Below are 62088 nucleotides of genomic sequence, written 5' to 3'. Positions count from 1 at the left end.
TTGATTGATTGGTTTCTCTCCCCTGCCTCGCATTCGTCACATTTACGAAGCCAAAGATATTGAACCGACCACCTCTCTTCTCCCTCCCCTCCAAAGCAGCCTGGTGTGTTGGAAATAATAAGAATAATTCTGGTATTTGTTAAGCCCTTCTGCCAGGCCCTAGAAAACGGCCCTGGGAGTCAGAGGACCTGGGTTCTAATCCCAGCTCCACCATGTATATATGTTTGTACATATTTATTACTCTATTTATTTATTTATTTATTTATTTTACTTGTACATATCTATTCTATTTATTTTATTTTGTTAGCACGTTTGGTTTTGTTCTCTGTCTCCCCCTTTTAGACTGGGAGCCCACTGTTGGGTAGGGACTGTCTCTATGTGTTGCCAATTTGTACTTCCCAAGCGCTTAGTACAGTGCTCTGCACATAGTAAGCGCTCAATAAATACGATTGATGATGATGATGATGATGATGATGATGATGTGTCTGCAGTGTGACCTTGAGCAAGTCAGTTCACTGCTCTGCTTCTCACATAGTAAGCGCTTAACAAATGCCATTATTATTATTATTAATTATTATTATTATTATTATTCTCTTCCCCATGCTGGGAAGCAGCATGGTGTAATGGCCCTGGGAGTCAGAAGGTCATGGGTTCTAATCCCAGCTCCGCCACTTGTCTGCTGTGTGACCTTGGGCAAGTCAGTTCACTGCTTTGCTTCGCACATAGTAAGCGCTTAAAAATGCCATCATTATTATTATTATTATTATTATTATTATTATTCTCTTCCCCATGCTGGGAAGCAGTATGGTGTAATGGCCCTGGGAGTCAGAAGGTCATGGGTTCTAATCCCAGCTCCGCCACTTGTCTGCTGTGTGACCTTGGGCAAGTCAGTTCACTGCTTTGCTTCGCACATAGTAAGCGCTTAACAAATGCCATTATTATTATTATTATTATTATTATTATTATCATCATCATTATTATTCTCTTCCCCATGCTGGGAAGCAGCATGGTGTAATGGCCCTGGGAGTCAGAAGGTCATGGGTTCTAATCCCAGCTCCGCCACTTGTCTGCTGTGTGACCTTGGGCAAGTCACTTCAGTTCTCTGGGCCTCAGTTCCCTCATCTGGAAAATGGGGATTAAGACTGTGAGCCCCCCGTGGGATAACCTGATCACCTTGTAACCTCCCCAGCTCTTAGAACAGTGCTTTGCACATAGTAAGCGCTTAATAAATGCTATTATTATTATTATTATTATTAACTTCTCTGTACCTCAGTTACCTCATCTGAAAAATGGGGATTGAGACTGTGAGCCCCACGTGGGGCAGGGGACTGTGTCCAACCCGATTTGCTTGTATCCGCCCCAGCGTGGTTTAGTGGGAAGAGCCCAGGCTTGGGCGTTAAAGGATGTGGGTTCTAATCCCAGCTGTACCTCTTGTCTGCTGTGTGACCTTGGGCAAGCCACTTAGTTTTGTGCCTCAACTACCTCATCTGCAAAATGGGAATTAAAGCTGTAGCCTCACGTGGGACAACCTGATTACCCTGTATATATACCAGTGCTTAGAACAATGCTTGTCATAAAATAATGGTACTTTTTAAGCGCTTACTGTTATTGTTCTCCATGCCTCAGTTTCCTCACCTGTTAAATGGGGTTTTTTACCGTGAGCCCCATGTGGGACATGGACTGTGCCCGACCTGATTAGCTTGTGTCTACCCCAGCGCCTAGTACAGGGCATATAGTAGGCCCTTAAAAAATACCATTAAAAGATCACCAATCTTCTAGACTGTGAGCCCACTGTTGGGTAGGGACGGTCTCTATATGTTGCCAACTTGTACTTCCCGAGCACTTAGTACAGTGCTCTGCACACAGTAAGCGCTCAATAAATACGACTGATTGATTGATTGATTGAACTGTGGGACTCCAGGGAAACCACCAGCAGACTGCAAAGCACCTTTGCAACGACAAAGGGCTTGTGTGCCGCGGCTGAGCTTTATTATTCTTATTATTCTTCTTAATTTATTCTTCTTATAAATTATTCTTTATTAATTTATTTTACTTGTACATATCTATTCTATTTATTTTATTTTGTTAGTACGTTTGGTTTTGTTCTCTGTCTCCCCCTTTTAGACCGTGAGCCCACTGTTGGGTAGGCACCGTCTCTATATGTTGCCAACTTGGACTTCCCAAGCGCTTAGTCCAGTGCTGTGCACACAGTAAGCGCTCAATAAATACGATTGATTGATGATTGATTTTATTTTGTTAGTACGTTTGGTTTTGTTCTCTGTCTCCCCCTTTTAGACTGTGAGCCCACTGTTGGGTAGGGACCGTCTCTACATGTTGCCAACTTGTACTTCCCAAGCGCTTAGTCCAGTGCTCTGCACACAGTAAGCGCTCAATAAATACGATTGATTGATTGATTGTCTCTATATGTTGCCAACTTGTACTTCCCAAGCGCTTAGTCCAGTGCTCTGCACACAGTAAGCGCTCGATAAATACAATTGTACATATTTATTACTCTATTTATTTATTTATTTTACTTGTACATATCTATTCTATTTATTTTATTTTGTTAGTCCGTTTGGTCTTGTCTCCCCCTTTTAGACTGTGAGCCCACTGCTGGGTAGGGACTGTATATGTTGCCAATTTGTACTTCCCAAGCGCTTAGTACAGTGCTCCGCACACAGTAAGCGCTCAATAAAGACGATTGATGATGATGACGATTCTTCAAACCTAGATGCAGGGAGAGGGGCTGTGGTCCCTGGAAACCCACCTGCCCATCCTGGCCACCTCTTGGCCTACAAAACCTTCTCCTTCCTCTGCATTAACAGACAATGCAACAACAATGCAACAACGCCGGCTCTTTGTGTGTCCAACTCCATCTGGGATTGCAAACCTGCAGGAAAGCAAGGAGGAGGAGGCCGGCAGGCTAAATCCAAACTGAACAGCTTCCCGCTTGGACCCTTTCCTAAATCCCGGGGCTGACAAAAAGCCGGCCGCACCACTAGGACTATTTCTCGAATTGCCCGGCCAGTGACTATTTGGTCACTTAGCTCCTTACATTTCGTGGTCATAAACGGTGGCGAGGGAATAAAACTCCAAAATGTGCGGCCTCAGAGTGGGGGGAAAAGGGGACAGTTTCCTCTAGCAACTTGAACCTCGGGCTGGGTTTCTCTGTTTACTCCTGGGGAGGGTGGGAGGGGAGACACTAGCCTAGCACATATTGGGACCAGCTGATGAGAAAAGAACATTTTATCTGGACGGGGAATGAACAAAGAAGGCATCCTCACACCCAGAGCTTTAATGAAAATGTTCTTTCTTGATGAATCCTCGCTGACACTCACATATCTCTTCCTCCCTTCTCCCTTTCTGTCTCCCTCTTCCTCCCTCTCTCTCTCCCTTCCTCCTTTTTCTTCCCCTCTTCTCCCTGTCTCCCTCTTCCTCCCTCCCTCTCTCCCTCCCTTCCTCCTTTTTCTTCCCCCCTTCTCCCTTTCTGTCTCCCTCTTCCTCCCTCTCTCCCTCCCTTCCTCCTTTTTCTTCCCCCCTTCTCCCTGTCTCCCTCTTCCTCCCTCTCTCTCTCCCTCCCTTCCTCCTTTTTCTTCCCCCCTTCTCCCTCTCTCTTCCTCCCTTCTCCCTTGTTGTCTCATTCATTCATTCATTCAATCAATCGTATTTATTGAGCGCTTACTGTGTGCCGAGCACTGTACTAAGCGCTTGGGAAGTACAATTTGGCAACATATAGAGACAGTCCCGACCCAACGGTGGGCTCACAGTCTAGAAGGGGGAGACGGAGAACAACACCAAACGTATTAACAGAATAAAAAAGATAGAATAAATATGTAAAAGTAAAATAAATAGAGTAATAGAGTCTCCCTCTTCCTCATTCATTCATTCATTCAATCGTATTTATTGAGAGCTTACTGTGTGCAGAGCACTGTATTAAGCGCTTGGGAAGTACAATTTGGCAACATATAGAGACGGTCCCTAACCAACAGTGGGCTCACAGTCTAGAAGGGGGAGACAGAGAACAAAACAAAACATATTAACAGAATAAAAACGATAGAATAAATATGTAGAAGTAAAATAAATAGAGTAATAGAGTCTCCCTCTTCCTCCCTCTCTCTCCCTCCCTTCTCCCTCTCTTCCTCCTTTTTCTTCCCCCCTTCTCCCTCTCTCTTCATCCCTTCTCCCTCTCTTCCTCCTTTTTCTTCCCCCCTTCTCCCTCTCTTCCTCCTTTCTCCGTTTTTGTCTCCCTCTTCCTCCCTCTCTCTCTCCCTCCCTTCTCCCTCTCTTCCTCCTTTTTCTTCCCCCCTTCTCCCTCTCTTCCTCCTTTCTCCGTTTTTGTCTCCCTCTTCCTCCCTCTCTTGCCCTCCCTCTCCCTCCTTTTCTCCCTTTCTCTCTCCCCTTCTCTTTTCTCTCTTCCTCCCTTCTCCCTCTCTCTTCCTTCCCCCCTTCTCCCTCTCTCTTCCTCCTTTCTCCGTTTTTGTCTCCCTCTTCCTCCCTCTCTCCCTCCCTTCTCCCGTTTCTTCCCCCCTTCTCCCTCTCTTCCTTTTTCTTCCCCCCTTCTCCCTCTCTTCCTCCTTTCTCCGTTTTTGTCTCCCTCTTCCTCCCTCTCTCTCTCCCTCCCTTCTCCCTCCTTTTCTCCCTTTCTCTCTCCCCTTCTCTTTTCTCTCTTCCTCCCTTCTCCCTCTCTTCCTTCCCCCTCTCTTTTCCCTTCTCCCTTACTCTCTCTTCCTCCCTTCTCCCTCTCTCTTTCTCTCCTTCTCTCTCTCCCTCTCATAGTTTGATCCCTGCCAGAAAAGCTGCAACATAGGAATTCAAAAACACAGCACCACAAAAGTACTCCCAAGACCCATTCCGCCTTTCCAAGCCAAAGTACTAGCAGACCTGGCACGTAAGCATCCACTTTAGGAAGAAATCCACAGAGGGAAAATAAAGTGGGGGGCAACCTCTCGGGGGGATTCTTTGAAGGAACCTTAGTTCATCTCCCCTGAGACTTAGAATGAGGTTTTAGATCACACTGCCAATAAAGGGCTTCTCTGTTCGGTTTAACCCACTCCCCTTAGGGATCTTGAGTTTCTGGTCTTCCAGACTGTGTGTACAAACTCAGAGTTTGTTTGCAAAAGTCCTAGGTTGGCTGGAATTGGGGGGTAGGGGGCGGGAATGGGACCCACCAAAGTGTGGAGAGGAAAGAGATGGAGAATTCCCTGATAACTCACAGGCAGTCCCGGCACAAACACTTCACAGATTCCTGGGGCCGGGAAGTTATTTAAGAGTGCAGTGGCGGCAATTCCGACTCCCTCTGGCAAATAAAATTCTGATTTATCTGGCTTACCTACAGGAATATTTCCCCTGCAACTGGAGGAGAGACAATGGGCCCACCCTTTACAGTTCAGATCATGGGGGGTGGACAGTGGGGGTCTCTAATAATAATGGGGTATTTAAGTGCTCGTTATATGCCAAGCACTGTACTTAGCGCTGGGGTACACAGAGAGGGCAATTCCGACTCCTCTTGCAAATAAAATTCTGATTTATCTGGCTTACCTCTAGCAATATTTCCCCTGCAACTGGAGGAGAGACAATGGGCCCACCCTTAATAGTTCAGATCATGGGGGGTGGACAGTGGGGGTCTCTAATAATAATGGGGTATTTAATTGCTCATTTTTTGCCAATCACTGTAGCTGGGGTACATAGAGGATAATTAGGTCCCACGTGGGGCTCACGGTCTAAGTAGGAGGGAGAACAGGGACTGAACCCCCATTTTGCAGATCATCATCATCAATCGTATTTATTGAGCGCTTACTGTGTGCAGAGCACTGTACTAAGCGCTTGGGAAGTCCAAGTTGGCAACACATAGAGACAGTCCCTACCCAACAGCGGGCTCACAGTCTAAAAGGGGGAGACAGAGAACAAAACCAAACATACTAACAAAATAAAATAAATAGAATAGATATGTACAAGTAAAATAAATACAGTAATAAATATGTACAAACATATATCATCATCATCATCATCAATCGTATTTATTGAGCGCTTACTATGTGCAGAGCACTGTACTAAGCGCTTGGGAAGTACAAATTGGCAACACATAGAGACAGTCCCTACCCAACAGTGGGCTCACAGTCTATCATATGATCAGGGAACTGAGGCACACAGAAGTTAAGTGACTTGTCCAAGATCACACAGCTGGCACGTGGAAGGGCAGGGAGTAGAATCCAGGTCCTCTGACTCTTCCCTAGAGGCTGCCACAGATTTTACCCTAAATAAATTACATCTCAGCTCAAGTACCACCAGGTACCTTCCCCTACAGAAGATGATTGTCGGGAAACGTTGGGTTACTTCACTCTGCTGCCCGGATCCTTTTTCTATAGAAACTTTCCGGAGGCGTTTCCCCGCTCCTCAAGAAACTCCAGGGTTGTCCATCCACCTCCACATCAAATAACAACTTCTCACCATCGGCTTTAAAGCGGTCCATCACCTCGCCCCGTCCTACCTCGCCTGGCCGCCCTCCTATGCCAACCCAGCCAACGAACTTCGCTCCTCTAATGCCAACTTTCTCACCGTGCCGCCGTCTCGTCTGTCGTACAGAGTACAGTGCTCTGCATATAGTAAGCGCTCAATAAATACGATTGATGATGATCTCCTCGCTGTCCCATCGCCCACATCCTCCCTCCGGCCTGGGACATCCCCCTTCCTCGGGTCCCACGGACAATGACCCTCAAGGCCTTAATGAAGGCACACCTCCTCCGTGAGGCCTTCCCTAAGCCCCGCTTTCCTCTTCTCCCTCTCCCTTCTGTGTCGCCTGACTTGCTCCCTTTGTTCATTCCCCCTTCCCGCTCCACAGCACTTATGTACGTGTCTGTAATTTATTTATTTCATCTGTTCTGTGATCTTGGGAAGGTCACTTAACTTCTCCGTGCCTCGGTGATCTCATCTGTAAAATGGGGATTAACCCGCGAGCACCCCGTGGGATACGGACTGCGCCCAACCTGATAAGCTTGGATCTACCCCTGTGCTCAGTACAGCGTCTGGCATATAGTAGGCACTTCACAAATACCATAAAAATACCAGTCTTCTAGACTGTGAGCCCACTGTTGGGTAGGGACTGTCTCTATATTCCCAAGCGCTTAGTACAGTGCTCTGCACACAGTAAGCGCTCAATAAATACGATTGATTGATTGATTATTTCTACTAATATCTGTCTCCCCCTCTGGCCTAGAGTCACGGAAACGTAAGGCTCCAGAAACACTCGGGTGAATCCGGGAGAAACACGAACTTTGAATTTACAGGGTGATACCATCAACCAATTAATGGTATTTATTGAGCGCATACCGTGTGCACAGCACTGTACCAAGCGATTGGGAGAGTATTTTAATAAGAGGAAGCAGCGTGTCTCAGTGGAAAGAGCTGGGACCTGGAAACGAGAGGGCCTGGGTTCTAATAATCCCAGCTCTGCCACGTGGGCAAATCACTTCGCTTCCCCACGGCACCTGTATATATGTATATATGTGTGTACATATTTATTACTCTATTTATTTTACTTGTACATATCTATTCTATTTATTTTATTTTGTTAGTATGTTTGGTTTTGTTCTCCTTCTCCCGCTTTTAGACTGTGAGCCCACTGTTGGGTAGGGACTGTATATGTTGCCAACTTGTACTTCCCACAGTACAAGCTCTGCACACAGTAAGGGCTCAATAAATACGATTGATTGATTGATTCTCTGGGCCTCGGTTACCTCATCTGTGAAATGGGGATTAAAATCTCCCTCTGATTTAGATCCCCCTCTAGACTGTACACTCTGTGTGGGCAGGGAATGTGTCTACCACCTCTGCGATATTGTACTCTCCCAAGCCCTCAGTACAGTGCTCTGCGCAGGGTAAATGCTCAAAAAATACAATTGATTGACTGATTGATCGCCCAATAAATGCCATCGATTGACTGACTGATCTTTTTGGCAGTGCTTTTCTGGATCAAGGCCACAGCACTCTACCAAGTACTGGGGGAGGTGGCAGATAATTAGGTCGGACACAGTCCCTGTCCTATTTAGAAACTGTAGGGTAAGTGTTCCCGACCGCCCGCCTCCCCCATTAATAATAATGGTATTTATTAAGTACCTGCAGTGTGAAGAGCAATCAATCAATCGTATTTATTGAGCGCTTACTGTGTGCAGAGCACCGTACTAAGCGCTTGGGAAGTACAAGTTGGCAACATATAGAGACAGTCCCTACCCAACAGTGGGCTCACAGTCTAGAAGAGCACTGAACTAAACGCTGGGGGAGAATCCAAAAGACTACGTGGCTGGTGTGAGCCCCAGTGTCTAGCACAGTGCTCTGCATGCAGTAGTTACTCAGTACACATCCCTGACTGTGTGGTGGACAGAGCACAGGCCTGAAAGTGAAGAGGTCATGGGTTCTAATCCCGGCTCTGCCACTCGCCTGCTGTGTGACTTTGGGCAAGTCACTTCACTAGTCTGGGCCTCAGTTCCCTCATCTGGAAAATGGGGATTGGGACTGGGAGCCCCATGTGGGATGGGGGCTTATTTGCTTATATCGATCCCAGTGCTTAGTATAGCGCCTGGCACATAGTAAGCACTTAACGAATGCCATAATTCGAGGTGACGCCCCCAACTTTGCCTCTAGATATTGGGGTTCGAGCTGGGGACAAAGTCCACCGCAGGGGACGAGTGAGGATCGTTTTTCCGAATCGGTGAAATGGGGCGAGGGGGAAGGGGTACGCGGACGGTGAGAGTGGCGGGGCGGAGAGGGGAGCCCGGCCGATCCCGGAGGAGGCATCGCCCCCGACAACGGGACGGCGGACAACAGGCAGCCGTGGACAACCGCTCCGTGCTGCTTGCGCTGCCATGGTTACCGGACTCGTCTCCGGGCCAACGGGGTTGCCTGGCAACCTGAACCAGGGGTGACCACCTCGGGCCAAGCCCACATCTTAACCCCCTCCCCTGGGCCCCACCGATGGGCTCTTTGGGAGGAAGATGGGCAGGGAGGGAGGAGGAAAGCAGCACGGCCTAGGGGGTAGAGCCTGGACCTCAGACGGCCACGAGTTCTAATCCCGGCACTGCCACTTGTCTGCTGTGCCCTTGAGCGAGTCACTTCACTTCTCTGGGCCTCAGTTCCCTCATCTGTAAAACGGGGATTAAGCCTGTGAGCCCCATGTGGGACAGGGACCGTGTCCGACCCGATTATCTTGTATCTACCCCAGGGCTTAGAATGGTGCCTGGCACACGGTGAGCGCTTAATAAATACCACCATTATTATTAGGATTATTACAGGTGCAGGCAGGGAGGGAGGGAGGGAAGGGAAGAAAGTTCCAGCAGGGAGGGAGAGACGGGGCGGACGTGAAGGGAGGGAATTGGGTGGACAGGGATGGAGGGAAGGATGAAAGAGGGAAGGGTGGACTCCCAGATTTCGGCGAGGCCTGTGGGCCCTCCGGACTGTAAGCTCGTTTTGGGCAGGGAATGGGTCTGCTAATTCATTCAACCGTACTTATTGAGCGCTTACTGTGTGCAGAGCACTGTACTAACCGCTTGGAAAGTACAATTTGGCAGCAGATAGATAATTCTGTTGGACCAAGCGCTTAGTACAGTGCTCTGCAAGTAGTAAGTGCTCAGTAAGTACCATTCATTGACTGACTGGAGGAAAGAGGCAGGCAGGGAAGGGAGGACTCCCGGATCTCAGCAATAATAATAATAGTAATGATGATGGCATTTATTAAGCGCTTACTCTGTGCAAAGCACTGTTCCAAGCGCTGGGGAGGTTACAGGCTGATCAGGTTGCCCCACGGGGGGCTCACAGTCTTCATCCCCACTTCACAGATGAGGGAACTGAGGCCCAGAGAAGTGAAGCGCTTTGCCCAAAGTCACACAGCTGACAGTTGGTGGGCTCGGGATTTGAACCCATGACCTCCGACTCCAAAGCCCGGGCTCTTTCCACTGAGCCACGCTGCTTCTCTATCTGGCAGACCGACCCAAACACCAGAGGCAGAGAGAGAGAGCGGGCGTGGGTCAACGGAGGGGGTCTAATGGCGGTGGATTCGGTCCCGGGACCAAAGCAAGAATGAAGATGCAGATCCGAGGCATCAACCTCCCCTCTGGCAGTTCCCCTTTTCTGGCCCAAATTGGCCATGAGATACCATCATCATCATCAATCGTATTTATTGAGCGCTTACTATGTGCAGAGCACTGTACTAAGCGCTTGGGAAGTACAAATTGGCAACATAGAGAGACCGTCCCTACCAGCGCGGTGGGGGACTCCGACCTCAGGAAACGCAGGTGGAGCTGGGTCTGCAGACCGTGGTGGGCACTCAGTACGCTCCCATCGCTCAGTAAGCTCCCATCGACAACAGACAGGGCACTCAAAGCTTGGGGCCGTGGGAGGCATGGAGGAAGTGCCAATCTAAATCATTTCAGAAGTACTTCCCGCCCACCTGCAAATCCTGTGGGCAGGGAAACGTGGCTACTGTCTCTATATGTTGCCAATTTGTACTTCCCAAGCGCTTAGTACAGTGCTCTGCACACAGTAAGCGCTCAATAAATACGACTGATGATGTTGGATTGTACTCTCCCAAACGCTTAGTGCGGTGTCTGCCCAGAGTGAAAGACTCAATAAATACCATCGATGGACTGATTATCGGTGCAGGGATCAGAGGGTGGACGACGCCTCACGGTTACGGCAAGGGGGCATAACCTGGTTAACTTGTGTCTACCCCAGCGCTTAGAACAGTGCTCGGCACCTAGTAAGCGCTTAACTAGTACCATCATTATTATTATCATAAACGGGGCCCAACACAGAGGACTTTGCCCCGCTCCCTGATGGTTCAGGGCGTCCGCCAGCCAATAATAATACTAATAATAATGGTATTTGTTAAGCTCCATGTGCCAAGCGCCGCTCTAAACACTGGGGTAGATACAAGTTTATCAATCCATCAATCAATCGTATTTATTGAGCGCTTACTGTGTGCAGAGCACTGTACTAAGCGCTTGGGAAGTTCAAATTGGCAACACATAGAGACAGTCCCTACCCAACAGTGGGCTCAGGTTGGGCACAGTCACCATCCCGCATAGGGCTCACGCTCTTAATCCCCATTTCGCGGATAAGGCAACTGAGGCCCAGGGCAGTTGTGACTTGCCCAAGGTCACACGTCAGACAAGTGGCGGAGCCGGGATTGGAACCCAGGTCCTTCTGAGTCCCAGGACTGTGGTTTATCCAATAAACCGGTCTGTTTCTGCTTATAAGGGGGCACTTCTTTGCAGCGAGGCGAGGTGAACCTCCCAGATCTGCTTTCCCATCTCTTCCCTAGGACACTTGGCATTGAGTCTGGGGGCACGGAGCAAGTGTGGCCTGAGCCAGGGTCCAACCCGGCCCACGGGAGGCCCAAAGAACTCGGCCCCCACACTGGACCCTCCCCTGATTTGCCTGTATTCGCCCCGGTACTTAGAAATAATAATAATAACGATGATGATGGCATTTGTTAGGCGCTCACTATGTGCCGGGCACTGTTCTGAGCGCTGGGGTAGAAACAAGGTAATCAGGTTGTCCCATGTGGGGCTCACAGTCAATCCCCATTTCTGAGATGAGGTCACTGAGGCCCAGGGAAGCCTGACTTGCCCAAAGTCACACAGCTGATCAGCGGCGGAGTCGGGATTAGAATCCATGACCTGTGACTTCCAAGGCCGGGCTCTTTCCACTGAGCCACACTGCTTCTCGGTGCCTGGCACATGGTAAGTGCTTAATGAATACTACAGTTATTATTACATCTACATCTGAAGGCTCTAGGCGCTCAATAAATAACACTGATGGAAAAGGCTTCCCAGCCCCCGGACAACGGGTCCATCATCCCCGGCCCCAGCCGGCATCCGAACCAGCTGGGCCTCCAGAAGGCAGGTGAGGAAGAGCGAGATATGAAGAGGGGAGGATGGGGGGAAAAGGGAGAAGGAAAGGAAGGAGGACATGGGGGTAAGGGGAAAGGGAAAAGAAGGAGGAGATGGGGGGAAAGGAACAAGGAGAGAGGAAAAGGGAAGGGAAGGAGAGGAAGAGGAAATGAGTAAGCTCTTTATGGGCAGGGAACGTGTTGGTAATTCTGTTGCATTGTACTCTCCCAAATGCTTAGTACAGTGCTCTGCACACAGTAAGCACTCAATGAATATAAGTGATTGAAAAGAGTATAAATGAGGAAGGGAAAAGAGAAGAGGAAAAAAGTGGGGGGAGATATGGAGAGAAAAAGAAAGGAAGGGGCAGGAAACAGGGAAAAACAGGGCTCCTCCAGCCAAATTCCTACATCAGCAAACACCTCTAGAGACTAAAACCACCAGCGAGTTGGGGGGGCTGGGGGGGGAGACATCAGGGAGGGTGGGAGGAAGAGAGGAAGAGAGAGAGGGTGGGAGGGGGAGAGAGAAGGAGAGAGGGAGGGAGGGGGAGAGAGAAGGAGAGAGGGAGGGAGGGGGAGAGAGAAGGAGAGAGGGAGGGAGGGGGAGGGGGGAGAGAGGGAGGGGGAGGGGGGAGAGAGGGAGGGGGAGGGGGGAGAGAGGGAGGGGGAATGTGGGGAGAGAGGGAGGGGGGAGGTGGGGAGAGAGGGAGGGAGGGAGGGGGAAGAGAGGCGGGGAGGGAGGGAGGGGGAAGAGAGGGAAGGGGAGAGAGAGGGGAGGGGAGGAAAGAGGGAGGGAGAGAAGGGGAGAGGCACGGGGGAGAGGGAGAGAAGTGAGGGAGCGGGAGAGGGGAGGGAAGAGGGAGGGAAGGAAGAAGGAGGGAGGGAGGGAGAGGAGGAGAGAGGCGGGGGAGAGGGAGAAGAGGGAAGGAGAGGAGGGAGAGAAAGGGAGAGGAGGAAGAGAGGGAGGGAAGGAGAGAAGAGAGAGAAAGGAGAGTGGGAGAGAAGGAAGAGTGGGGGAAGGGAGAGAAGAGGGGGAGAGGGGGAAGGAGAGAAGACGGGAGAAGAAGGGGGGAGAGGGAAGGAGAGAGGCAGGGGAGAGGGAAGGGAAAAGGCAGGGAGGAGGGAGAGAAAGGGAGAGGAGAGAAGAAGAGGAAGAGAGAGGCAGGGGGGACAGAGAGAGGGAGAGGAGAGGCAGGGGGAAAGAAGGGGAGAGATGTGAGGGAAGGAAAGAGGCAGAAGGGAGGGAGGAAGAGAGAGGCACGGGGGGAGAGAGAGGGAGAGGAGAGAGTCGGGGGAAAGAAGGGAGAGATGTGAGGGAAGGAAAGAGACAGAAGGGAGGGAGGAAGAGAGAGGCACGGGGGAGAGAGAGAGAGGGAGAGGAGAGAGTCGGGGGAAAGAAGGGAGAGATGTGAGGGAAGGAAAGAGGCAGAAGGGAGGGAGGGAGGAAGAGGCAGAGGGGAGAGAGAGAGGGAGAGGAGAGAGGCGGGGGAAAGAAGGGAGAGATGTGAGGGAAGGATAGAGGCAGAAGGGAGGGAGGAAGAGAGAGGCACGGGGGGAGAGAGAGGGAGAGGAGAGAGTCGGGGGAAAGAAGGGAGAGATGTGAGGGAAGGAAAGCGGCAGAAGGGAGGGAGGAAGAGAGAGGCACGGGGGGAGAGAGAGGGAGAGGAGAGAGTCGGGGGAAAGAAGGGAGAGATGTGAGGGAAGGAAAGAGGCAGAAGGGAGGGAGGAAGAGAGAGGCACGGGGGAGAGAGAGAGAGGGAGAGGAGAGGCAGGGGCAAGAAGGGAGAGATGTGAGGGAAGGAAACAGACAGAAGGGAGGGAGGAAGAAAGAGGCACGGGGGGAGAGAGAGGGAGAGGAGAGTCAGGGGGAAAGAAGGGAGAGATGTGAGGGAAGGAAAGAGGCAGAAGGGAGGGAGAGGAAGTGAGAGGCGGAGGGGGGGGGAGAGAAGGAGAGAGGCACGGGGAAGGAAGGGAGAGAAGGAGAAAGGAAGAGAAGAGAGAGGGAGGGAAAGATGGGAGGGAGGGACGGAAAGACGGGGGTTGGGAACAGTGCTTCGCACATAGTAAGCGCTTAATAAATGCCGCCATCATCATCATCATCATCATCAAACAAGAAAGCCCTTTTGTGTGCGGATAGAAGGGAGGTCAAAGGTCAGCGGGAGCGGAGGGCCCCGCACAGACCGGCAGGAGGACGGGGGGGGGGCGGTTGGGGGGGGGGGGATGGTGGGGGTGGGGGGGACGGGGGGGTGGGGGGGGTGGGCTCACGTGTCGGTGCCCGGGCCGGGCCGGGCCGGGCCGGACCGGCGGAGGACGAGCAGGCGAGCGGACTACAGCGCGAGGACTACAGCTCCCGGCAGCCCCCGCGGGCGGACTACAGCTCCCGGCAGCCCCCGCGCCGGGCCCCGGCGGACCACAGCGCGCGGACTACAACTCCCGGCAGCCCCCGCGCCGGGCCCGGGCGGACTACAGCGCTCGCGCGCGGACTACAACTCCCGGCAGCCCCCGCGCCGGGCCCGGGCCGACTGCAGCGCGCGCGGACTACAACTCCCGGCAGCCCCCGCGGCGGGCCCGGGGCACCACGGGAACCCCGCCCGGCCCTCTGCCGCCCCCTGCTGGTGCGCGGCCGGCACCGCCGAGGGAAAGGAGAGGGCCGGGCCCTACTCACTCATTCATTCAGTCGTATTTATTGAGCGCTTACTGTGTGCAGAGCACTGGACTAAGCGCTTGGGAAGGACAAGTTGGCAACATCTAGAGACGGTCCCTAACCAACAGCGGGCTCACAGTCTAGAAGGGGGAGACAGACAACAAAGCAAAACATAGTAACAAAATAAAATAAATAGAATAAATATGTAAAAATAGGGTAATAAATACGTACAAACATATTCATTCATTCAATCGTATTTATTGAGCGCTTACTGTGTGCAGAGCACCGGACTAAGCGCTTGGGCAGCACAAGTTGGCAACATCTGGAGATGGTCCCTACTTATTGAGCGCTTGCTGTGTGCAGAGCACTGGACTAAGCGCTTGGGAAGGACAAGTCGGGGACAGATAGAGGCGGTCCCTACCCAACAACGGGCTCACATTCATTCATTCATTCATTCATTCAATCGTATTTATTGAGCGCTTACTGTGTGCAGAGCCTCTCCATCCCCCCATCTTACCTCCTTCCCTTCCCCACAGCACCTGTATATATGTATATGTTTGTACATATTTATTACTCTATTTATTTTACTTGTGCATATCTATATCTATACAAGTAAAATAGAGTAATAAATAGGTACAATTATACAGTCCAAGCGCTTAGTCCAGTGCTCTGCACACAGAAAGCGCTCAATAACTACGACTGAATGAATGATGATGATGATGACATTTGTGAAGCGCTTACTACGTGCCAAGCGCCGTTAGACTGTGAGCCCACTGTTGGGTAGGGACAGTCTCTATATGTTGCCAACTTGTCCTTCCCAAGCGCTTAGTACAGTGCTCTGCACACAGTAAGCGCTCAATAAATACGATTGATTGATTGATTGATTGGGGTAGACGCCAGGTCATCAGGTTGTCCCACGCGGGGCTCACAGTCTTAATCCCCGTTTTACAGAGGAGGGAACTGAGGCCCAGAGAAGTGAAGTGACTTGCCCAAAGTCACCCAGCTGACAAGTGGCGGAGCCGGGATTAGAACCCACAACCTCTGCTCTTTCCAGGGAGTTAAGTGACTCTCCCAAGCGCTTAGGACAGTGTTTTGCACAGAGTTAGGTTCTCACTTCCCCCTCATGTCTGGCCTAGTCTAGAGTGTGAGCTCGCTGCGGGCAGGGAATGTGTCGCTCTATTGTTGTTGTGGTACTCATTCATTCAGGCCTTAATAATATAGCCTCTCATTCATTCGTATTTATCGAGCGCTTACTGTGTGCAGAGCACTGTACTAAGCGCTTGGGAAGTACAAATCGGCAGGTGAGGGAACTGAGGCACACGGTCACATAGCACTTGGGCGGTGGATCTGGAATTAGAACCCGGGTCCTCCCACTCCCAGGCCTGGGCTCTTTCCTGTCTCTATATGTTGCCAACTTGTACTTCCCAAGCGCTTAGTACAGTGCTCTGCACACAGTAAGCGCTCAATAAATACGATTGATTGATTGATTGATTTCCACTAGGCCGTCTTTCTTGACAGAGAAAGCAGCGTGGCTCAGTGGAAAGAGCCCAGGCTTTGGAGTCAGAGGTCAAGTTCCGCCACTTAAGAATAATAATAATGGTATTTGTTAAGCGCTTACTAGGTGCAAAGCACTGTTCTAAGCACTGGGGGGATACAAGGTGATCAGGTTGTCCCACGGGGGGCTCACAGTCTTAGTCCCCATTTTGCAGATGAGGGAACTGAGGCACAGAGAAGCGACTTGTCCAAAGTCACCCAGCTGACAGTTGGCGGAGCCGGGATTTGAACCCATGACCTCCGACTCCAAAGCCCGGGCTCTTTCCACTGAGCCCCGCTGCTTCACACTTGTCGGCTGTGTGACTTTGGGCGAGTCACTTCACTTCTCTGGGCCTCAGTTCCCTCATCTGTAAAATGGGGGTTAAGACTGTGAGCCCCACCGTGGGACAACCTGATCACCTTGTAACCTCCCCAGCGCTTAGAACAGTGCTTTGCACATAGTAAGCGCTTAATAAATGCCATTATTATTTTTGACGGAAACGGAAAGAGTAGAATTGGAATCATCGAACCTGTTTCGTTGTCCATCTCCCTCTTCCAGACTGTGAACCCGTTGTTGGGTAGGGACCGTCTCTGTATGTTACCGACTTGGACTTCCCAAGCGCTTAGTACAGTGCTCTGCGCACAGTAAGTGCTCGATAAAGACGATTGAATGAACGATTGGATGAAGAAGTCAGGGGCGGGTGACTTTTAAACACTTGTGGAGGTCACGGGGGACGGGGAGACCCCAGCGAGAAGAAGAGGGATGATAGGAACCGTTGATGATGATGATGATGGCATTTACTAAGCGCTTACTATGTGCAAAGCACTGTTCTAAGCGCTGGGGAGGCTACAAGGCGATCAGGTTGTCCCACAGGGGGCTCACAGTCTTCATCCCCATTTTCCAGATGAGGTAACTGAGGCCCGGAGAAGTTAACTTGCCCAAAGTCACACAGCTGACAACTGGCAGAGCGGGATTTGAACCCACGACTTCGGACTCCAAAGCCCGGGCTCTTTCCACTGAGCCGCGCTGCTAGACGTAATTTACTTATATATCCCTACTTTATTTAACGTCCGTCTGCCCCTCTAGACCGTCAGCTGGCAGTAGGCAGGGAATGTGCTCTGCACGTAGTAAGCGCTCAATAAATACGATTGATCAATGTTGTCTGTTTATTGTTAGATGGTATTCGGCCGAGCGCTTAGTACAGTGCTGTGCCCGCGGTCAGCACTGAACGAACATGACAATGAAGGAACGAACGAATGGACTGGAGGAGGAATAGCCACACGGACCCTCCGGAAGGGGTCTGGAGGCGATTCGCGCATTCGGTCGTACTTATTGAGCGCTTACTGTGTGCCGAGCACTGTACTAAGCGCTTGGGGAGTCCAAGTTGGCCACATATAGAGACGGTCCCTACCCAACAGCGGGCTCACGGTTGAGAAGGGGGATTGTCTCCACCCCGGGGACCGCCACGACCACTCTAAGTGGGCTGGTGGGAGGATGCGGCAAGCACGGTGGGCTGCAGGGAGGAGGCCGGACGAGGGGAAGCGTTATTTTGTCCGGTTTTGTTCTCCGTCTCCCCCTTTTAGACTGTGAGCCCACAGCTGGGTAGCGACCGTCTCTATATGTTGCCAACTTGTCCTTCCCGAGCGCTTAGTACAGTGCTCTGCACACGGTAAGCGCTCAATAAATACGATCGATCGATTGATTGAAGCAGAGAACGCGCCCGTGCCGGGCACCGACGAGGAGAGGGGCGGCAGAGCCTCACGCGGCTGGCGCTTTTCAGGGAGGTTTATTTTAGCGCGGGCCGGCTCTGGGGAGGGCAGGATATAAATACGTCCATGGCGATGGAGTAGATGCCCCGGGGCGGGGAACGGGCTGATGCCGCTACTGCCACGGCGGGAAACGAGAAGCGCCACGCTGTCGGGGAGGGAGGATTGGCGAACGCTGGCGGGTGGGAGACGCTGCCCTTCACGCGCTGCTCAGGGCGGCGACTCCCGGGAGGACTTTCCCTGTTGGGTTGAGAGACGGAGAGACATGGAAGTTGTTTGAGCGCCTCGGGAATGGTGGGCACCCTGAGCCCCCCCCGTCTTCAACCCCAGGAAAAGTGGCGGGGATGAGGACATCCCGGCGCCCATAAAAAGCCCAAGCCCCAAGTCCGGCCCCCCGCGCCCACACGCACACCGACCCCTATTTCCAAAATAATAATAATAACAGTATTTATTTTCTTATTACTCTATTTATTTTACTTGTCCATATCTATTCTATTTTATTTTGTTAGTACGTTTGGTTTTGTTCTCTGTCTCCCCCTTTTAGACTGGGAGCCCACTGTTGGGTAGGGACTGTCTCCAATTTGTACTTCCCAAGCGCTTAGTCCAGTGCTCTGCACACAGTAAGCGCTCAGTAAATACGATTGATGAGGATGATGTTTAATAATAATAATGATAATGGCATTTATTAAGCGCTTACTATGTGCCAAGCACTGTTCTAAGCGCCGGGGAGGATACAAGGTGATTAGATTGTCCCAAGTGGGGCTCACAGTCTTCACCCCCCGTTTTAGCGCTTACTTTGTGCCAAGCGCCCTCCTAAGCGCTGGGGGAGATAACCAGGTCCCACGGGGGGCTCGCGGTCTTCATCCCCATTTTCCAGATGAGGGAATCGAGGCCCAGAGACGTGAAGGGACTCGCCCAAAGCCACACAGCCGACAAGCGGCAGAGCCGGGCTCAGAACCGACCTCTGACTCCCAAGCGCCCGGGCTCTTTCCGCTAAGAATAATTACGGTATTTGATAATAATAACGGCATTTATTAAGCGCTCACTACGTGCAAAGCACTGTTCTAAGCGCTGGGGAGGTTACGAGGTGATCAGGTTGGCCCACGGGGGGTTCACGGTCTTCATCCCCATTTTCCAGATGAGGGAACCGAGGCCCAGAGACGTGAAGGGACTCGCCCAAAGCCACACAGCCGACAAGCGGCAGAGCCGGGCTCAGAACCGACCTTTGACTCCCAAGCGCCCGGGCTCTTTCCGCTAAGAATAATTACGGTATTTAATAATAATAACGGCATTTATTAAGCGCTTACTACGTGCAAAGCACTGTTCTAAGCGCTGGGGAGGTTACACGGTGATCAGGTTGGCCCACAGGGGCCTCACGGTCTTCATCCCCATTTTCCAGATGAGGTAGCCGAGGCCCAGAGACGTGAAGGGACTCGCCCAAAGCCACACAGCCGACAAGCGGCAGAGCCGGGCTTAGAATCGACCTTTGACTCCCAAGCGCCTGGGCTCTTTCCGCTAAGAATAATTACGGTATTTAATAATAATAACGGCATTTATTAAGCGCTTACTACGTACAAAGCACTGTTCTGAGCGCTGGGGAGGTTATGAGGTGATCAGGTTGGCCCACGGGGGGGCTCACGGTCTTCATCCCCATTTTCCAGATGAGGGAACCGAGGCCCAGAGATGTGAAGGGACTCGCCCAAAGCCACACAGCCGACAAGCAGCAGAGCCGGGCTCAGAACCGACCTCTGACTCCCAAGCGCCCAGGCTCTTTCCGCTAAGAATAATTACGGTATTTAATAATAATGACGACATTTATTAAGCGCTTACTACGTGCCAGGCACTGTTCTGAGCACTGGGGAGGTTACAAGGTGATCAGGTTGGCCCACGGGGGGTTCACGGTCTTCATCCCCATTTTCCAGATGAGGGAACCGAGGCCCAGAGACGTGAAGGGACTCGCCCAAAGCCACACAGCCAACAAGCGGCAGAGCCGGGCTCAGAACCCACCTTTGACTCCCAAGTGCCCGGGCTCTTTCCACTAAGAATAATTACGGTTTTTTAGACTGTGAGCCCACTGTTGGGCAGGGACGGTCTCTATATGTTGCCAACTTGTACTTCCCAAGTGCTTAGTACAGTGCTCTGCACACAGTAAGCGCTCAATAAATACGATTGATTGATTGACAGTATTTGTGAGGCACTTACTGTGTGCTGAGCACTGTTCTGAGCGCTGGGGTGAATACATGGCATTCGGGTTGGACACAGCCCCCGTCCCCCCGTGAGGCTCACTCTCTTCATCCTCAGGGGAGGGAACCGAGGCCCAGAGAAGTGAAGCGACTCGCCCAAGGTCACACACAGCTGCCAAGTGTGAAGCAGCGTGGCTCAGTGGAAAGAGCCCGGGCTTTGGAGTCAGAGGTCACGGATTCGAATCCCTACCCCACCACCTGTCTGCTGTGTGACCTTGGGCCAGTTGCTTAACTTCTCTGAGCCTCCGTTCCCTCATCTGGAAAATGGGGATGAAGACTGTGAGCCCCCCGTGGGACCTGGTTATCTCCCCCAGCGCTTAGCACAAAGTAAGCGCTAAAATGGGGATGAAGACTGTGAGCCCCACTTGGGACAACCTGATCACCTTGTATCCCCCCAGCGCTTAGAACAGTGCTCTGCACATAGTAAGCACTTAATAAATACCATCATCATCATTATTATTAAGCGTTATTATATGTTGCCAATTTGTACTTCCCAAGCGCTTAGTCCACTGCTCTGCACACAGTAAGCACTCAATCAATACGATTGATGATGATGAAGAACTAGTTACGCGACCCCCCGAGCAGGCCCTACTGAGAGCTCACCTCCTCCAGGAGGCCTTCCCAGACTGAGCCCCTTCCTTCCCCTCCCCCTCGTCCCCTTCTCCATCCCCCCCATCTTACCTCCTTCCCTTCCCCACAGCACCTGCATATATGGATATATGTTTGTACATATTTATTACTCTATTTATTTAACTTGTACATATCTATCCTATTTATTTTATTTTGTTAGTATGTTTGGTTCCCCTTTTAGACTGTGAGCCCACTGTTGGGTAGGGACTGTCTATCTATATGTTGCCAATTTGTACTTCCCAAGCGCTTAGTCCAGTGCTCTGCACCCAGTAAGCGCTCAATCAATACGATTGATGATGATGAAGTGGCGGAGCCGGGGGACCGCTCTACTCACCCTCAAGGAGCTCCAGGCTGGCACCGCCTCCGGTGCTGACGTGGCTGACTTTGTCCTCCGTCTTCCACTTGGCACAGCACGTGGCGGTGTCCCCACCCCCTGAGGGCAGGCAGGCAGGGTGAGACGGCAGATGGGACAGTCCGCCCCGCCCGCCTCCTCCGGGAAGCCCTCCCCCCCCCAGAGCCTGCCGCTTCCCCCGCTGCGATACCTATGATGGTGATGCAGCCCTTGGCGGTGGCCTCCACCACGTCGTCCATGAGGGCCTTGGTGCCGCGGGCGAAGGGCTCCCACTCGAAGACCCCCACGGGCCCGTTCCACACGATCTGCTTGGCCCGGCCCACGGCCTCCGCGTACCGCTTGCTGCTCTCCGGCCCGCAGTCCAAGCCCTGGGCGGGAGGGGAGAGACGGGCGGGCGCAGGGAAAGGCCGGCTGATGGCCAATTCCCACCTCCCGACACTCAACACGGTGCTCTGCGCCCACGCCGGCACTTTACAAATAATAACGGTGGTGGTTGTTAATCGATCAATCGATCAATCGCATTTATTGAGCCCTTACTGTGTGCAGAGCGCTGGACTAAGCGCTTGGGAAGTCCCAGTTGGCAACACAGAGTCATCATCATCATCATCGATCATATTTATTGAGCGCTTACTGTGTGCAGAGCACGGTACTGAGCGCTTGGGAAGTACAAGTTGGCAACATATAGAGACAGTCGTCATCATCATCAATCGTATTGATTGAGCGCTTACTGTGTGCAGAGCGCTGGACTAAGCGCTTGGGAAGTCCAAGTTGGCAACATCTAGAGGCGGTCCCTACCCAACAGGGGGCTCACAGTCTAAAAGGGGGAGACGGAGAACAAAACCAAACATACTAACAAAATAAAATAAATAGAATAGATATGTACAGGTAAAATAGAGTAATAAATCTGTACCAACATATATACATATATACAGGTGCTGTGGCGAAGGGAAAGAGGTGAGATGGGGGGATGGAGAGGGGGGCGAGGGGGAGAGGAAGGCAGGGGCTCAGTCCGGGAAGACCTCCTGGAGGAGGCGAGCTCTCAGTAGGGCCTTGAAGGGAGGAAGAGAGCTAGTTTGGCGGATGGGCAGAGGGAGGGCATTCCAGGCCCGGGGGATGTTAAGCGCTTACTATGTGCGAAGCACCGTTCTAAGCGCTGTTGGTGGGGGGGGACGCAAGGAGATCAGGTTGGCCCACATGGGGCTCACCAGCTTAACCCCCCATTTTACAGATGGGGGAACTGAGGCACAGAGAAGCGAAGTGACTTGCTCGAAGTCATACAGCTGATAAGTGGCGGGGCCGGGATTAGAACCCGTGACCCAGTGCCTGGCACACAGTAAGCATTTAACAAATACCACAGTTAGTAGTAGTATTTGTAGGAGAAGCAGTGTGGCTCAGTAGAAAGAGCCCGGGCTCTGGAGTCAGAGGTCGTGGGTTCAAATCCCGGCTCCACCACTTGTCAGCTGTGTGACTTTGGGCAAGTCACTTGACTTCTCTGGGCCTCAGTTCCTTCATCTGTAAAATGGGGATTAAGACTGTGAGGGCCCTGTGGGACAACCTGATCACCTTGTAACCTCCCCAGTGCTTAGAACAGTGCTTTGCACATAGTAAGCGCTCAATAAATGCCATCATCATTATTATTATTATATTATATAATAATAATTGCATTTATATTATATAATAATAATAATTATTATTATTATGACCTCTGACTCCCAAGCCCGTGCTATTTCCCGTGAGCCACGCTACTTCTCATACAAATACTACTACTAACGGTGGTATTTGTTAAATGCTTACTGTGTGCCAGGCACTGTACTAAGCGCTGGTGTGGATAAAAGCAAATCAGACTGGACAAAGCCCCTGTCCCACGTCGGGCTCGCAGTCTTAAATCCCCATTTTACAGATGAGGTCACTGAGGCCCAGAGAGGTGAAGTGACTTGCCCAAGGTCACACGGCAGACGCGTGGTGGAGCCAGGATTAGAACCCATGACCTACGGCCTCCTAGGCCATGCTCTATCCACTATGCCACCGTGCTTCTTCTTGACTGTGAGCCCACTGTTGGGTAGGGACTGTCTCTATGTGTTGCCAACTTGGACTTCCCAAGCGCTTAGTACAGTGCTCCGCACACAGTAAGCGCTCAATAAATACGACTGATTGATTGCTTCTCCTGGACGGCTAGACAGTCCAGCGGAGCCTCTGTCCCCGCCCTAACATTGCCAAGGGGAAAGAACTCAGGCCTGGGAGTTGAAGACCTGGGTTTTCATCTTGGCTCTGCCGCCTGCACGCTGTGTGACCTTGAACCGGTCACCGGACTTCTCTGGATCTGTTTTCTGTAAAATGGGGATTTAACACACCTTCCTCCTCCTCCTCCAATGGAGCAACCCAGGGGTGTCTGACTTAATTAATCTCTACCAACCCCCAGGGCTTAGAACAGTGTTTGACATGGCGTAAGCGCTTAATACATATCATTTTAGAGAGAGAGAGAGAGGGCAGCATGGCACATCGTCCCCCTCTCCATCCCCCCCATCTTACCTCCTTCTCTTCCCCACAGCACCTGTATATATGTTTGTACATATTTATTACTCTATTTATTTTGCTTGTACATATCTATTCTATTTATTTTATTTTGTTAGTATGTTTGGTTTTGTTCTCCGTCTCCCCCTTTTAGACTGTGAGCCCACTGTTGGGTAGGGATTGTCTCTATATGTCGCCAACTTGGACTTCCCAAGCGCTTAGTACGGTGCTCTGCGCACAGTGAGCGCTCAATAAATACAATTGATTGATTGATTGATGGATAGAGCATGGGGCTGGGAATCAGAAGGACCTGGGTTCTAATCCCAGCTCTGCCACTTGTCTGCTGGGTGACCCTGGACATCTGTCCAAGATGAGATCGGTCAGTCCAACCAAAGTATGCGTCCTCTCGACAGATCACTAGCGTACAGTACTTACATCCATATCTATAAATTATATATTGTACAGCACTTATGTGCGTATCTATGTTGCCAACTTGTACTTCCCAAGCACTTAGTCCAGTGCTCTGCACACAGTAAGCGCTCAATAAATACAATCAAATGAATGAATGAATGACAAGTCACTGCACTTCTCTGTGTCTCAATGACCTCATCTGAAAATGGGGATTAAGACCGTGAGCCCCATGCGGGACAGGGACTGGGTCCGACCTAATTAATCTGTATATACCGCAGTACTTAGTGCAGTGCCTGGCTCTTAATAAGCGCTTAACGAATACCATGAAAAGAAAAAAAGGGAAGCAGGAGGAAAATGCTGAGGGAGTGATGGAGAGAGTTAGGGTTCCCAAAGGGTGTCCAGAAGTTCCGGAGCCAGTCCTGAGGATTCAATCATTCAATCGTATTTATTGAGCGCTTACTGTGTGTGGAGCACTGTACTAAGCGCTTGGGATCCCCCCAGCCCTACCTCCTTCCCCTCCCCACAGCACCTGTATATATGTTTGTACAGATTTATTACTCTATATATTTTACTTGTACGCATTTACTATTCTATTTATTTTATTTTGTTAATATGTTTTGTTTTGTTGTCTGTCTCCCCCTTCTAGACTGTGAGCCCGCCGTTGGGTAGGGACCGTCTCTAGATGTTGCCAGCTTGTACTTCCCAAGCGCTTAGTACGGTGCTCTGCACACAGTAAGCGCTCAATAAATACGATTGATTGATAGATTGTTGGGTAGGGACCGTCTCTATATGTTGCCAGCTTGTACGTCCCAAGCGCTTAGTACGGTGCTCTGCACACAGTAAGCACTCAATAAATACGATTGATTGATAGATTGTTGGGTAGGGACCGTCTCTAACGTTGCCAGCTTGTACTTCCCAAGCGCTTAGTACGGTGCTGTGCACACAGTAAGCGCTCAATAAATACGACAATGAATGAATGAATGATTGCCCCCGGCTTCTCCCTCCTTCCACCCCGGCCGACCCCCGGGCCTCACCATCCACGGGGCGGGAATGCCGGAGGCCAGCGTGGCCTGGCCGGTCTGCGCGTGCTCGTCAAACTTGTCCGCCGTGACGAAGTCGACGGGCAGCGTGATCTTCACGCCGTTCTTCTCCGCCTTGGCCATGAGGTCTTTGACGATCTTGGCGCCTTCCTCGTCGAAGAGGGAGGTGCCGATCTGTCGGAGGGGAACGGTGAAAGTGGGGAGGGGTCCCAAGCTGCCGCCCCTCCCTCGGGGTCAGACCCCAAGGGCAGAAGAGCGAGGGAGGCACCAGGCACGTTTCTTAACGTCTTGGGCTATGTTGCCCCGCAGTAGGGAAGAGCCGACGTCGGTAGTCTGGATGTCCAAACGGCCACAGGACAGAGGGATGATCCCGAGGGGGATCCCAGCCCTTCCTCCCCGCCCACCGCCGACGATTTGGGGAGCGAAACCGGCACAGCTAGACGGGAGCGTGCTGAGGAGCGGGGGGATTGGGGCCGGAGAGGGGCCGGGGGAAGTCGAGGTGGGGGCGCGGCTGGGAGCCCCAAGGGTCTCCTACCTCCATGTTGTTGAGCACTTTGAGGAAGGTGAAGGCCATGCCGCCCCCAATGATCATCTCGTTGACTTGGTCTAGCATGTTGTTGATCAGCTGGATCTTATCCGCCACCTTGGCCCTAGACGGGAGGGAGGGAGGGTGGGTGAGGCCCGAGGCGGCTGAGCCGGGCGTGCGGGTAAAGGGGAGCGAGCCCACGACACTGTGCCCATCTTGGACAGCGGCAGCCCCTCCTCCGTTTCCCCACCCCTGAAATGGGGGACAGGGAAGAGAATGGCAGAGGAGGGCCAGCCCATCGCTATGGGGGAAGGGGACGGGGAGCCCCCAGGGATCTTCTAGACTGTGAGCCCACTGTTGGGTAGGGACCGCCTCTATATGTTGCCAACTTGTACTTCCCAAGCGCTTAGTACAGTGCTCAATAAGTACGATTGAATGAATGACTGGTGGCCAAGCCCCTCCCGCCCCATGCCACGCACCTTCCTTCCCTCCACCCCCTCCCAAGCAGGCTTTCAGCCCCCAAAGCTAGGACCAGGGAAGGCATCTGAAGAGGCCCGCCTCCCGCATCTTCTTGTGGGGGGCAGAATCGGTACACGGGGACCCCCGTGCTCTCCCTAAAAGTCCGGGCTGAATCCTTCAGACCCCCCACCCCCCGAGAGCTGGGAGAACCCGGAAGTTGGGTGCTACCCACCCCGACAGCTATGAGGGACAGAAGGTCTCCCCCTTCTAGACTGCGAGCCCACTGCTGGGTAGGGACCGTCTCTATATGTTGCCAACTTGGGCTTCCCAAGCGCTTAGTACAGTGCTCTGCACACAGTAAGTGCTCAATAAAGACGACTGATTGACTTCTCTGGGCCGCAGGAGACAGCAGTTGGGTGGGGGGGCACACACACCTTCCTCCCAAACCACCGCCGACACCCACCCCCCCCAACTAGCCGCCCTAGCGGGGTCACTCCGGGACCCCCGGTTCCAGCCGGGAAGGGATGCCAACTAGGAAGGGCCATCAGGTAGAGCAACAGCCCCACACTCCGCCGTCCCGCAACCTCCCAGGGCACTGGATGAGCCGGGACCTCTGACCCCACACCCAGGGCCAAGGTGGCCACGACGGGGCTCCTCTCACCCGCCGAGGATGGCCAGGAATGGCCTCACGGGACTCTCCAGGGCCTTGGCGAAGTAATCCAGCTCCTTCTTCATCAGGAAGCCGGCTGCCTTCTGCGGGAGGTTCACCCCGACCATGGAGCTGGGAGACAGAGAAAGGGTCGCTCTCTTCCCTCCCTCCCTCCCGGTCCCGAAGCGTGCCAACGGCAACGCCCGCCCCGTCTAAATAACTAAGGACGCTCGGGTCCTTAGGAGAGGTGGGTGACGTGACCGAGGCCTCACCTCAGACCCGAGACGGCAGTGCTCTTTCATCAGGCCTCCGTTATTTTGTTACATTGTGCTCTCCCAAGCGCCTAGTACAGTGCAGACAGAAAGCGCTCAATAGATACGACTGACTGTTTGACTGGGGGCGGAAGGGAGACCGTGTCCAGGTCCAGGGAAGGTGTATTTGGGATTTCACCGGGGCCGAGCGGTGCCGGACTCCATCCAGAAATGAGGTTCAGGCAGGATGGGCCGACGTCAGCGGGACCCGATACTCGCCCCAACCCCACGGCACTTATGGACACATCTTTAAATTATCTGTAACACCAGATTTATTTATTCAAATTAATTTCCATCTCCACGTTGCTGGGTAGGGACCGTCTCTACATGTTGCCGACTTGTACTTCCCAGGCGCTTAGTACAGTGCTCTGCACACAGTAGGTGCTGAATAAAGACGATTGAACGAATGAACTGTAAGCTCGTTATAGGCAGGTGATGTGCCTGCTAATTTTTTTTTTATGGTATTTGTTAAGCACTGTTCTAAGTGCCTTTTAGACTGTGAGCCCGCTGTCGGGTAGGGACTGTCTCTATATGTTGCCAACTTGCACTTCCCAAGCACTTAGTACAGTGCTCTGCACACAGTAAGCGCTCAATAAATACGACTGATTGATTGATCGGGGTAGTCCCGTCCCAAACGGGGCTCACCGTCTTAACCCCTATTTTCCAGATGAGGTAACTAAGGCCCAGAGAAGTGAAGCGACTTGCCCAAGGTCACCCAGCGGACAGCTGACGGAGCTGGGATTAGAACCCAGGTCCTTCTGGTTTCCGGGCCCGTGCTCTAACCACGGCGCCGTGCTGCTTCACTGAGCAAGCTCCCCGGGCTCTCGGCCCTGGGGTCAAATGGAGTTCCCTCCTACCGAGCCCGGCTCTAACCACTGGGCACGGCCGCCCACTCCCCTCCACGGGTCGCAGGTGGGCCCCCCCCCCCGATACCTGTGAGCACGGTGGGCAGTGCCGAAGGCGTCGTTGACATAGACATCTCCCAGCTTGGACAGGGAGGCTCGGAAGGCCTCCACCTTGGCTGCGTCAGCCTTGACCTGACGGGGCAAAAGGATAATGATGGAGAGAACCCATCTTCAGGTTGGCTCCCAATTCATTCATTCACTCATTGCATCGTATTTATTGAGCGCCTCCTCTGTGCAGAGCGCCGTACTAAGCGCTTGGGAAGGACAAGTCTCAGAGCTCACCTCCTCCAGGAGGCCTTCCCACGCTGAGCCCCCTCCTTCCCCTCCCCACAGCACCTGTATATATGGGTGGATGTTTGGACGCATTTATTACTCTTTATTTTACTTGTACTTATTTATTTTGTTTTGTTAATATGCTTTGTTTTGTCGTCTGTCTCCCCCTCCTAGACTGTGAGCCCGCTGTTGGGCAGGGACCGTCTCTAGATGTTGCCAACTTGGACTTCCCAAGTGCTTAGTACAGTGTTCTGCACACAGTAAGCGCTCAATAAATACGATTGATTGACATTTGTTCACTCATTCACTTGTATTGATTTTTTTTAATCAATCAATTTATTGAGCGCTTACTGTATGCAGAGCACTATACTAAGCGCTTGGGTTTAATGACATTTATTAAGCACTTACTATGTGCACAGCACTGTTCTAAGCGCTGGGGAGGTTGCAAGGTGATCAGGTTGTCCCACAGTCTTAATCCCCATTTTACAGATGAGGGAACTGAGGCCCAGAGAAGTTAAGTGACCTGCCCAAAGTCACACAGCTGACAACTGGCAGAGCCGGCATTTGAACCCAAGACCTCTGACTCCAAAGCCTGTGCTCTTCCCATTGAGCCACGCTGCTTCCCCGGTATGATGACGCTGGCATTTGTTAAGCGCTCACTATAATGATAACAATAATAATGGCATTTATTAAGTGCAAAGCACTGTTCTAAGCGCTGAGAAGGTTACAAGGTGATCAGGTTGTCCCATGGGGGGGGGCTCACAGTCTTAATTCCCATTTTCCAGATGAGGGAACTGAGGCCCAGAGAAGTGAAGTGACTTGCCCAAAGTCACGCGGCTGACAAGTGGCGGAGCCAGGACTTGAACCCATGACCTGACTCCAAAGCCCGGGCTCTTTCTCTAATTTATTGAGCGCTTACTGTGCGCAGAGCACTGGACTAAGCGCTTGGGAAGGACAAATGGGCAACATATAGAGGCGGTCCCTACCCAACAGCGGGCTCACAGTCTAGTCATGATATCCCTAGCGACGGTATCCCGCTTCACGACATTCCTGCTTGGCAAACCCGGCCCCGTTTGACGGATGAGGGAAGGGAAGGCCGGAGAAGGGAATCGACTCGGCCAACATCACACGGCAGGCCGGTGGCCGAGCTGGGGCTTGATCCCATGTCAATCAATCAATCGTATTTATTGAGCGCTTACTATGTGCAGAGCACCGTACTAAGCGCTTGGGAAGTACAAATTGGCAACATATAGAGACAGTCCCTACCCAACAGTGGGCTCACAGTCTTAAAGGGGGAGACAGAGAACAAAACCAAACATACTAACAAAATAAAATAAATAGATAGATAGAATAGATATGTAATAGATATGTCTCCTGACTCCTAGATGCGGCCTCAGTCCAGAAGGCCAACCGCAGGGAATAATAATATTGTGGTATTTGTTAAGCGCTCACTATGTGCCAAGCGCTGTTCTGAGCCCTGGGGCAGATACAAGGCCATCAGGTTGTCCCCCGTGGGGCTCGGGATCGAAGGAGGAGGGAAACCAGGTTAGCCCAGGACCTGAGAGAGATCCGTGGCTCTGAGGTTGAGCTTGATACATAGTAAGCGCTTAACAAATGCCACAATTATAATTATTACTACCATCCTCTAGCCGATGGCCAGCTCTCCCCCATGGGCTTTCTCCCGACTCCCAACTCTCCGCCACAGAAGCAGCACGGCTTAGCAGAAGGAGCCCGGGGTTGGGAGTCAGAGGACGTTGGTTCTAGTTGTTGCCAACTTGTACTTCCCAAGCGCTTAGTACAGTGCTCTGCACACAGTAAGCTCCCAGAAAATACGTTTGAATGAATGAATCCACCACTTGTCAGCTGTGTGATTTTGGGCAAGCCACTTCTCTTCTCCGAGCCTCCGTTCCCTCATCTGTAAAATGGGGATTAGGGCTGTGAGCCCCACGTGGGACAACCTGATTACCTTGTATCTACTCCATCATCATCAATCGTATTTATTATTATTACTCCAGCGCTTAGAACAGAGTTTGGCACATAGTAAGCGCTTAACAAATACCAGAATTATTATTAGTTTCCACCCCAGCTTCCCAACCAGACCCTTCCCGGGCTTCCCTTCCCCCATTTCCCTCCGACCTCAGGTCTCCACCCCCGGCTCCCCATCCCACCACATCCCCAGTCCAAGCTGAGAAGCAGTGTGGCTCAGTGGAAAGAGCCTCGGCTTTGGAGTCAGAGGTCATGGGTTCAAATCCCGGCTCCGCCGCTTGGCAGCTGTGTGACTTTGGGCAAGTCACTTCACTTCTCTGGGCCTCAGTTCCCTCATCTGTAAAGTGGGGATGAAGACTGTGAGCGCCCCGTGGGACAACCTGATCACCTTGTAATCTCCCCAGCGCTTAGAACGGTGCTTTGCACATAGTGAGCGCTTAATAAATGCCATTCAAAAGAAAAAAAAAAAGTTACTGTTTAAGCTCTGCTGCCACCCAGGAGTTGGACTTTGGGAGTCCGGAAGGCGGGAACCCCTCTGGCAGGGGAGGAAGAGGAGGAGGTGGCGAGGGGAAGTTATTTTTCTTAAAGAGAGTAATGAATATTAAGGCTAACACCTGTCATTGAATTTTTTAATTTGTTCATTCAATCGTACTTATTGAGCACTTACTGTGTGCAGAGCACTGTACTAAGCTCCGGGGAAGTCCAAGTCGGCAACATACAGAGACGGTCCCTACCCAACAATGGGCTCACAGTCTAGAAGGGGAAGTCACGTGGCGGCCAAATGGAAGAGCAGCGCTCTGCACACCATAAGCGCTCAATGAATACGACAATGAATGAATGAAAAAGAGCAGGGATTCGAACCCAGACGCCCCAATTCCCAGGCCAGTGCTCTTTCCACCGAGCCACGCTGCTTCACCTCTGCCCTTATAATAATAATAATAATGGCATTTATTAAGCGCTATGTGCAAAGCACTGTTCTAAGCGCTGGGGAAGATTACAAGGTGATCAGGTTGTCCCACGGGGGGCTCACAGTCTTCATCCCCATTTTACAGATGAGGGAACTGAGGCTCAGAGGAGTTAAATGACTTGCCCAAGGTCACCCAGCAGACATGTGGCGGAGCCGGGATTCGACCCACGACCTCTGACTCCGAAGCCCGAGCTCTTTCCACCGAGCCACGCTGCTTCTCCTAGGAAGCGGCTTCTGAGCTTAGTACAGTGCTCTGCACACAGTAAGCGCTCAATAAATACGATTGATTGATTGATTGATTCTGAGCACGGTGGGGGTAGACTGTAAGGTTGTTGTGAGCAGGGAATGTGTCTGTTCTATTGGTCCCTCCCAACCCTTCCGAGCATGGTGGGGGTAGACGAGCAGGGAATGTGTCTGTACATTCCCAAGCGCTTAGTCCAGTGCTCTGCACATTAGTCCAGGATTGCATTCAGGAGGTGGCACCTCAGGGAGCCGTGCCCATCCCGGGCAGCAGGCGAGCATCGCCGGTTGTTTAGTCATTTAATAAATACTCAATAAATACGATTGACTGTTTGGCAGGTGAACCTTCCCGGGTCCTGGCATTTCCGGGAGAGATGTGCTCTGTCCCTTGCTGCTCTGGGCCGTTCCCACTCTGACCGCGGGCACCTGGCGGAGAACCGGCCACCCCAGCCTGGCATCTCGCTCGGGCCTGTCCGGGCGACGCTTCTGTTGGATGTCACACGTTTCGGTGGCCAAAGGGCAGAGCCCCGGGGGCCGGCATTCCCCCCGTGGAGCGGGGTGGCCCGAGGGGGCAGGGAGGGGCTAAAAACAGACACCGCGGGGCTGACCTTCAGCAAATGTCAGAGGGGCCGGGGGCCAAACCGCCAAGGCCTCGCGAGCCAGGGCTGCCAGCCAGCTGGCCGGCTCCACGGCGGGCTGCCGGGGCCGGGGTTCGGAGGCCAGAGTTTGTCCCAACCCCTTGCCCGCGTGGCACCGTGGATCGAGAGTCAGTAGCAAAATGATCCCTGCGCTCAAGGAGATTACCAGCCCCCTTCTAGACTGTGAGCCCACTGTTGGGTAGGGACTATTCTATTTATTTTGTTAGTATGTTTGGTTTCATTCTCTGTCTCCCGCTTTTAGACTGTGAGCCCGCTGTTGGGTGGGGACTGTCTCTAGATGTTGCCAATTTGTACTTCCCAAGCGCTTAGTCCAGTGCTCTGCACGCAGTAAGCGCTCCATAAATACGATTGATGATGATGATGACTGTCTCTATACGTTGCCAGCTTGTACTTCCCAAGCGCTTAGCCCAGTGCTCTGCACGCAGTAAGCGCTCCATAAATACGACTGATGATGATGATGACTGTCTCTATACGTTGCCATCTTGTACTTCCCAAGCGCTTAGCCCAGTGCTCTGCACACAGTAAGCGCTCCATAAATACGACCGATGGATTGATTACGGCCTACTGGTTCCAGCACGGGCCCGGGAGTCGGGAGGTCCTGGGGTCTAATCCCGGCTCCGCCGCTTGCCTGCTGTGTGACCTTGGGCAAGTCGCTTCACTTCTCTGGGCCTCCGTTACCTCATCTGGAAAATGGGGGTTGAGACCGTGAGCCTCATGAGGGACAGGGACTGTGTCCAACCCCAGTGCTCAGGACAGCGGCTGGCACATAGTAAGCGATTAATAAGTACCATTATCGTTATAACAACACAGGCCGAGGGTGGGTCAGCCCCGAGCCTGGCACATAGTAAATGCTTAATAAGTACCGTTATCGTTATAACAACACAGCCCCCACCAGCCTGCCCATCCCTGTACTTCCCAAGCGCTTAGTACAGTGCTCTGCACATAGTAAGCACTCAATAAATACGATTGATGATGATGATCCATTCTCGGGCTCCCTTCTTCGGACTCCAGGATTGCATTCAGGAGGTGGCACCTCAGGGAGCCGTGCCCATCCCGGGCAGCGGGCGAGCGTCGTCGGTTGTTTTGCCACTTAATAACGACGGCATTTGTTAAGTGCTTACTACGGCTCAAACCGCTCTTCTAAGCGCTAAGATCCAAGCTGATCAGGTTGGACCCAGTCCCGGTCCCGCATGGAGCTCACCGTCTTCATCCCATTCAAGGCCCTACTGAGAGCTCACCTCCTCCAGGAGGCCTTCCCAGACTGAGCCCCTTCCTTCCTCTCCCCCTCTCCATCCCCCATCTTACCTCCTTCCCTTCCCCACAGCACCTGTATATATGTTTGTACATATTTATTACTCTATTTTACTTGTACATATCTATTCTATTTATTTTATCTTGTTAGTATGTTTGGTTTTGTTCTCTGTCTCCCCCTTTCAGACTGTGAGCCCGCTGATGGGTAGGGACTGTCTCTATGTGTTGCCAATTTGTACTTCCCAGGCGCTTAGTACAGTGCTCTGCACATAGTAAGCGCTCAATAAATACGATTGATGATGATCCCCATTTTAAATCAGGGTAGGCTTCTGCAATACCAGGAAGGGGCAAGAGTTTGGAGGGGGTCTCAGGGACTATCCGCCATTTCCACCAGCAACTCGGGATTCGTTCCCTAGCCGGGGTCAAGCACCGCTCTAAGCGCTGGGGTAGACATACGCCAATCAGTCCCTATCCCACATGGGGATCACGGTCTTCATTCCCACGTTACGGATGAGGACGCTGAGGCCCGGAGAAGTGCCTTGCCTACGGTCCCACGGCAGACGAGTGGCGGAGTCGGGATCAGGACCCGACTCCCAGGCCGCTCTATCCGCTCCGGGCGACTGTGACGTGATCCTAAGACTGACAAGCCCCCCGCCCGCTCCGGCTCACCTTGTTCCCGGCCGCATCCTTGCCCTTCCCTTCCTCTTCCACGTGGAACCGCAGGTTCTCCAGCAGGATGACGGAGCCGGCCGGGGGGTCGGCGCAGGCCTTCTCCACCTCGGGCCCCACGCAGTCCTTGAGGAACAGCACATCCCTGGCGGGGGCGGAGACGGGTGAGAGCCGGGGCCCCGACGGTTTATTGAGCGCTTACTGCGTGCATCATCAATCGTATTCATCATCATCAATCGTATTTATTGAGCGCTTACTATGTGCAGAGCACTGGACTAAGCGCTTGGGAAGTACAAATTGGCAACATATAGAGACAGTCCCTACCCAACAGTGGGCTCACAGTCTAAAAGGGGGAGACAGAGAACAAAACCAAACATACTAACAAAATAAAATAAATAGAATAGATATGTACAAGTAAAATAAATAGAGTAATAAATATGTACAAACATATATACAGGTGCTGTGGGGAAGGGAAGGAGGTAAGAAGGGGGGGGATGGAGAGGGGGACGAAGGGGAGAGGAAGGAAGGGGCTCAGTCTGGGAAGGCCTCCTGGAGGAGGTGAGCTCTCAGCAGGGCCTTGAAGGGAGGAAGAGAGCTAGCTTGGCGGATGGGCAGAGGGAGGGCATTCCAGGCCCGGGGGATGACGTGGGCCGGGGGTCGATTGTGGGACAGGCGAGAACGAGGAACGGTGAGGAGATTAGCGGCGGAGGAGCGGAGGGTGCCGGGCTGGGCTGGAGTAGGAGAGAAGGGAGGTGAGGTAGGAGGGGGCGAGGGGATGGACAGCCTGGAAGCCCAGGGTGAGGAGTTTCTGCCTGATGCGCAGATTGATTGGTAGCCACTGGAGATTTTGGAGGAGGGGAGTGATATGCCCAGAGCGTTTCTGGACAAAGATAATCCAGGCAGCGGCATGAAGTATGGATTGAAGTGGAGAGAGACACGAGGATGGGAGATCAGAGAGAAGGCTGATGCAGAGCACCGTAGAAACAAATGGACAACAAACAGACGCCTTCGCTGCCCGCGACCAGCGCTTACGGCCTCGAGGCGAGCCCCCGCCCCCCCTCCCCGCCAAGCCCCGTCCCGTAGCGGGCACCCACCTGCCCAACAAGGCCTTGAGCTCCACGGCCACGGGCCCCAGGGAGTATTTGTCCGGCATGGGGACGCCGTCCGGGCGGCCCAGGTGGCTCATGAGGACGACAGACTTGGCCCCGTGATCCAGGCAGTGCTTGATGCTGGGGACGGCCGCCTTCACCCTGCGGGACAGCACAGAGGGAAAGGGGATGGGTCCCTCTCGAAGCCGGACCGTCTCCCGGAATGCGCGTCCCTCCCCCCACATCCCCTCCCCTGCCGCGGACCCTCCGGGGAGACAGTCTGTCTGAAAACAAAGATGAGGCTGATTTCCAACCCCGCCTTGCTCTCCCCCGAAATAGCCACCCCACCTGCCTCCACCATGCACTCAGAGATCAATAATAATAATAATGATGGCATTTGTTAAGCGCTTACTACGTGCCAAGCACTGTTCTACGCACTGGGACAATAATAATAATAATGGCATTTATCAATCAATCAATCGTATTTATTGAGCGCTTACTGTGTGCAGAGCACTGTACTAAGCGCTTGGGAAGTACAAGTCGGCAACACATAGGGATGGCCCCTACCCAACAGCGGGCTCACAGTCTAGAAGGGGCAAAGCACTGTTCTACGTGCTGGGGTAGATGCAAGGTTGGCAGGTTGTCCCACGTGGGGCTCACAGTCTTCATCCCCATTGTACAGATGAGGGAACTGAGGCCCAGAGAAGTGAAGCGACTTGCCCAAAGTCACACAGCAGACATGTGTGGCAGCACATGCGGCAGCATGTGTGACAGCAGAAGCAGCGTGGCTCAGTGGAAAGAGCCTGGGCTTTGGAGTCAGGGGTCAGGGGTTCCAATCCCGGCTCTGCCGATTGTCAGCTGTGTGACTTTGGGCAAGTCACTTCACTTCTCTGGGCCTCAGTTCCCTCATCTGTACAATGGGGATGAAGACTGTGAGCCCCCTGTGGGACAACCTGATTGCCTTGTAACCTCCCCAGCGCTTACAACAGTGCTTTGCACATAGTAAGTGCTTTAAATAAATGCCATTATTATTATTACCCCAGTGCTTAGAATAGTGCTTGGCACAGAGTAAGCGCTCAACAAATACCATTATTATTATTATTATGTGGTGGAGCTGGGATTAGAACCCATGACCTCTGACTTCCAAGCCCGGGCTCTTTCCACTAAGCCACGCTGCTTTTCTAATAATAGTAGTTAAGTGCTTACTATGTGGCAGGCACTATACTAAGCGCTGGGGTGGACAAAAGCAAATTGTGTTGATTGGGGTATTTGTACAGTACTGACTCTGTACTTAGCACTGCGCTAAGCACTGAGATAGATATGCGACAATTAGATGGGATAAGTTCCTTGATCCCCCCCCATCCTTCCTCTCCCCCTCGTCCCCCTCTCCATCCCCCCGTCTTACCTCCTTCCCTTCCCCACAGCACCTGTATATATGTATATATGTTTGTACATATTTATTACTCTATTTTACTTGTACATATCTATTCTATTTATTTTATTTTGCTAATATGTTTAGTTTTGTTGTCCATCTCCCCCTTCTAGACTGTGAGCCCACTGTTGGGTAGGGACCGTCTCTAGATGTTGCCAACTTGTACTTCCCAAGCGCTTAGTACAGTGCTCTGCACACAGTAAGCGCTCGATAAATTCGATTGATTTATTGATCGATCCACAAGGGACTCCCGGGCTAAGCTCACGTGTTCAATCCTCATTTTGCCGCTGACGGAACTGAGGCCCACGGAACTCGGGTGACTTGCCCAAGGTCCCACAGCGGACAAGGGGAAGGGTCGGCACACAGTAAGCGCTCAATAAATACAAAATATAAATGCAAGCACCATACAAAATGATGGTACTTGTTAAGCGCTTCTTTATATGAATATGTGTCTCCACCTCTAGACTGTAAGCATGTTGTGGGCGTGGAATGAGTCTACCAACCCTGTTTTATTGTACTACCTATAATAACTGTGGTATATATATGTATATATATATATATATATATATATTTGTACATATTTTGATCCATCCACCCAGGCTAAGCACGCGTGTTCAATCCTCATTTTGCAGCTGACGGAACTGAGGCCCACAGAACTCAAGTGACTTGCCCAAGGTCCCACAGCAGACAAGGGGAAGGGTCGGCACACAGTAAGCGCTCAATAAATACAAAATATAAATGCAAGCACCATACAAAATGATGGTACTTGTTAAGCGCTCCTTTATATGAATATGTGTCTCCACCTCTAGACTGTAAGCATGTTGTGGGCGTGGAATGAGTCTACCAACCCTGTTTTACTGTACTACCTATAACTGTGGTATATATATATTTGTACATATTTATTACTCGATTGATTGATTGGTATATATGTGTGTGTGTGTATATATATATATATATTTACACATATTTATTACTCGATTGATTGATTGATTGTTTGATTAGAACCCGGGTCTCCTGACTCCCCATCTTGGGCCCTTTCCAGGAGGTCACGGCGCTTCTCGAAAACCACAGTCTGGGAGTAGGGAGGGACCGTCTCCAGCGTGGCTCAGTGGGAAAGAGCCCGGGCTTTGGAGTCAGAGGTCACGGGTTCAAATCCCGGCTCCGCCAACTGTCAGCTGTGTGACCTTGGGCAGGCCACTTCACTGCTCTGGGCCTCAGTTCCCTCATCTGTAAAATGGGGGTGAAGCCTGTGAGCCCCCCGTGGGACAATCTGATGACCTTGGAACCTCCCCAGTGCTTAGAACAGTGCTTGGCACATAGTAAGCGCTTAATAAATGCCATCATCATCACTGTCCCCATTTATTCTGAAGCGGAATTGGAGCAAAGTGAACCCGCTTCCTCCAGACGCCTTCCCGGCTTCGGGTCAAGCCCCTTCCCCACCCCAGGCGGAGGGGACCGTTACCTCTGGTTGTTGGTTATCTGGTTGTTCTTCATGGGAACGTTGAAGTCGACCCTGTAGACAACACACACAAAAGTCACCCATGAGGTCGGATTCCAGCTCGCGCCCCCCTCCACCAACTCCTTCCGCTGGAAACGTCGGCCGGGGGTGGGCACGGAGGCCTCTCTGTGGGGGTGAAGGGGGCGCCGCTCGGATCTGCACTTCCCAAGCGCTTAGTACAGTGCTCTGCACACCGCAAGCGCTCAATAAATACGATTGATTGATCAAATCCTAGTCGCCTGGAGTTCGAGTGTCGGAAAACAATCAGCGACGCCCACCCCCTCGGCAGTGTGGGGCACTCCAAGCCACTTCTACTAGGAACGCCCACCGCCCCCAACAAAAAACAAAATTATGGTACTTGTTAAGCGCCTCTTTATATTAATATTTGTCTCCACTTCCAGACTGTAAGCATGTTGTGGGCACGGAATGAGTCTACCAACCCCGTTTTATTGTACTACCTATAATAATCATATTTGTTGAGCGCTTACTGTGTGCAGAGCACTGTACTAAGTGCTTGGGAAGTACAAGTTGGCAACATAGAACTGTGGTATGTATGTATATATATTTGTACATATTTATTACTCTATTTATTTACTTATTTTACTTGTACATATCGATTCTATGTATTTTATTTTGTTAATATGTTTGGTTTTGTTCTCTGTCTCCCCCTTCTAGACTGTGAGCCCGCTGTTGGGTAGGGACCGTCTCTATATGTTGCCAACTTGTACTTCCCAAGCACTTAGTACAGCGCTCTGCACACCGTAAGCGCTCAATAAATACGACTGATTGATTGATTGATCAGATCATAGTCGCCTGGAGTTCGAATGTCGGAAAGCAACCAGCGACGCCCACCCCCTCGGCAGTGTGGGGCACTCCAAGCCACTTCCACTAGGACACGCCCACCGCCCCCAACAAAAAACAAAATTATGGTACTTGTTAAGCGCCTCTTTATATTAATATTTGTCTCCACTTCCAGACTGTAAGCATGTTGTGGGCACGGAATGAGTCTACCAACCCTGTTTTATCGTACTACCTATAATAATCAATCAATCGTATTTACTGAGTGCTTACTGTGTGAAGAGCACTGTACTAAGCGCTTGGGAGGTACAAGTTGGCAACGTAGAATGGTGGTATATGCATATATATTTGTACATATTTATTACTCTATTTCTTTATTTTACTTGTACATAGCGATTCTATTTTATTTTGTTAATATGCCTGGTTTTGTTCTCTGTTTCCCCCTTCTAGACTGTGAGCCCACTGCTGGGTGGGGACCGTCTCTATATGTTGCCAACTTGTACTTCCCAAGCGCTTAGTACAGTGCTCTGCACACAGTAAGCGCTCAATAAATACGACTGATTGATTGATTGACTGGTATTTGTTCTGACGATTCTGACTCCTGTCTACATGTTTTGTTTTGTTCTCTGTCTCCCCCTTCTAGACTGTGAGCCCACTGTTGGGTAGGGACTGTCTCTATATGTTGCCAACTTGTACTTCCCAAGCGCTTAGTACAGCGCTCTGCACACAGTAAGCGCTCAATAAATATGACTGATTGATTGATTGGTATTTTGGTATTTGTTCTGACGATTTTGACTCCTGTCTGCATGTTTTGTTTTGTTGTCTGTCTCCTCCTTCTAGACTGTGAGCCCGTTACTGGGTAGGGACCGTCTCTACATGTTGCCGACTGGTACTTCCCACGCGCTTACTCCAGTGCTCTGCACACAGTAAGCGCTCAATAAATACGACTGATTGATTGATTTTATTACACGAGGCCGGACACAGTCCCCGGTCCCACACTGCCCACTCGTATCAGTGACTGTCTCTCGTTCTAGACTGTAAGCTTGTTGTGGGTAGGGAACGTGGCAACAACTCTGCTGTAGCGGACTCTCCCAAATGCTTAGTACGGTGCTCTGCACCCAGTAAGCGCTAAATAAATATCACTGATTAACTGAAGGATGGGGAAAAGCACTCCTGAAACAGTGGCCCCACAAATACCTCTCTCTTCCTCCTTCTTTCTTTCTTCCTCTTTCTTTCTCTCTCTCTCTCTCATTTTCTTTCTTTCTTTCTCTCTCTCTCTCTCTCTCTCTCTCTCTCTCAAACACACGTGTTTCCCATGACTCCCCCCTTGAGAGGGAAGGGTCTGGAAACCCTGACAGAGCAGCCTGGAAGGCCCCACATCATCATTCCAAGGCGGGAGGACCCCGCAGGAAGGTTTTACTCAGCAATGCTCTCCCCATGGGCTGGCCCAGCCCAGCCTCTCTCCTTTCGGTAGGAAAAACCCCAACAGGTGAGTCACAGGGGCGGGAGGCTCTCCTTTTCCAAAGCCAAGGCCCTCTGGCTCTCCCACCCCAGCCACTTCCTGGGAAATCAGCTTCTCCTCTGGCCCTTCGGTAACCCAGGGCAACTATTCAGAAGCAAACGAGGGCACTGGCCAATTTCAGTTTGGTTCAGCCTCCCTCAACTGACTGCCAAAGGGAACAGAGAGGAACGCGGGGGACAGGAGGGGGAAAGAGGCTGGGAGATGCAGGAGGCTAAGAGGGGGTAGGAGGCCGGAGAGAAAGGAGGCCCGGAAGAGCAGGAGGCCCGGGGAGGAAGGTGGCAGGAGAGACGGGAGGCTGAGAGAGGGCAGGAGGCCGGGAGTGGAAGGAGGCCGGGAGAGGAAGGAGGCCGGGAGAGGAAGGCGGCCGGGAGAGGAAGGCGGCCGGGAGAGGAAGGAGGCCGGGAGTGGAAGGCGGCCGGGAGAGGAAGGAGGCCGGGAGAGGAAGGAGGCCGGGAGAGGAAGGAGGCCGGGAGAGGAAGGAGGCCGGGAGAGGAAGGAGGCCGGGAGAGGAAGGCGGCCGGGAGTGGAAGGAGGCCGGGAGTGGAAGGAGGCTGGGAGTGGAAGGAGGCCGGGAGAGGAAGGCGGCCGGGAGAGGAAGGAGGCCGGGAGAGGAAGGAGGCCGGGAGAGGAAGGAGGCCGGGAGAGGAAGGAGGCCGGGAGAGGAAGGAGGCCGGGAGAGGAAGGAGGCCGGGAGAGGAAGGAGGCCGGGAGTGGAAGGAGGCCGGGAGTGGAAGGAGGCCGGGAGTGGAAGGAGGCCGGGAGTGGAAGGAGGCCGGGAGAGGAAGGCGGCCGGGAGAGGAAGGCGGCCGGGAGAGGAAGGCGGCCGGGAGAGGAAGGCGGCCGGGAGAGGAAGGAGGCCGGGAGAGGAAGGCGGCCGGGAGAGGAAGGAGGCCGGGAGTGGAAGGCGGCCGGGAGAGGAAGGAGGCCGGGAGAGGAAGGAGGCCGGGAGAGGAAGGAGGCCGGGAGAGGAAGGAGGCCGGGAGAGGAAGGCGGCCGGGAGAGGAAGGCGGCCGGGAGTGGAAGGAGGCCGGGAGTGGAAGGAGGCCGGGAGTGGAAGGAGGCCGGGAGTGGAAGGAGGCCGGGAGAGGAAGGCGGCCGGGAGAGGAAGGAGGCCGGGAGAGGAAGGAGGCCGGGAGAGGAAGGAGGCCGGGAGAGGAAGGAGGCCGGGAGTGGAAGGCGGCCGGGAGAGGAAGGAGGCCGGGAGAGGAAGGAGGCCGGGAGAGGAAGGAGGCCGGGAGAGGAAGGAGGCCGGGAGAGGAAGGAGGCCGGGAGAGGAAGGAGGCCGGGAGAGGAAGGCGGCCGGGAGTGGAAGGAGGCCGGGAGTGGAAGGAGGCCGGGAGTGGAAGGAGGCCGGGAGTGGAAGGAGGCCGGGAGAGGAAGGCGGCCGGGAGAGGAAGGAGGCCGGGAGAGGAAGGAGGCCGGGAGAGGAAGGAGGCCGGGAGAGGAAGGAGGCCGGGAGTGGAAGGAGGCCGGGAGTGGAAGGAGGCCGGGAGTGGAAGGAGGTCGGGAGTGGAAGGCGGCCGGGAGAGGAAGGCGGCCGGGAGAGGAAGGCGGCCGGGAGAGGAAGGCGGCCGGGAGAGGAAGGCGGCCGGGAGAGGAAGGCGGCCGGGAGAGGAAGGAGGCCGGGAGAGGAAGGAGGCCGGGAGTGGAAGGCGGCCGGGAGAGGAAGGAGGCCGGGAGAGGAAGGAGGCCGGGAGAGGAAGGAGGCCGGGAGAGGAAGGAGGCCGGGAGTGGAAGGAGGCCGGGAGAGGAAGGAGGCCGGGAGTGGAAGGAGGCCGGGAGAGGAAGGAGGCCGGGAGTGGAAGGAGGCCGGGAGTGGAAGGAGGCAGGGAGAGGAAGGAGCTTAGTACAAGAGCTTAGTCCAAGCTTCCGGCTCCATCTGGCTGCATAAAATTGGAGGCAGGGCGGGGTGAACCACAGGCCTGGGAGACAGAGGGACCTGGGTTCTAATCGCACCTCCGCCACTGGCCTGGCTGTGTGACCTTGGGCAAGTCACTTCACTTCTCTGGGCCTCAGTTTCCTCATCTGCAAAATGGGGATGAAGACCGTGAGCCCCATGTGAGACAGGGACTGGGTCCGATCGATTTAGCTTGTATCTAATGTACCTAAAACCTCTCCCGCAAGTCCTGCCTCAGGCCTGGAACACCCTTCCTCTTCATATAATAATAATAACGATGGTATTTGTTAAGCGCTTACTATGTGCAAAGCACCGTTCTAAGCGCTGGGGAAGATACAAGGTGATCAGGTTGTCCCACATGGGGCTCACAGTCTTAGTCCCCATTTTCCAGATGAGGGAACTGAGGCCCAGAGAAGTGAAGTGCCTTGCCCAAAGTCATACAGCTGACAAGGGGCAGAGCTGGGATTCGAACCCATGACCTCTGACTCCAAAGCCCAGGATCTTTCCACTAAGCCACAGCTGCTTCTCATATCCCTCGATGACTTCATAGCCCCCATTTCAAAGCCTTACTGAAGGCCCACCTCCTCCAGGAGGCCTTCCCTGACTAAGCCCTCCGTTCCTCTTCTCCCGCTCCCTTCTGCTTCGCCCTGACTTGCTCCCTTTATTCACCCCTCCCTCAGCCCCACACCACCTACGCCCAAACCCGTAATTTATCTCTTTATATCAATGTCTGCCTTCCCGTCTAGACTGTAAGCTCGTTGTGGGCAGGGAATGTGTCTGTTACATTGTTATGTTGTACTCTACCAAGCACTTAGTACAGTGCTCTGCACATAGCCTACTGCTGGGTAGGGACCGTCTCTATATGTTGCCAACTTGTACTTCCCAAGCGCTTAGTACAGTGCTCTGCACACAGTAAGCCCTCAATAAATACGATTGATTGATTGATAGTAAGTGCTCAATAAATACAATTGATGATATGGTATGGTACTTGTTAAGCGCTTACCATGGGCCACGCACTGTCCTAAGCGCTGGGATAGACACAAGTTGGTCAGGTTGGACATACAGGGGGCTCACAGTCTTCATCCCCATTTTACAGATGAGGGGACTGAGGCCCAGAGAAGTGAAGTGACTTGCCCAAGGTCACACAGCAGACACGTGGCAGAGCCAGGATTAGAAACCAGGACCTTCTCACTCTCAGGCCCGTGCTCTACCCACTAAACCACATCCCAGACTCAGCCCCACTTTTCCTCAGTTTCCCCTCCCTTCTGCGTCACCGCAACTTGCTCCCTTTGCTCTCCCCTCCTCACGTCACTTATCAATCAATCGTATTTATTGAGCGCTTACAGTGTGCAGAGCACTGTACTAAGCGCTTGGGAAGGACAAGTGGGCAACATATAGAGACAGTCCCTACCCAACAGTGGGCTCACAGTCTAAAAGGGGGAGACGGACAACAAAACCAAACATACTAACAAAATTAAATAAATAGATATGTACAAGTAAAATAAATAAATAAATAGAGTAATAAATATGTACAGACATATATACATATATACAGGTGCTGTGGGGAAGGGAAGGAGGTAAGATGTGGGGGATGGAGAGGGGGACGAGGGGGAGAGAGACTGTGAGCCCATTGTTGGGTAGGGACCATCTCTATATATTGAAAATTGTACTTCCCAAGCGCTTAGTACAGTGCTCTGCACACAGTAAGCGCTCAATAAATAAGATTGAATGAATGAATGGTGGGAGTGAGGACCAGACCCTAGAGGCTACTGCATTTGGGCAGAGGAGCCCCTCCTCGCCCCCTCCCCGGGGGGCTTTGGATCTGGGGCTCTGTGGAAGGGGGGGCACTGAGCAGAAGGACTTTCATTCATTCGATCGTATTTGGTGAGCGCTTACTGTGTGCACAGCACTGTGCTAAGCGCTTGGGAGAGTCCAATAAAACAATTGATGCCTGTCGTCTTGTTTTGTTGTCCGTCTCCCCCTCCTAGACTGTGAGCTTGTTGTTGGGTAGGGATTGTCTCTATTGCCGAACTGTACACAGCGCTCTGCACACAGTAAGCGCTCACTAAATACGACTGAATGCATTTGAATACGATTAAGGCCCTACAGAGAGCTCACCTCCTCCAGGAGGCCTTCCCAGACTGAGCCCCTTCCTTCCTCTCCATCCCCCCCATCCTACCTCCTTCCCTTCCCCACAGCACCTGTATATGTATATACGTTTGTACATATTTATTACTCTATTTATTTTACTTGTACCTATCTAGTCTATTTATTTTATTTTGTTAGTATGTTTGGTTTCGTTCTCTGCCTCCCCCTTTTAGACTGTGAGCCCACTGCTGGGTAGGGACCGTCTCGATATGTTGCCCACTTGGACTTCCCAGGCGCTTAGTCCAGTGCTCTGCACACAGTAAGCGCTCAATAAATACGAATGATTGGTTGATTGATTGAATGAATGAATGAATAATAGACACACCGCCTGCCCACAGCTTTGTCAGGGCAGGGCTCGCCCTCCCTCCCTGCGGATGGCACAACCCCAGTGATGCAACGGGGTGGCCGGAACCGTTAGCCAAGCCCTCCAGGGGCCTGAGGCCAGGGGCCACTGACCCTGCAGAGGCAAGCAGGACCCCCTCCTTACCTCTCCGACCTCCGGGAAAGCCCGGCGGGGGGGGAGACACAGCTCCGGTTGGGTGAGCGGGGGTCCGGCCTGTGACTGTGAGCCCCCTTTGAGACTGTGAGCCCACTGTTGGGTAGGGACCGTCTCTATATGTTGCCAACTTGGACTTCCCAAGCGCTTAGTACAGTGCTCTGCACACAGTAAGCGCTCAATAAATACCATTGATTGACTGCTTAGATGTGGGGTGGTAACACGAAAAGCCCCCCACATCAGTCCCGGCATACACACACCCCTCCTCCCACCTCAAATGGGAGCTGTAGGCCGCCCTTCCAAGGATGAGGCACTGGAGAAATGGGTCTGGGGGCTTTAATCAATCAATCGTATTTATTGAGCGCTTACTGTGTGCAGAGCACTGGACTAAGCGCTGGGGAAGTACAAGTTGGCAACATATAGAGACGGTCCCTACCCAACAGCGGGCTCACAGTCTAAAAGGGGGAGACAGAGAACAAAACCAAACATACTAACAAAATAAAATAAATAGAATAAATGGGTCTGGGGGCTTCAATAAGAACAATACTACTCGCCCAAGCGCTTTCTGCCCATCCGCCAAGCTAGCTCTCTTCCTCCCTTCAAGGCCCTACTGAGAGTTCACCTCCTCCAGGAGGCCTTCCCAGACTGAGCCCCTTCCTTCCTCTCCCCCTCGTCCCCCCTCCATCCCCGCATCTTACCTCCTTCCCTTCCCCACAGCACCTGTATATATGTATATATGTCTGTACGTACTTATTACTCTATTTATTTTACTTGTACATATCTATTCTATTTATTTTATTTTGTTAGTATGTTTGGTTTTGTTCTCTGTCTCCCCCGTTTAGACTGTGAGCCCACTGTTGGGTAGGGACTGTCTCTATATGTTGCCAACTTGGACTTCCCAAGCGCTTAGTACAGTGCTCTGCACACAGTAAGTGCTCAATAAATATGACTGATTGATTGGTACAGTGCTCTGCACACAGAAAGCGCTCAGTAAATACGAACAATAATTGTGGTGTTTGTTAAACGCTTACTATGCGCCAGACACTCTACTAACCCGATACAAGGTAATCGGGTTGGACACAGTCCCCGTCCCACCTGGGGTTCACAATCTTCATCCCCATTTTACTGATGAGGCCACTGAGGCAGGGTGGCTCAGTGGGAAGAGCCCGGGCTTTGGAGTCAGAGGTCATGGGTTCAAATCCCAGCTCTGCCAATTGTGAGCTGTGTGACTCCATGCAAGTCACTTAATAATAATAATAATGATGGCATTTGTTAAGTGCTTACTATGTGCAAAGCACTGTTCTAAGCGCTGGGTGGATACGAGGTGATCAGGTTGTCCCACAGCCTGGGGCTCACAGTCTTAATCCCCATTTTACAGATGAGGTAACTGAGGCTCAGAGAAGTTAAGTGACTTGTCCAAGGTCACACAGCAGACATGTGGCGGAGGCGGGATTCAAACCCATAACCTCTGACTCCAAAGCCTGTGCTCTTTCCACCGAGCCACACAGAGCCTGGGCCTCAGTTACCTCACCTGGAAAATGGGGATTAAGACTGTGAGCCCCACCGTGGGACAACCTGATCACCTCCCCAGAGCTTAGTACAGTGCTCTGCACATAGTAAGGGCTTAATAAATGCCATTAAAGAAAAAGAAAAGAAAGAAAAAAGGCCCAGAGGAGTGAAGTGACTTGCTCAAGGTCACCCAGCAAAGAAGTGATGGAACCGGGATTAGAACCCAGGTCCTTCAGACGACCAGGCCCACCTTCACCTTGCATGGCAATCTTGGGGGTCAGGGGGGAAGGGGAAAAGGGAAACGAGGGGTGTCCCGCCCCAAAATCTGCGGTTCCTCCCATTTCCTGGGTTTTGGGGCTGTGCGTGGGGAGCTTACTACACTAAAATGGCACACTGGACAAAGCACGGGCCTACAATCAATCAATCAATCAATCGTATTTATTGAGCGCTTTCTGTGTGCAGAGCACTGTACTAAGCGCTCGGGAAGTCCAAGTTGGCAACATACAGAGCCAGTCCCTACCCAACAGTGGGCTCACAGTCTAAAAGCCAGAAAGACCTGGGTTCTAATCCCGACTCTGCCACCTGGCTGCTGTGTGACCTTGGGCAAGTCACCTCACTGCTCCAGGCCTCAGTCCCCTCCTCCGCAAAATGGGCATTAAGGCTGCGAGCCCCACGGGGACTGGTGTCCAGCCTGATGACCTTGTATCTACCCCAGCGCTTAGAACAGTGCTTGGCAATAAGGCCTTCACAAGCCCCTTCGTTATTATTACTACTTTGCCAAGCGCTTAGTACAGCGCTCTGCACGCAGTCGGCGCTCAATAAATACGATGGGCTGGGCGCCTTTCAGCGTGGTTTAGCGGCCAGAGCCCGGGCTTGGGAGTCAGAGGTCGTGGGTTCTAATCCCGGCTCCGCCACTCGTCTGCTGTGTGACTTTGGGCAAGTCACGTCATTTCTCTGGGCCTCAATTCCCACATCTGTAAAATGGGGCTGAAGACTGTGAGCCCCACGTGGGACAACCTGATGACCTTGTAACTATCCCAGCGCTTAGAACGGTGCTTGGCACATAGTAAGCGCTTAACAAACACCATAATTACTATTATTTTCTGTGCCTCAGTTTCCTCATCGGTAAAATGGGGATGAAGACTGAGGCCCACGTGGGACAACCGGATGACCTTGTATCTATCCCAGCGCTTAGAACAGTGCTTGGCACATGGTAAGCGCTGAACAAATACCATAATTACTATTATTTTCTGTGCCTCAGTCCCCCCAATCGGTAAAATGGGGATGAAGACTGTAAGCCCCACGTGGGAAAACCTGATGACCTTGTATCTATCCCAGCGCTTAGAACAGTGCTTGGCACATAGTAAACGCTTAACAAACACCATAATTACTATTATTTTCTGTGCCTCAGTCCCCTCATCGGTAAAATGGGGATGAAGACTGAGGCCCACGTGGGACAACCTGATGACCTTGTACCTATCCCAGCGCTTAGAACAGTGCTTGGCACATAGTAAGCGCTTAACAAACACCATAATTATTATTTTCTGTGCCTCAGTCCCCTCATCGGTAAAATGGGGATGAAGGCCGTGAGCTCCACGTGGGACAAGCTGATGACCTTTAATTTATATCAGCGCTTAGAACAGCGCTCTGCACGTGGTAAACACCTAACAAACACCATAATTATTATTATTCTCTGAGCCTCAGGCCCCTCACCTGCAAAATGGGGATGAAGACGTGGGCCAAACTGATGACCTTGTGTCTATCCCAGCTCTTAGAACAGCGCTCTGCACAGAGTAAGCGCTTAACACTATTATTATTATTATTATTTTGCAAGCAAAGACCCCCGGGGGAGGAAGGAGCCCCAATTCGAGGATGGAGGGGATGGGGGAATTACCTCATAACGACCCTCTTCCCCTTCACGTCCACCTTGTCCAAGGTCAGCTTGGTGGAAAGAGACATTTTGGCAACGAGGGGGCAAGGTTGGCGTCTACTACAGCTGCCCCTGCTGCGTCTACTACTGCTGCTGCGGCTGCAAATGGCCAGTCCTGACGGTAAGGGCAAGGCCCACCTCGCCCCGCCTTCAGGCCGGCGGGCCCCGCCCCCGGCGCTTCCCATTGGGCGAGGCGAAAGGACCGCCCCCTCCCATTGGTCGGGCCGGAGGGCCGCCCCCTTCCCATTGGTCGCGCCGGAGGGCCGCCCCTTCCCATTGGTCGGACGCCGGAGGGCCGTTGGGATGGGCAGCTGTGACGCACGCGGAGCTCGGTCACGTCCGTCACGTAGGCGACGTGAGGGGCGCGTGGCCGGGGCCTAGTGAGGGCGGCCCATCCTACTTCGCAGTTGGCCCTGACTGAAGTAATAATAATAATAATAATGACGGCATTTATTAAGCGCTTACTATGTGCAAAGCACCGTTCTAAGCGCTGGGGAGGTTACAATCAATCAATCGTATTTATTGAGCGCTTACTGTGTGCAGAGCACTGGACTAAGCGCTTGGGAAGTCCAAGTTGGCAACATATACAGTCCCTACCCAACAGTGGGCTCACAGTCTAAAAGGGGGAGACAGAGAACAAAACCAAACATACTAACAAAATAACAAAATAAAATAAATAGAATAGATATGTACAAGTAAAGATCAGGTTGTCCCATGGGGGGCTCACCGTCTTCATCCCCATTTTCCAGATGAGGGAACTGAGGCCCGGAGAAGTGAAGTGACTTGCCCCAAGTCACCCAGCTGAGAGTTGGCGGAGCGGGGATTTGAACCCATGACCTCTGACTCCCAAGCCGAGGCTCTTTTCAGAGAAGCAGTGTGGTTCAGTGGAAAGAGCCCGTCAGCTGGGTGACTTTGGGCAAGTCACTTCACTTCTCTGGGCCTCAGTTCCCTCATCTGTAAAATGGGGATGACGACCGTGAGCCCCACATGGGACAACCTTGATTACCTTCTATCCCCCCCGCCCCCAGCGCTTAGCACATAGTAAGTGCTTAACAAATGCCAACATTTTCCAATGAGCCACGCTGTTTCTCACTCTTACTATATGCAAAGCAGAGAAGCAGCGTGGCTCAGTGGAAAGAGCCTGGGCTTTGAAGTCAAAGGTCTTGGGTTCGAATCCCAGCTCCACCACATGTCTGCTGTGTGACCTCAGGCAAGTCATTTAACTTCTCTGAGCCTCAGTTCCCTCATCTGTAAAATGGGGATTAAGACTGTGAGCCCCCCGTGGGACAACCTGGTTACCTTGTGTCCCCCTCAGCGTTTAGAACAGTGCTTTGCATATAGTAAGCGCTTAACAAATACCATCATTATTATTATTATTATTATCCCAGCTCTGCCAACTGTCAGTTGTGTAACTTTGGGCAAGTCACTTTGCTTCTCTGTGCCTCAGTTCCCTCATCTGTAAAATGGGGATTAAGACCGTGAGCCCCACGTGGGACAACCTTGATTACCTTGTATCTCCCCCAGCGCTTAGCACATAGTAAGTGCTTAACAAATACCAATATTTTCCACTGAGCCACGTGGTTTTTCACTCTTACTATATGCAAAGCAGAGAAGCAGTGTTGCTCAGTGGAAAGATCCTGTGCTTTGGAGTCAGAGGTCAGGGGTTCAAATCACGGCTCCGCCAACTGTCAGTTGTGTAACTTTGGGCAAGTCACTTCACTTCTCTGGGCCTCAGTTCCCTCATCTGTAAAATGGGGATTGACTGTGAGCCCTCCGTGGGACAACCTGATCACTCTGTAGCCTCTCCAGCGCTTAGAACAGTGCTTTGCACATAGTAAGCGCTTAAATACCATCATTATTATTATTATTATTATTCTAAGTGCTGGGGAGGTTACAAGGTGATCAGGTTGCCCCACTGGGGGCTCGCAGTCTTCATCCCCATAGCAACCATCATCATCATAATGGTGTTTGGCAGCGTGGCTCAGTGGAAAGAGCCCGGGCTTGGGACTCAGAGGTCGTGGGTTCTAATCCCGTCTCCGCCGCTTGTCAGCTGGGTGACTTTGGGCAACTCACTTCACTTCTCTGGGCCCCAGTGACCTCATATGTTAAATGTGGAGTAAGACTGTGAGCCCCATGTGGGAAAACCTGATTACCTTGTATGCCCCCAAGTGCTTAGAACAGTGCTTGGCACATAGTAAGTGCTTAACAAAAGCCATTACTATTATTATTATTATTATTATTATTATGAGCCAAGCACTGTTATAAGCACTGGGGTAAATACAAGGCCATCAGGTTGTCCCATGTGGGGCTCACAGTCTTAATCCCCATTTTACAGATGAAGTAACTGAGGCACGGAGAAGTGAAGTGATTTGCCCAAAGTCCCACAGCTGACAAGTGGGGGAGGCAGGATGAGAACCCAAGCCCATGCTCTTTCCATTAAGGTACGCTGCTTAACAATAATAATAATAATACTAGATAGAAAGAGCATCGATTCTTTTGAAGCAGCGTGGCTCAGTGGAAAGAGCAAGGTTCGAATCCCAACTCCACCACATATCTGCTGTGTGATATTGGGCAAGTCACTTAACTTCTCTGGGCCTCAGTTACCTCATCTGGAAAATGGGGATTAAGACTGTGAGCCCCACATGGGACAACCTGATCAGCCTGTATCCTCCCCAGTGCTTAGAACAGTGCTTTGCACATAGTAAGCGCTTAACAAATGCCTATTATTATTATTATTATTATTATTTTGAAATGTAGTGTTGGAGAAGGCTTTTGCGAATACCATGGACTGCCCAGAAAACAAACAAATGAGTTATGGAGCGAATTGAGCCACAGTGGTCTTTGGAAGGCCAAATGACTCGATTCCTCATCTGGAGGAATAATTCTCTGGAGAAGACACTAATGCTAGGAAAAGTCCAAGGAAAACGAGGAAGAGGTAGATGGATAAAAAACATAACAATAACGGAAGAATCGTAGCAAGGGTACAGATTGTGGCAGAAGACCCCGTTCTGGAGAAAACATCATTATCATCAATCGTATTTATTGAGTGCTTACTATGTGCAGAGCACTGTACTAAGCGCTTGAGAAGTACAAATTGGCAACATATAGAGACGGTCCCTACCCAACAGTGGGCTCAAATATCCACAGAATCTCTGTGAATCGGAAACAACTCGACGGTACTTGATAATAATAATAATAATTATTTGTTAAGTGCTTGCCAGGCACTGTTCTAAGCACTGGGGTAGATATTAGCTAATTGGGTTGGACACAGTCCCTGTCCCACATAGGGGTCACCGTCTTAAACCCCATTTTACAGATGATGGAACTGAGGCACAGAAAAGTGAAGTGAATTAGCCAAGGTCCCTCAGCAGACACGTGGCAGAGTGGAGATTAGAACCCAGGTCCTTCTGTCTCCCAGGCCCGTACTCTATTCACTAGGCCACGTCACTTCTGTTGTAGAAAGCACTTGCTGCGTACTCAAGTCGAGGCAAGATAACCAGGAGGGAGAACAGGAATTGAATCCCCGTTTTATTAATAATAATAATTGCGGTAGTTGTTAAGCGCTTACAATTTGCCAGGTGCTGGACTAAGCGCTGGGGAGAATACAAGCAAATCAGGATGGATACAGTCCCTTTCTCACGTGGTGGTGGTGGGGGTAGCCTGTCTCAATCCCCATTTTACAGATGGGGGAACTGAGGCCCAGAGAAGTGACGCAACTTGCCCGAGGTCGCACAGCAGACAAGGGATGGGAGCTGAGATGAGAAGCCACGACCTTCCTACACCCGGGCCCCGGGCGCTCTCCGCTAATGCCGCTTCTCATTTTACAGATGAGGAAACGGAGACGGGAAGACTTGAAGTGACTTGTCCAAGGTCACACAGCCGGAGGGTTTCCTGGTTCTCAGCTGGTCTCCAGGGCATTTGCCTCCCACAGGAGCCCCTCCTCTCCTCCTCGGCCTCTGGAGAGCAGGGAAATGGGCCTCAGTTGAAGCAAACTCAAACATTAACAGCTCAGGGCTAGTTTACTTCTTTTATTTAAATGGTATTTGTTAAGCACTGAGTTCCAGGCACTGTACTAAGCGTTGGGGTAGATACAGACTAGCGAGTTCGGACACATTCCCTGTCCCACACGGGACTCGCAGTCTTCATCCCCATTTTACAGAGGAGGTAACCGAGGCCCAGAGAAGCCAGCTGACTAGCCCAAGGTCACCCAGCAGCCGAGTGGCGGAGCCGGGATTAGAACCCATGACCTCTGACTCAGCGCGGGTAAGAGACTTTTCTTCATCAATAAAATAGAGCGATACTTGCCTCTTCCTACTTCCAGAGACGTATTGGAAGGATAAAAATGAATGTGAAAATGCTTCCACTTCAGAGTCGTATTGGAAGGATAAAATGGGTGTGAAAATGCTTTGGGAAAGTGAAAGCACCGTACTATCTTGAGGCATAATTATTGTTATCAAGGAAACTTCATTCATTCATTCAGTCGTATTTATTGAGCGCTTACTGTGTGCAGAGCACTGTACTAAGCGCTTGGGAAGCACAAGTTGGCAACATATAGAGATGGTCCCTACCCAACAGCGGGCTCACAGTCTAGAAGGGGGAGACAGAGAACAAAACAAAACATATTAACAAAACAAAATAAATAGAATAGTAAATATGTACAAGTAAAATAGAGTAATAAATCTGTACAAACATATATACAGGTGCTGTGGGGAGGGGAAGGAGGGAGGGTGGGGGGATTCATTCATTCATTCAACCATATTTATTGAGCATTTAGGGTTGGACACAGTTCCTGACCCGCCGCAGAGGGCTCACGGTCTTAATCCCCATTTTACAGATGAGGTAACTGAGCCCCAGAGGAGTTAAGAATAATAACTGTGGTATTGGTTAAGCACTTACGGTGTACCAGGCAGGGTACTAAAAACTGGGGTGGTTACGAGCAAATCAGGTTGGACACGGTCCCCGTCCCACATGGGGCTCACGGTCGTCATCCCCATTTTACGGAGGAGGTAACTGAGGCCCAGAGAAGTGAAGTGACTTGCCCAAGGTCACACAGCAGACAAGTGGGAGAGCCAGGATAAGAAGGCAGGTCCTTCTGGCTCCCAAACCCGGGCTCTATCCAATAGGGCACAGCGCTTCTCCAACCTGATCACCTTGTAACCTCCCCAGCGCTTAGAACAGTGTTTTGCACATAGTAAGCGCTTAATAAATGACATTATTATAATTATTATTATTATTACCTCTGGTGGGCTCAGTGGCAGATTGTCTTAAAGGACAGGTGCCGGGCAGTGGCGGCGTAGAAATTTTATGTTGCCAACTTGTCCTTCCCAAGCGCTTAGTACAGTGCTCTGCACACAGTAAGCGCTCAATAAATACGATTGATGATTGATTGATTGAAATTTCTCCACAGCTGCCTGGGCAAGGGGATGGGCTCTGATTCTCCCAGGGCCCCAGGAGACTTCTCCTGCAAATAGATTCATTAATTGGCCCCACGCGATGTCCAATTTGCAGGCAGGCGGAGGGAAAGAGGCTGCAGAGACACCAGTGAACCCAAACTTGGGCAGGACAAGGGGCAGGAAGGGTGGAGGGGTGGGGGGAACCACTCTCGAGGCTGTTCATTCATCCAATCGTATTTATTGAGTACTTACAGTGTGCAAAGCAGTGTACTAAACGCCCGGGAGACTACAATGTAACCACAAACAGTCACATTCCCGCCTGCCGGTTTGGGTTTCAGCCCGCTCAGGGAGGGGATTTACTATCACAGAGACGTGAAGCGACTCGCCCAAGGTCACACAGCAGGCAAGCGGCAGAGGTGGGATTAGAACCCGGGTCCTTCGGACTCCCCGGGCCCACGGTCTCTCCGCTAGGCCACACTGTTTCTAAGCAGTGTTTAAGCGTGTGGGGTTCCTTGAGAAGACCAGCACTTCCTCTCTAGGCTCAGACTTTGCGAGTTTTAAATAATAATAATGATAATAATAGCATTTGTTAAGCGCTTACTACGTGCCAAGCACTGTTCTAAGCACCGGGGTAGATACAATAATAATAATAATAATAATAATGTTGGTATTTGGTAAGCGCTTACTAGGTGCAAAGCACTGTTCTAAGCGCTGGGAAGGATACAAGGTGATCAGTTTGTCCCATTTGGGGCTCCAAGTCTTAATCCCCATTTTACAGATGAGGGAACTGAGGTCCAGAGAAGTGAAGCGGCTTGCCCAAGGTCACACAGCTGACAAGTGGCCGAGCAGGGATTGGAACCCAGGACCTCTGACTCCCAAGCCAGCTCTCTTTACACTGAGCCATGCTGCTTCTCAGTTACCTCAGTTACCTCATCTGTAAAATGGGGATTAAGACTGTGAGCCCCCTGAGGGACAACCTGATTGCCTTGTAACTTCCCCAGTGCTTAGAACAGTGCTTTGCACATAGTAAGCGCTTAATAAATGCCATTATTATTATTATTATTACTCTCAAGGTAATCAGGTTGTCCCACGTGAGGCTCACAGTCTTAATCAGCGCTTAGAACAGTGCTTTGCACATAGTAAGCGCTTAGTAAATGCCATTATTATCATTATTATTATTATTACTCTCAAGGTAATCAGGTTGTCCCACATGAGGCTCACAGTCTTAATCAGTGCTTAGAACAGTGCTTTGCACATAGTAAGTGCTTAATAAATGCCATTATTATTATTATTATTATTACTCTCAAGATAATCAGGTTGTCCCACGTGAGGCTCACAGTCTTAATCAGCGCTTAGAACAGTGCTTTGCACATAGTAAGTGCTTAATAAATGCCATTATTATTATTATTATTATTACTCTCAAGGTAATCAGGTTGTCCCACGTGAGGCTCACAGTCTTAATCAGCGCTTAGAACAGTGCTTTGCACATAGCAAGCGCTTAATAAATGCCATTATTATTATTATTATTACTCTCAAGGTAATCAGGTTGTCCCACGTGAGGCTCACAGTCGTAATCAGTGCTTAGAACAGTGCTTTGCACATAGTAAGCGCTTAACAAATACCATCATTATTATTATTATGAATCCCCATTTTACAGATGAGGGGACTGAGGCACAGAGAAGTGAAGCAGCTTGCCCAAGGTCACACAGCTGACAAGTGGCCAAGCAGGGATTGGAACCCATGACCTCGGACTCCCAAGCCAGCTCTCTTTACACTGAGCCACGCTGCTTCTCAGTTACCTCAGTTACCTCCTCAGTTACCTCATCTGTAAAATGGGGATTAAGACGGTGAGCCCCCTGAGGGACAACCTGATCGCCTTGTAACTTCCCCAGCGCTCAGAACAGTGCTTTGCACATAGTAAGCGCTTAATAAATGCCATTATTATTATTATTATTATTATTATTCTCAAGGTAATCAGGTTGACCCACGTGAGGCTCACAGTCTTAATCAGCGCTTAGAACAGTGCTTTGCACATAGTAAGCGCTTAATAAATGCCATTATTATTATTATTATTCTCAAGGTAATCAGGTTGTCCCACGTGAGGCTCACAGTCTTAATCAGCGCTTAGAACAGTGCTTTGCACATAGTAAGCGCTTAATAAATGCCATTATTATTATTATTATTACTCTCAAGGTAATCAGGTTGTCCCACGTGAGGCTCACAGCCTTAATCAGCGCTTAGAACAGTGCTTTGCACATAGTAAGCGCTTAATAAATGCCATTATTATTATTATTATTACTCTCAAGGTAATCAGGTTGTCCCACGTGAGGCTCACAGTCTTAATCAGCGCTTAGAACAGTGCTTTGCACATAGTAAGCACTTAATAAATGCCATTATTATTACTATTATTACTCTCAAGGTAATCAGGTTGTCCCACGTGAGGTTCACAGTCTTAATCAGCGCTTAGAACAGTGCTTTGCACATAGTAAGTGCTTAATAAATGCCATTATTATTATTATTATTATTACTCTCAAGGTAATCAGGTTGTGCCACGTGAGGCTCACAGTCTTAATCAGCGCTTAGAACAGTGCTTTGCACATAGTAAGCGCTTAATAAATGCCATTATTATTATTATTATTATTCTCAAGGTAATCAGGTTGTCCCACGTGAGGCTCACAGTCTTAATCAGCGCTTAGAACAGTGCTTTGCACATAGTAAGCGCTTAATAAATGCCATTATTATTATTATTATTATTATTACTCTCAAGGTAATCAGGTTGTCCCACGTGAGGCTCACAGTCTTAATCAGCGCTTAGAACAGTGCTTTGCACATAGTAAGCACTTAATAAATGCCATTATTATTATTATTACTCTCAAGGTAATCAGGTTGTCCCATGTGAGGCTCACAGTCTTAATCAGCGCTTAGAACAGTGCTTTGCACATAGTAAGCGCTTAATAAATGCCATTATTATTATTATTATTATTACTCTCAAGGTAATCAGGTTGTCTCACGTGAGGCTCACAGTCTTAATCAGCGCTTAGAACAGTGCTTTGCACATAGTAAGCGCTTAATAAATGCCATTATTATTATTATTATTATTACTCTCAAGGTAATCAGGTTGTCCCACGTGAGGCTCACAGTCTTAATCAGTGCTTAGAACAGTGCTTTGCACGTAGTAAGCGCTTAACAAATACCATCATTATTATTATTATTATTATTAATCCCCATTTTACAGATGAGGGAACTGAGGCACAGAGATGTTAAGGGTCTCAGAAGTCCAGTAGCGCCCCGGTTCTGGTGGGCTGGGGGGGGACACATGGATTTGTTCTCTGTCTCCCCCTTTTAGACTGTGAGCCCACTGTTGGGTAGGGACTGTCTCTATATGTTGCCCATTTGTTCTTCCCAAGCGCTTAGTACAGTGCTCTGCACGCAGTAAGCGCCCAATAAATACGATTGATGATGATGATGATGATTCCGGAGCCTGCCACTGCTCCGCTCGGCTGCCTTTCCGAGGAGAAAAAGCCAGTCAGGTAAAAGGCATCACCAAGGCCCGCTTATAATAATAGTGATGGTATTTGTGAAGCGCTTACTATGTGCAAAGCACTGTGCTAAGCGCTGAGGGGGATACAACCAGGTTGTCCCACTTGAGTCGCGAGCTCTTCCCAGCCAGAGGCCCTGATTTGCAGTTGGGTTGGAGTCCGGACGGGAGTTGGTTTAATGATTCAGAGAACAGGGAGGATGCAGAGAAATCCACAGTCATCCTCCCGGGAACGCCGCCCATGGAAATCCATCCAGGAGGGACTGTCGGCCGGCTCGAGGGAACCCGGAAAAAGCCCGCTTCCTCGCGGAAAATCATTCCCAAGTAGCCACAGTGGGGACCACTGGGGGAAAGATGGAAAGGAAGCAGCGCAGCCTGGCTCAGTGGAAAGAGCCCGGGTTTTGGAGTCAGGGGTCACGGGGTCAAATCCCAGCTGTGTGACCTTGGGCGAGTCACTTAACCTCTAGAATAATAACGATGGCACTTCTTAAGTGCTTACTATGTGCAAAGCACTGTTCTAAGCGCTGGGGGGAGGATACAGTGTGATCAAGTTGTCCCACGGGGGGCTCACTGTCTTAATCCCCATTTTTCCAGATGAGGGAGCTGAGGCTCGGAGAAGTGAAGTGACTTGCCCAAGGTCACACAGCAGACTTGTGGCGGAGTCGGGATTCGAACCCCCGACCTCTGACTCCAAAGCCCGGGCTCTTTCCACTGAGCCACGCTGCTTCTCTATGCCTCAGTTACCTCATCTGTAAAATGGGGATTAAGACTGCGAGCCCCCCGGGGGACAACTTTATCACCCTGTAACCTCCCCAGCGCTTAGAACAGTGCTTTGCACGTAGTAAGCGCTTAATAAATGCCATTATTATTATTATTATTAGGTGGCTAGCGCACAGGCCTGAGAGAAGGAGAGAAACAGCATGGTACAAGTAGATACAGCACAGGCTTGGGAGGCAGAGGTCATGGGTTCTAATCCTGCTCCACCACTTTGCTGTGTGACCCTGAGCAAGTCACTTCACTTCTCTGTGCCTCAGTTCCCTCATCTGTAAAATGGGGATTGAGACTGTGAGCCCCATGGGGGATAGGGACTGTATGTGACCCAATTTGCTTGTATCCACCCCAGCGCTTAATACAGTGCCTGGCATATAGTAAGCGCTTAGTGAATATCGTTATTATTAATTTTTGTTATCAGTATTAATCCCAGCTCTGCCACTTGTCTGTCTGCTTGTGTGACCTCAGGCAAGTCATTTCACTTATCTGGGCCTCATTACCTCATTTGTAAAATAGGAATTACGATGGTGAGCCCCATGTGGAGCATGGACTGTGTCCAACCTTATTAACTTGTATCTACCTTAGTGCTTAGAACAGTGCCTGGCACATAGTATGTGGAAAGAAAGAAAGAGAGAAAGAAAGAAAGAAAGAAAGAAAGAAAGAAAGAAAGAAAGAAAGAAAGAAAGAAAGAAAGAAAGAGAGAGAGAAAGAAAGAAAGAGAGAGAGAGAAAGAAAGAAAGAAAGAAAGAGAGAGAGAGGGGAAGGGAGGGAGGGAAGGAGAAAGAAAGGAAGGAAGGAAGGAAGGAAGGAAGGAAGGAAGGAGGGAAGGAAGGGAAGGAAGGGAAGGAAGGGAGAGAGAGAAAGAGAAAAAGAGAAAGAGAAAAAAAGAAAGTGAGAAATAAAAAGAAAAGAAGAAAGGAAGAGAGAGAGAGAGGGAGAGAGAAGAAGAGAAAGAAAGAAAAAGAAAGAGAAGGAAGGAAGGAAGGAAGGAAGGAAGGAAGGAAGGAAGGAAGGAGGGAAGGAGGGAAGGAAGGGAGAGAGAAAGAGAGGGAAAGAAAAAGAAAGTGAAAAATAAAAAGGAAGAAAGGAAGAAAGAGAGAGAGAGAAAAAGAGAAAGAAAAAGAAAGTGAAATATAAAAAGAAAGAAAAGAAGAAAGGAAGAAAGAGAGAGAGAGGGAGAGAGAAGAGAAAGAAAAAGAGAGAAGGAAAGAAAGAGCAGAAGCTGGAGGGAGAAATAGAGTTTGGGGAATCCACCCTTTCCTTTCCAGCCAAACAGCCACCACACTGATCCAGATATGCCGGTTTGACTGATAATAATAATAATAATGATGGTATTTGTTAAGCACATACTATGTGCAAAGCACTGTTCTAAGCGCTGGAGAGGTTACAAGGTGATCAGGTTGTCCCACAGGGGGCTCACAGTTTTCATCCCCATTTTACAGATGAGGGAACTGAGGCATAGAGAAGTGAAGTGACTTGCCCAACGTCACACAGCTAACAGTTGGTGGAGCTGGGATTAGAACCCATGACCTCTGACTCCAAAGTCGGGGCTCTTTCCACTGAGCCACGCTGCTTCTCCAGGCAGCCTGCATCAGCCTCCACTCAGACTTCCCTGCCTCCCACCTTTCCCCCCTCCTCACTCTGTTGCCCGGATCAATTTTCCAAAACGTCATTCTGCACCTTCATTCATTCAATCGTATTTATTGAATGCTTACTGTGTGCACAGCACTGTACTAAGCGCTTGGGAGAGTACAACTGACTCCCCGCTCCTCAAAAACCCTAACGGTGACCCCATCCTCTCTGTATGAAGCGGAAACTCCTGACCATCAGCTTTAAATCAGCTCTCTCCCACCACATCCTAGCTCACAAATAATAATTATGGAGCTTGTTAAGCACTTAATATGTGCAAAGCACTGTCCTAAGCGCTGGGGTAGATACAAGTTAATCAGGTCGGACACAGTCCCTGTCCCACACAGGGCTCACAATCTTGAACACATAGTAAGCGCTTAATAATAAATGCCATCATTATTATTAAACCCCGTTTTACGGCTGAGGCAACTGAGTCGCAGAACAGTGAAGTGACTTGCCCAAGGTCACACAACAGACAAGTGGCAGAGTTGGGATTAGAACCCAGGTCCTTCTGCCAGTTACTCTCTCCCCCTTCAAAGTCTTTTTGAAAGCACATCTCCTTCAAGAGGCCTTGCCTAAGCCGTCCTTTCCTCTTCTTCCACACCCTTCTTCTTTGCCCTGACTTGCTCCCTTCGTTCATTCATTCATTCAATCGTATTTACTGAGCGCTTACTGTGTGCAGAGCACTGTACTAAGCGCTTGGGAAGTCCAGGTTGGCAACATCTAGAGACGGTCCCTACCCAACAGTGGGCTCACACTCTAGAAGGGGGATACAGAGAACAAAACAAAACATATCAACAAAATAAAATAAATAGACCCCCCCCTCAGCCCCACAGCGCTTCTGTACATATCGGCAATTTATTTCTATTACTCATTCATTCATTCAATCGTATTTATTGAGCGCTTACTGTGTGCAGAGCGCTTTACTAAGCGCTTGGGAAGTCCAAGTTGGCAACATATAGAGACGGTCCCTACCCGACAACGGGCTCACAGTCTAGAAGGGGGAGACAGACGACAAAACAAAACATGTAGACGGGTGTCAAAGCCTGTGACGCCTGTGACATGCCCAGAGCGTTTCTGTACAAAGATAATCCGGGCAGCAAAGTATAGACTGAAGCCGGGGGAGACAGGAGGATGGGAGATCAGAGAGGAGGCTGATGTATAGTTAATTAACTATTAATATATATATATGTATATATGTTTGTACATATTCATTACTCTATTTATTTATTTATTTATTTTACTTGTACATAGCTATTCTATTTATTTTATTTTGTTCATATTTATTACTCTATTTATTTATTTATTTATTTATTTTACTTGTACATGGCTATTCTATTTATTTTATTTTGTTAGTATGTTTGGTTTTGTTCTCTGTCTCCCCCTTTTAGACTGTGAGCCCACTGTTGGGTAGGGACCGTCTCTATGTGTTGCCAATTTGTACTTCCCAAGCGCTTAGTACAGTGCTCTGCACATAGTAAGCGCTCAATAAATACGATTGATGATGATGATGATATTAACTAATCTCTTAACGTTTGTCTCTCCCTCTAGACTCGTTGCGGGCAGGGAACGTATCTTTATTGTTAAGTTATTCTCTCCCAAGAGCTTAGTACGGTGCTCTGCACACAGTATGCGCTCAATAAATCCGATTGAATGAATGAGGACGAGGGGCTGAGCCAGTCGATCATATTTATTGAGCTCTTACTGTGTGCAGAGCACCGTACTAAGCTCTTGGGAGAGAATAACATTTTATTCTATTTATTTACTCTATTTATTTTACTTGTACATATCTATTCTATTTATTTTATTTTCTTGGTATGTTTGGTTTTGCTCTCTGTCTCCCCCTTTTAGACTGTGTGCCCACTGTTGGGTAGGGACTGTCTCTATATGTTGCCAACTTGGACTTCCCAAGCGCTTAGTACAGTGCTCTGCACACAGTGAGCGCTCAATAAATACAATTGATGATGATGATAACATAACAATAAAGATACATTCCCTGCCCACAACGAGTTAATGGTGCTTGGGAGGACATACTATAACAATAGAACAGGCACATCCCCTTCCCACAACCGCCCGGCCGGCCCAGCTCCCTCAGAGCTGTGGCTCTGACCACACAGACCCCCGCGAGGCAATTAAATAATAATAATAATAATGGCATTTATTAAGCGCTTACTATGTGCAAAGCACTGTTCTAAGCGCTGGGGAGGTTACAAGGTGATTAGGTTGTCCCACGGGGGGGGGCGCGCAGTGTTAATCCCCATTTTCCAGATGAGGTCACTGAGGCCCAGAGAAGTGAAGTGACTTGCCCAAAGTCACACAGCTGACAATTGGCGGAGCCGGGATTTGAAGCCATGACCTCTGACTCCAAAGCCCCTGCTCTTTCCACTGAGCCACGCTGCTTCTCCAAACCATCCGCCAGCTACCTTATACTAAACACTGTGCTTTGATCTCACCTATCTCGCCACCGACCCCTCGCACGAGTCCTGCCTCCGGCCTGGAACGCTCTCCCTCCTCATATACCCGCCAGACAATAAC

The 62088-nt window shown here is 50.9% G+C and overlaps 1 protein-coding gene across 1 annotated transcript; it reads right to left on the bottom strand.

Annotated features, from left to right (window-relative positions):
* Window positions 1–17826: 17826 nt before the first annotated feature.
* On the bottom strand, window positions 17827–48364 carry PGK1 (phosphoglycerate kinase 1). Its single transcript, XM_038747882.1, has 11 exons — window positions 48187–48364; window positions 37887–37937; window positions 34999–35154; window positions 33905–34049; window positions 27888–27991; window positions 26656–26775; window positions 25545–25659; window positions 25004–25183; window positions 21238–21415; window positions 21030–21128; window positions 17827–18062 (listed from the first exon to the last, which is right to left on the bottom strand). Exons 1-11 carry the CDS (start codon window positions 48249–48251, stop codon window positions 18022–18024), a joined length of 1254 nt encoding a protein of 417 aa, XP_038603810.1. The 5' UTR covers window positions 48252–48364; the 3' UTR covers window positions 17827–18021.
* Window positions 48365–62088: the final 13724 nt, after the last annotated feature.

The sequence above is a fragment of the Tachyglossus aculeatus genome, chromosome 6 (genome assembly GCF_015852505.1).
Source record: "Tachyglossus aculeatus isolate mTacAcu1 chromosome 6, mTacAcu1.pri, whole genome shotgun sequence".
In the NCBI taxonomy this organism is placed as follows: Eukaryota; Metazoa; Chordata; class Mammalia; order Monotremata; family Tachyglossidae; genus Tachyglossus; species Tachyglossus aculeatus.
This window is presented reverse-complemented; position numbering and strand designations above follow the sequence as displayed.

Coding starts and splice junctions, on each gene's coding strand:
- PGK1 (XM_038747882.1), bottom strand. CDS start 48,251: ATGTCTCTTTCCACCAAGCTGACCTTGGACAAGGTGGACGTGAAGGGG. Junction 37,938..48,186: donor GGGAAGAGGGTCGTTATGAG/GTAATTCCCCCA, acceptor TGTTGTCTACAG/GGTCGACTTCAACGTTCCCA. Junction 34,050..34,998: donor CTCAAGGCCTTGTTGGGCAG/GTGGGTGCCCGC, acceptor CGCCCCCGCCAG/GGATGTGCTGTTCCTCAAGG.